This window comes from Nothobranchius furzeri, chromosome 2, assembly GCF_043380555.1.
Source record: "Nothobranchius furzeri strain GRZ-AD chromosome 2, NfurGRZ-RIMD1, whole genome shotgun sequence".
In the NCBI taxonomy this organism is placed as follows: Eukaryota; Metazoa; Chordata; class Actinopteri; order Cyprinodontiformes; family Nothobranchiidae; genus Nothobranchius; species Nothobranchius furzeri.
Genome location: NC_091742.1, coordinates 48051030 through 48105706, shown reverse-complemented (window position 1 = coordinate 48105706; position 54677 = coordinate 48051030). Strand labels below are relative to the sequence as shown.

The following is a 54677-nucleotide window of genomic DNA, read 5'->3' as shown; positions in this document are numbered from 1 at the left end:
TACAATAAGAATTGTCCAGTCAAGGTCATTAATAGAAGTCATAAGTATAAAAATCCCCCATGGCTAACTACAAGATTACAAAATGCTTGTAAAAAGAAAAATAGTCTTTCTACGAATTTTATTAAACTACGAACTAAGGAAGCTGAAACCAGATATAAAGTTTACAAAAATGAATTAACTGAAATAGGAACTAGTAAAAAGACATATTACAGAAAAATCCTAAATGAAAATAAGAGTAACTTAAAAGGTGTCTGGGATATACTAAACAAATTAAGGAATGGTGGGACAAAGAAAATACTATACCCTGAATACTTTACTGATAATCAAAGTGATATTTATGATGAAATAAAAGTGGTTAATAGAATGAATGAATATTTTGTGAATGTAGGCCCAGAGCTAGCAGCAAATATACCAAGCCAAAAAAGACAGACAATAAGTGAACCATTGATAAAAACAAACTACCCCGACTCAATCTTCCTCTCAGCAGTGGATGAGTTGGAAGTTAAATCAGTTGTTGATAAATGTAACAACAAAGTCTCCACTGATTGTGACGGTATTGATATGGTGTTGGTTAAAAGCGTTATTGATGGTATTCTAAAACCATTAACTTATATATATAACTTATCCTTCCAAACTGGTTTATTTCCTCACAAAATGAAAGTAGCTAAATACCTATTTTTAAGCAAGGGAATAAACATCTATTTAACAACTACAGGCCAGTATCACTTCTTCCACAATTTTCAAAAATCCTGGAAAAACTGTTTAATAGCAGACTAGAAAACTTTTTAAATTAACACAAAATACTAAACCATAGTCAGTACGGATTCCGAGAAAAGAGGACAACAGCTCTTTCAATGATGGAAGCAACCGATGAAATTATTAGTACATTAGATAAAAGGTAAATATGCTATTGGAGTATTTATAGATTTTAGGAAAGCTTTTGATACAATAAATCACCCAGTTCTCATAAACAAGCTTCAACAGTACGGCATTAGGGGAATGGCACTGGACTGGATCACCAATTATTTATCTGAGACAACAATTTGTGAAAATGGATGCTGTCACTTCTGAAAGTATGGGGATTGCCTGTGGTGTCCCCCAGGGGTCAGTATTAGGACCTGCTCTATTTAATATATATATAAATGACATTTTTCAAGTCTGCAAAACTCTGAAGATGATCTTAATTGCTGATGATACAAATTTGTTCTACGCTGGAAATGATCTCAATGAAATAATTAATATTATTAATAAAGAATTAAGTTAACTAAAAAAATGTATGAATAATAATAAATTATCATTGAATACAGAAAAAACTAAGGTAATGACATTTGGCAATTATAAAAACAAAACAGAAGTATAAAGATTGATGATGACAAAAATGGAGAATGTTAATGAAATCAAATTTTTGGGTGTGATACTGGATAACAAACTCAGTTGGAAGCCCTACATTAGACACATACAAACCAAAGCAGCAAAAAGCATTGCAATTATAAATAAAATGAAGCAACTGCTGGACTGTAATCACTCCATATTCTGTATTGTTCATTAGTTCTGCCATATTTCACTTACTGTATAGAGCTTTGGGGAAACAATTATAAAAATGCACTACACCCACTATCAGTATTGCAAAAGAGGGTAAAATTTGTCATTCTTAAAGTTGGGTAACTGGGTCATACAAATTCTTTGTTTTTACAGTCAAAATACATTAAACTTCAAGACCTGGTTCATTATCAAACAGCTCAAATCATATTTAAAGCTAGTAAGCACTTATTACCACCTAATATTCAAAAGCTCTTCAACCAGAGTGATGAGGGACATCATTTATGAAGGACTAAAAATTTTAAAATGCCTAGGGTAAGATCCACTAAAAGGAGTTTCTGTGTATCAGTATGTGGTGTGAAACTGTGGAATGGGCTGCAGGAAATACTCAAACAGTGTCCAAATATCAACAAATTTAAATCACTGCATAAAAAATGATAATGGATATGAAAATGAGGTTCTCTGAGGTTCTGGAAACTATGATATTGTCATTATTATTTTGCTGCTGTTTATGTTATTGTCATTATTATTACTATCACTAGTACCATAAAATGTTAATGCAAAATGCTCTCATTAGTAGCTGCATATATATATTAATATGTATGTATAGATGGTAAATTGTAAAGTAAATTAGTAATGTGAGACAAGGAGGTGGGATTGAATAAGCACTCGCTTCTTACCCCCTTTGGAGAAAGACTTATTTTTTGTTGGTATATATTTTCTTTCCTACTATGTTCATTGATTTTTACAGAACATTTTGTCTTATTTTGAAATAAACGTTTTAATCAATCAATGAACTACACACACATATATCTGCGTGTGTGTGTATATATATATATATATAAAGCGCCTTTCAGGACACCCAAGGTCACTTTACAGAAAACACGTAATAAAATACAATAAAACAAAAATAAAACCCAAACAAGAAAAAACAAAGAGAGAAACAGTTCAATAAAATCAGAGGTTGTAGACAGATTTAAACATGTGTGTTTTGAGTTTTGATTGGAAAACTCAATATATATTATATTATATAATAATATATAATATAATAATATATTTATATATATATATATATATATATATATATATATATATATATATATATATATATATATATATATATATATATATATATATATATAATCTCCCACTCCCCTGCTCTCACAGATTGGACTTTTTTCCGTCACACTTTCAAAAGAATTCATTATGTCGTGTGTGAACTCTTAATGTGACAGTTTAACTCTGTCTCGTCTCTAAATCTTTGACCACAGGTCTCACAGGCAAAAGGTTTTTCTCCTGTGTGGACTTTCATGTGACTGTTTAAAGCTCCCTTTTGGCTAAAACTTCGACCGCAGAGCTCACAAACAAAAGGCTTCTGTCCTGTGTGGATTCTCATGTGAATGTTGAAACTCTTTTGGTGACCAAATCTTTTACCACAGAGCTCACAGGCAAAAGGTTTATCTCCTGTGTGGACTCTCATGTGACTGTTTAAAGCTCCCTTTTGGCTAAAACTTTTACCACAGAGCTCACAAGCAAAAGGCTTTTGTCCTGTGTGGACTCTCATGTGACTGTTTAAAGCTCCCTTTTGGCTAAAACTTTGACCACAGAGCTCACAAGTAAAAGGCTTCTGTCCTTTGTGGACTCTAATGTGAACGTTTAAACTTTTTTGGTGACCAAATCTTTGATCACAGAGCTCACAGGCAAAAGGTTTTTCTCCTGTGTGGACTCTTATATGACAGTTTAAAGCTGTCTTACTGCTAAATCTTTTTTCACAGAGCTCACAGGCAAATGGCTTCTGCCCTGTGTGGACTCTCATATGACTGTTTAAAGCCGTCTTACTGCTGAATCTTTTTTCACAGAGCTCACAGGCAAAAGGTTTATCTCCTGTGTGGACTCTCATGTGAATGTCTAAGGTTTGTTTATGGGCAAATCTTCGACCACAGGTCTCACAGACAAAAGGTTTTTCTCCTGTGTGGACTCTTAGATGATTATTTAGAACCGCTTTATAGTCAAATCTTTGACCACAGGTCTCACAGACAAAAGGTTTTTCTCCTGTGTGGGCTATCATGTGACTGTTTAAAGCTCCCTTTTGGCTAAAACTTCGACCACAGAGCTCACAAGCAAAAGGCTTCTGTCCTGTGTGGACTCTCATGTGAACGTTTAAATTTTTTGGGTGACCAAATCTTTGATCACAGAGCTCACAGGCAAAAGGTTTTTCTCCTGTGTGGACTCTTTTGTGACTGTTTAAAGTTGCCTTTCGGCTAAATCTTTTTTTACAGAGCTCACAGGCAAAAGGTTTTTCTCCTGTATGTACTCTTATGTGAAAGATTAAAGCTGCCTTGTGGGCAAATTTTTTACCACAGAGCTCACAAGCAAAAGGTTTTTCTCCTGTGTGGATTCTCATATGACTGTTTAAATGTGCCTTACTGCTAAATCTTTTTTCACAGAGCTCACAGGCAAAAGGTTTTTCTCCTGTGTGGACTCTCATGTGAATGTTTAAAGCTGTCTTAGTGCTAAATCTTTTTTCACAGAGCTTACAGGCAAAAGGTTTTTCTCCAGTGTGGACTCTCGTGTGAACACTTAAATGAAACATTGAACTAAACCTTTTACCACAGTCACCACAACTAAATGATTTTAGTTTTTTCTGGACTTTCTTGCATGAGTCTACATTTTGCTTCACTCTAACACATTTCTTTTTGACCAAACAACTTGAAGACCTTATTGCTGAATGACCTGACACTCTCACATGTTTCTGGAGAGACCTCTTGTGGACAAATTGTTCACCACACTCAGGGCAGCTAAAGGACTTGTTGACAGTCCTAACATGTGAATCAGAAGACCTGCTTTCATTCCAGTCACTGACTTCTTCTCCAGTTTCAGACCCAGAGTCTGACAGCTCAGAGTCTAGATTCACATCATCCTCCTCTTCATCCTCTCCACTCATTTCAGTTTCTGAAGAATCAGATGTCTGTTCATGAGGGTTCAGATCTTGGTTCCTGCTAGTTTCTGCTCTTCCACCAGTTTCTGCTGTCATCTGGTCAGCTGAGCTGCTGGTTGGAACTTCTTTGTCTTCTACTTGCTGCTGATGAAGCTGTGAGAACATAGGTTTCTCTTCATCATCCTCACTTTTTATAGAAGCCAATGTGAATGAAAACCTGGCAGCATCAGTTTTTTCCTCCAAACGGAGTTGCTCTCCCTCCAGACTGGTCCAATTTTCCTCTTGTTCCTCCTTCATGTGGATGTGTTCTGGGTCTTTCTGGTCCACACCTGCACTCTGCTCCTCAGGAGCTTCTTCTTTAACCAGCACCAGCTGTTGAACATCTGTAGGAAACACAGAAGCACGATGTGAATTACCGATCGATGGAACTTCACATTCACACTTACTCTCACCTAAAGGATTACAAAGAACACTTGTTCAACTTCTTCTTAATGCAATTATCTAATCAACCAATCACATGGCAGTTGCATCAATGCATTTAGGGGCGTGGTCCTGGTCAAGACCATCTCCTGAACTCCAAACTGAAGGTCAGAATGGGAAAGAAAGGTGATTTAAGCTATTTTGAGCGTGGCATGGTTGTTGGTGCAAGACGGGCCGGTCTGAGGATTTCACAATCTGCTCAGTTACTGGGATTTTCACCCACAACCATTTCTAGGGTTTACAAAGAATGGTGTGAAAAGGGAAAAACATCCAGTATGCGGCAGTCCTGTGGGCCAAATGTCTTGTTGATGCTAGAGGTCAGAGGAGAATGGGCCGCCTGATTCAAGCTGAGAGAAGAGCAACTTTGACTGAAATAACCACTTGTTACAACCAAGCCCCCACAATGCGGCTCAGAAAATGGTCTCAACCCGGAAGTATCAAAAATTGCAGTTCCACCCTCATCCGCTGGGGGCTGGTGTCAGAAGCGAGCAAATCCTCATTGAATCCCATGTTAAAAATACCAATTTCACAGCAGAAATAAACATGTTTACAGCCTGGTACCAAAACATGTTTTTTGTTTAAATGATCTAGTTTACACTCATGACAACTCTGAGGGGGGTGAATTGTTTTCTCACTCTTCTGTTTAAGTGTATTGAAAGCCTAAAATTTTGTATAATTAATGAGCATCCGACACACGTGACCGCCGCCTCAGACACACGTGACCACAGAGCTAGCTCCGTGGAAAGGCCTCAGTAGAGCCTCGGTCTGGCCTGGAAACTGTTTCGGGATTTTGAGTCTCTGTGTTTGTGTATTCTGTTTTGGATATTATTTGTGCAATTGTTGGACAAAATGACTTGCTGTGGTATTAATTGCACTAATAGAGCGTCCAAGGAGTCTCCACGTCATTTTTTTCGGTAAGTTAAATTATATGTATGTATTTTAGGTCACTGCCGCCTTTAAACTAGCTGAGTTTATCGAAGTAGTTAGCTAACTATCATTTTAACATGTAGCATGTACTGTTTAACCATGAAATTTAGAAGTAAAATACGGTAAAATAATTAATAGGGCATATGTCGATGGGTAAAAGGGTAAAACCCAGTGCATTTAACATAAAAAATGGGTTGAAATATGACGGAGCTCTTGGAGGGACACTTCTGTGTTTCATTCTTCCACCCGGTTCTCCCCGGCGGTCAGCCCAGTGCATGTCTGGCCGATGCAGCGACTACTAGCTGCTGCGCGGGCTGACCGCTCGTGGAGCTCTCGGACGGGGCTGACCCCTCGTGGAGCTCTCGGACGGGGCTGACCGCTTGTGGAGCTCTCGGACTCGTAGAGAGACCTGACCGCAGAAATACTGCAGCTCAATTCCCTACCTAAATGCAAAGTTTGAGAGACGTGGTTCACTTAGGTCTGCACTGCCTTCGGGCTAATCACAAAATGTGGAACGGGATGTAAGTTTAGAATCAGCGGTGAATCGGAACATATCTCGAAGCCCTGGCCGACGAAACGGTCCACATGACTATTACTGTCAGGCTCGGAGAAAATTCGGGTTGTTTTTGTGTCAGTCGATTCTGCAACAGTGACTCTAACTAACACAGCACTAGTTGACAGACATCATTAGAGTGTGAAATCCAGCACAGCGTGACCCGGTTCTGTAAGGAATTCTGTTCAGGAGGTCGCATTTCAGGCTCTCCACATCATATGTGACTGACTTTTACGTTATAATAACGATCACACACTAGGAATGTTATAAATCGCCTATATCTGACAGTTTCTTTTGTATATTATCTGACTTTATAAACTCCAACAACAATGTGCTTCTATTTTTTCCCCAGGCTAAATCTACCCAAGACATTGACTGTCAGACTAATTTAGCTGCAAGAATGCATTTGTCCAGCCTGACGTGAAGCCTTACCTGTAGCAAAGGTGAATTATTTTTAATAATTGTCCATGTAAACATTTTATTATTACCTTCTAGTTTTAATTTGTTTTACAGATTATTGTTACACGTGATTTTATGCTCTTTTAAACATTTATAAATGTGCTTTTTCTTTGTTTTTATATAGCCACCCAGTTTAGAGCTCCCAGCCGCTGTGTGTCTTGTGACACAGAGACCATGATGGAAATTCATCTTCCAGAAAGTCTGGCTCATCATTTAGCCAGATTTCTAAGGTATAGGCCAAAAATGTTTAGGTTAGTTTTGAAAAGGTCTGTGCATCTCTCATTTCATGACGTAACTTTTCATATTTTAGTTCCTGGGTGCCTTCAATGTGCAGGGACTGTCCAAGCAGACATTCTTTCGACATCAGGCAAAGCTGTTAATTCCAACAGTGAGCTGGCAGTGGCAGCTAGAGCAAGCTGATATCATCCAGGAGGCTACTGAATCTGGACCTGTGACTCTTGGTGGTGACATGCGAGCTGATTCACCTGGTGAATACTTTTAAATTTATTTATTTTATTCCTTTGCTATCAAATGTAAATTAAGTAATAACTTGCATTTCTTGAAGGACACTCAGCCAAATATGGCAGTTACACCATGATGGATCTCAAAAGAAACAAAGTTATTGATGTCCAACTCGTACAGGTACAACATTACCTGATGATTCCAACACATTTCATGGTTAATTATTCACAGATCAATGGAGAATTATGTTTATTTTCAGAGCAATGAAGTTGGAAATAGTGTGCGAATGGAGAAGGAGGGATTTGTGCAAAGTCTGAGCACACTTTTGGAGAGGGGGGGTCGATGTGCAGCAAGTTGTGACTGACCGCCACACATGGGTGCAGAAGTATTTGCGGGAGGAAAAAAAGGAAATCAGTCACTACTTTGACCCCCTGGCACATGGGAAAAGGTAATCTTTGGGGATGTATATAGTGAATATTACAGGATTTTTTTTTTCTATTTTAAATGTGGGTCTATTTGGCTCTCCATGAATTGGTAAGAAAATCGAAGAGCTGGGGAAGAGAAAGACGAGCCAGGATGTGAGACTGTGGAAGCAAAGTGTGGTGAACCACCTCTACTGGTCAGCATCCCTCTTTATTCCAGATTGGTTCAGCATTTACATGCTAATGTGGCAATATTTCACAAAGTGGTAATGTTGTTCTTATGTTATGTTTTATATTGCATGTTTTCTAATTGATTAGGTGCGTTTAGGTTGATTTTTAACTGTTTGGATGTTTTTAGTGATTGCTGCAACATTGCATCCCATCTGTGTTAATCCTCCCCAATTACCTACACCTGGGAGTGGAGTGTGGACTGGACTGGAAAACAATGAACAGAGGCAGGGTGGGAGGTGAACGGGCGGAGGGTTTTGTTTATTTAAGGGAGCGGACGTGGAGACGCGGAAACGTGAGGGGAAAGGAAAATACTCGGCTGGAGCCAGACGGACACCGCGAGCTCCACAAGGACTGGAAGGAGATCCACCGGCGGCACGGACAGCAGCAGCAGCGGCAGGAGAAGCAGCAGCAACAGCGGAGAGAGAGATCCACGGCCGGAGACGCCAGGGCACAGGCGGGCAGAGTTACTCTGCCCCCGCGCGTAAGTAACTGATCAGTGCCTGGCAGTGTTAGAGTTGCTCTCTCTCGGTGAGTGGTCTGGTGCCGGGGACCTATTTACTGCCGGAGTTGTTGTGTGCCACAGGGGCCGGGCCGAGGAGGAGGTGGATTGGATCCACCGTGCGGTGATCCTGTGGTTCCCAGACGACGACGACGACGGCCTTGGAGGTTCCTTGGTCGAGAGCTCAGCAGAGCCGGACTGGACCGCCTTGTCCCTTGGGGCCCTGCACACACTTTTTCCCTTGGCATCATCATCAGGGTTTTGTAATGTCCCTTTTTAATTTGCTTTGGCTGTCGCACTGCTTGCCTTGATTTTTTTAGAACCTATTTTAATCCTTTTAATATTAGTGGCACCTTCCATTCCACCTGGATCGTGTCAGATACATAACCCAAACCAATATTACAATAACATAAACTCGTACACAAAACGCTCCTCTTGATAGAGCAAATCTGTTCAGCACATTCTGAGAGACAGACCATCTTTCTTCTGTCATGTTGCTGTACAGGACATTTTTAGAGTTTTTCTTTTTAAAGATAAATAGTATTACATTTAAAGAGCAATACTTTCACATTATCAATTTTCCCACACTTTCTGTATACCTGTATTTTGTTGTTTTTAAATAAAGAATGACAAATGATTTGTTCATGGTTTTTTTAGCAGACAAATATTCATCTGTAAAAAGTATCTACAAAGCTAATATTTACATAACAAGTATGATTTGGTTTTGCAATACAGCACTCTGTTTTAGTAAGATTTTTAAAGCAAGTAAAGTTAGTAAAGAACACATTTCTATTGGCTGCTAAGAAACTGTTGGACTTAAAACGGGCCTGTTGTAGAAACAACTTGGCATAAATGATTCTTCCTTTTTTGTCTTAACCAAAGAAATTCCAGTAATTGAGCAAAAACATTTATTTGTTTACGTCACATTTTATAAAATAACAGGACACAAAGTATCGGGACATTTAAAAAAATACTTAAAATAATAAAAGGGGCCCAGAGAGCTGCAGAGTGAGTGGAACATTGGGTTGAGAAGGAAGAACAGTTCTCAACAGTGTGATATGAGGGTGTAGAAGGTGAAGCCGGTGCAGGTCCTCCTTCATGTTCACCAGATTCACACTGCTGACCACCCCCATGTCATTGCCGCCACAGTGGATGAGAAGGACATCAGGAGCTGCTCTTCCATACAGGGAGTGGAAAAAGAAGGGGAGAAGGTCTTTCCACCTCAGTCTGCCCCAACCGAACCAGGAGACACGGACTTCAGGGAGGCCAAGGTTGTCTCCGAGGGTCTCTGCAGCTCTCTGGGCACCACACCTCACTCAGCTGTCACCGATGATCCAAATGGCTATGGAGAAAAAAATAACAGGTTTGGCCTAGCTGTTTAAAGTACAAAACCATACATGAAATGGTCAAGACAGGTATTTGGAACTTACACTTGCTACGTTGTGTAGCTGATGTTGGAGACACACAGGCTGCCATGGTGACCTTTTAACAGATCTAAGAAAAAAATGTAATAAAAGAATGAAACTTAAAAACTCCCGGACCTCATTTCATGATTGCTAATCAGCTATGGCTGATTTATTGTTTGGATCACAGTGAGTTACACTAATTCTAATATATTTTTATTTCTATTACACATACATACTTTTTAACTGTTATTTTCACATGAGTGTTATAAGGCTGTCTTGTTCTGGTTCTCATGATAATAATTCTGTTTCTTCCAGTAAGTTATCTTGTGCTTACTTCATCTGTATAATGTCTCTTTACTTTTGGTGAATTGTACTGAGTCCAGAATAATCCAGTGATACTCAGGATGGCGCCGCAGATGGCAGCCTCGGTGCATTGCTCTCTTTTGTTTGTGTTGTTTTTGTATATTTTTTTGGAAATCAGCGATGCAAAACGGATTACTTTCAGCAGAGATGAACTACTGTGTATCAGGCAACAAACCACAGAGACGGATTTTCAAAAATTTGAGGACCCGGGGAGTTTATTGGAAGTTTTGATCGGAGGTACTGCTGTTTGTTGGAGAAGGAAACGCAGGAGGGGTAAACGAGCAGGAGCGCTGGTGAGACTCCGCCAGCGGGGATTTCGTATGCCTCTCCCAGCAATACACCTAGCAAACGTTCGATCCCTACCTAATAAAATGGACGAGCTGCTCCTTCTGAACAGGACTAATCGAGATTTTGCACACTCCGCTGCCCTCTGCTTTAATGACTACGTTTACATGCAGCCAATATCCGGGTTATGATCGGGTTAAGGTCGGTATTCGGGTTTCTGAGTTGATCAGAATAACCCGTTTACAAGCATAAATAGAAAGAGTTACCCCTAACTTGCATAACCCGATTTAAATGCGGACGTTGGGGTAATGTCAAGACGTATGGACTACGTCCAGACGCAATATGTCTCATTTCCGGTTCTTCTTGTTCCGGTATCCATGAAAACAACAACATGTTTCCCAGTTCGGAAGAGATAGCGACCGCGTTTGTTTGTGCTTTAGTTTCTTCATCACTCCAAAAGTGTGGTGCTGTGCCGCGACTCGCCATTTTGCTCCCAACTTGTTTACTTCTGGTGTTCTGGCGCATACAAGACGGCTCGCTACTCAAAAGACCAAGATTCCTTGCGAACAGAGCATGCGCGGAACACACGCTTTGATAGGGATATCCCGATATGCGTTTACACGACCAAACATTCGGGTTAGAAAAGGGTTACCCCAGGTGTAGTAACCGGCTTTTTAAAAACCCGGTTATGAGCATATCCGGGTTTTTGGCTGTGTTTACAAGGACCTGCGGAACCGGGTTATTGTGAATATTCAGGTTTTAAAAGGGTTACTGGCTGCATGTAAACGCACTGACTGAAACGTGGCTCAGTGACTTGACTCCTGATAATGGATTATACCTGCTCGGGTTTTGTTTACATCGCGCAGACCGGGAAAAAGAGCTATCAGGGAAGACGAAAGGAGGTATATGGTATATGATCGCCTAACCCTACTGGATCTCCGACCTTCTGCCAAAGGCTGGGCAAAATGGAACCAAGCTGGACATAAAACTCTGCCCCCGCTAATATCGGAGATCCCGGCTCACCTGTGCCGTGTTCCAGATCTACCACTCCGGCATAAGTGCCGTCGCCGGGGTCGCCGGGCCGGCTTCCTGGTGAAGCTGAAAGCTTCTTTAGGGTATTCTCACAAGCCCTTATTTAGAAAACAAGGAGCGGTGCCAAACCTCCACTTCTCTCGGCGATCGTTGGATCCTGTCTGTGCCTGGCTGGTACTCCTCTTCGGCCTGGATGGGGATGGGTAGAAGATGGCGCCAGTGTGCGTGGCTTGCCGTCTGTCACTACCAGTGTTATGTTTGTTTGTTTTGATTTTATTGACTATTGTAGGAAATGCCAACTCTCTCTTGGTATATGAACGCCTAACGCTACTGGATCTCCGACCTTCTGCCAAAGGCTGGGCAAAATGGAACCAAGCTGGACATAAAACTCTGCCCCCGCTAATATCGGAGATCCCGGCTCACCTGTGCCGTGTTCCAGATCTACCACTCCGGCATAAGTGCCGTCGCCGGGGTCGCCGGGCCGGCTTCCTGGTGAAGCTGAAAGCTTCTTTAGGGTATTCTCACAAGCCCTTATTTAGAAAACAAGGAGCGGTGCCAAACCTCCACTTCTCTCGGCGATCGTTGGATCCTGTCTGTGCCTGGCTGGTACTCCTCTTCGGCCTGGATGGGGATGGGTAGAAGATGGCGCCAGTGTGCGTGGCTTGCCGTCTGTCACTACCAGTGTTATGTTTGTTTGTTTTGATTTTATTGACTATTGTAGGAAATGCCAACTCTCTCTTGGTATATGAACGCCTAACGCTACTGGATCTCCGACCTTCTGCCAAAGGCTGGGCAAAATGGAACCAAGCTGGACATAAAACTCTGCCCCCGCTAATATCGGAGATCCCGGCTCACCTGTGCCGTGTTCCAGATCTACCACTCCGGCATAAGTGCCGTCGCCGGGGTCGCCGGGCCGGCTTCCTGGTGAAGCTGAAAGCTTCTTTAGGGTATTCTCACAAGCCCTTATTTAGAAAACAAGGAGCGGTGCCAAACCTCCACTTCTCTCGGCGATCGTTGGATCCTGTCTGTGCCTGGCTGGTACTCCTCTTCGGCCTGGATGGGGATGGGTAGAAGATGGCGCCAGTGTGCGTGGCTTGCCGTCTGTCACTACCAGTGTTATGTTTGTTTGTTTTGATTTTATTGACTATTGTAGGAAATGCCAACTCTCTCTTGGTATATGAACGCCTAACGCTACTGGATCTCCGACCTTCTGCCAAAGGCTGGGCAAAATGGAACCAAGCTGGACATAAAACTCTGCCCCCGCTAATATCGGAGATCCCGGCTCACCTGTGCCATGTTCCAGATCCACCACTCCGGCATAAGTGCCGTCGCCGGGGTCGCCGGGCCGGCTTCCTGGTGAAGCTGAAAGCTTCTTTAGGGTATTCTTACAAGCCCTTATTTAGAAAACAAGGAGCGGTGCCAAACCTCCGCTTCTCTCGGCGATCGTTGGATCCTGTCTGTGCCTGGCTGGTACCCGTCTTTGGCCTGGATGGGGATGGGTAGAAGATGGCGCCGGTGTGCGTGGCTTGCCGTCTGTCACTACCAGTGTTATGTTTGTTTGTTTTGATTTTATTGACTATTGTAGGAAATGCCAACTCTCTCTTGGTAAATGATCGCCTAACCCTACTGGATCTCCGACCTTCTGCCAAAGGCTGGGCAAAATGGAACCAAGCTGGACATAAAACTCTGCCCCCGCTAATATCGGAGATCCCGGCTCACCTGTGCAGTGTTCCAGATCCACCACTCCGGCATAAGTGCCGTCGCTGGGGTCACCGGGCCGGCTTCCTGGTGAAGCTGAAAGCTTCTTTAGGGTATTCTTACAAGTCCTTATTTAGAAAACAAGGAGCGGTGCCAAACCTCCGCTTCTCTCTGCGATCGTTGGATCCTGTCTGTGCCTGGCTGGTACCCCTCTTCGGCCTGGATGGGACGTCCCAGTCCCAAAAACCCTGCTCTCCTCGTCCCCGCCGGTGTGGTGTGAATCCGCGAAACCTGCGGCCTCTGTGTCGGGCTTCTAGCGACGGGGACCCACCGCTTACTGCCAGGTTTGGCCTGGTAAATGCTAGGTCTCTAGCGAATAAAACATTTATTTTGAAGGATTTTTTTACATCCCAAGGACTGGATTTTCTCTGTGTCTGCGAGACGTGGCTGAGCGCCGGTGAGTGCAGCATCTTCTCTGATCTTCTACCTGGCGATTGCTGCTATTTTAATTCCCCGCGTATGTTGGGACGAGGAGGAGGAATAGCCACCATCTTTAAAAGTCCTTTTAGATGTAAACAGCTACCAGCCCCGTCGCTTACCAGCTTTGAACTGTCTGTGTTTGAGCTGGGCTGCTCTCACACTGTTGTGTGTGGTGGTTTATCTGCCACCTAAATACAATAAGGACTTTTTGGATGATTTTGCTGACTTTTTGGCTGAATTCATGCCAAAATATGATCATATTCTTATTGTTGAGGATTTTAATATTCACGTGTGTTGTCCTGATGTGCTCATGGTGAGGGGCTTTTTAAACCTCATTGATTCGTTTAATCTGGTGCAATGTGTGGCAGGTCCCACACATGAACTTGGACACACACTCGATCTTGTTTTATCTCATGGCTTCCCTAGTTTTAACATAAAGATTTGTGATGCTGTGTTTTCTGACCACAGTCCTGTGATGTTTGAAGTTCCTCTTGTATGTGCCTCAGTTAAACCTCGCGCTGTTGCTCAGCGCAGACGTGTTTTTAACTCCTCCACTGCTGAGCACTTTTCAACAGTCTTTAACCAGATTTGTCAGATCCCGGATTTTTTATGCAGCCAGACTGAGGAACTGAGCTCTTGGTTTTATTCCACCTGTCGGACTGCTTTGGACACTGTGGCTCCATTAAAAACCAGGCGGCCTAAAACCAAATCTGAGCCTTGGCTGAACGAAATGACCCGAGCTGTCAGACGCGACTGCCGTCGAGCTGAGCGCAAATGGAAAAAAGACAAACTACAGGTGTCATTTCAGATGCTGAAGGACTGTTGGCATCAATATCAAAGAACTGTGAAAGAGGCCAAAAGAACACCTATCGGACATTATTTTGTCTAACTGCCACAACCCGCGTGTTTTATTCAAAACTATTAACTCTGTTCTTATTGCACCATATGCTGACTGTATCGAGCCCTCATTAGAAGCCTGTGAAAATTTGTTACTCTTCTTTATTGAGAAGGTCTCCTCCACAAGGGCTCAAATCTGTACTTGTGCCCATGACCCCTCAGTCTTTGTTTCCTGCTCTGCTGTCTTTGACAGGTTTGAGCCTGTGACTCTGTCATGTCTACAGGAGACTGTTGGTCATCTTAAGCCTGCAGGGTCTCCAAATGATGCTGTTCCTCCTCGACTTTTAAAAGAGGTGTTACCTACAGTTGGTCCTTTGGTTCTTGGGCTGGTAAACCATAGTCTGATGTCAGGTGTTGTCCCTAAAGATTTTAAACATGCAGTAGTCAAACCCCTGATTAAAAAACCTGCTCTTGATCCGCAGGATCTTGCGAATTACAGGCCTATCTCCAAACTACCTTTTCTTTCTAAAATTCTTGAAAAGATAGTCTATAGCCAAATATTGGCCTTCCTGGAAAAGCAAAATGTATTAGAGGTTTTCCAATCGGGTTTTAAACCCTTTCACAGCACTGAATCAGCCCTTTTAAAAGTTTTTAATGACATATTCTTAGCTACTGATGCTGGGGACTGTGTTGTTCTTGTGCTTTTAGATTTGACAGCTGCTTTTGATACTGTGGATCATGCTGTTTTATTCTCTCGTTTAGAGCACTGGGTGGGCATTAGCGGCACAGCTCTGGAGTGGTTCAGGTCCTATTTGGCGGGGCGAACATTTTGTGTCAGTCTCGGTGACTATGTGTCGTCCTCCGCTCCGCTCTTGTGTGGTGTCCCGCAGGGCTCAGTTCTAGGCCCCCTCCTCTTCTCTTTGTATCTTCTTCCTCTCGGTTCTATATTGAGAAAGCATGGCATTGCCTTCCGCTTGTATGCTGACGACTGTCAGATCTATGTCCCTCTAAAAAAAAAGGCAGAAACCTCATACAGCCATTACTACAGTGTCTTGACGACATAAAGGCTTGGATGTCTGTGAACTTTTTAAAATTCAATGATAAAAAGACTGAGGTGATGATTTTTGGTAGTCCTACTGAGACCCCCAATGTGTTTGTAGATTCCTTGGCCCAGTTTGTTAAACCAACTGTCACCAACCTGGGGCTCAAAGTGGACTGTGATCTGAAGTTTGAACATCAGATTAAGGCGGTGGTAAAATCTGGCTTCTTTCACCTCAGGCAGCTGGCAAAAATAAAGCCAATTCTTTCACGGCAGCACTTTGAGACAGTGATCCACGCCTTTGTAACCACTCGGCTGGATTACTGTAACGCACTCTACATTGGGGTCAGTGCATCATGTATTAGTCACCTACAGAGGGTGCAAAATGCCGCAGCTCGTCTTTTAACTGGCACTCGAAAGTTTGAGCACATTTCCCCTGTTTTAGCTTCACTCCACTGGCTGCCCATTTCTTTTAGGATTCATTTTAAAATTCTTTTATTTGCTTTTAAAGGTCTTCATGGCCTCGCCCCCTCTTATCTCTCTGATCTGATACAGCCTTACACTCCCTCCCGCTCTCTCAGGTCTGCTGATCAGCTGCTCCTGATTGTACCCAGGACTGAGCGTAAATTTAGAGGAGATCGCGCTTTTGCTGTTGCAGCTCCAAAACTGTGGAACGAACTTCCTTTAGAGATAAGGCAGGCCAGTTCCTTATCTGTTTTTAAGGCACTCCTGAAAACACACCTCTTTACCCTGGCTTTTGATACCTTGTGAGATGTTGGTTTCTATTTTTTATTTTGTTTTAGCTGTTTTAGGTGATTCAATGCGGTTTTATCAAGTTTTTATTTTTTAATATAGGGCTAGTTTAATTTTATGTATCATGTGTTTTATTTATCTTTGCTGTTTTCTGTTTAGTCAATTGTTTTAATGTATTTTCTGTACAGCACTTTGTTCCTGTGCTGGGTCTTTTAAAGTGCTTTATAAATAAAACTGGATTGGATTGGAGGTGGAATCTGCTTCTACATTAGGGTTGTCACGGTATGAAAATTTAACCTCACGATTATTGTGACCAAAATTATCACGGTTTTCGGTATTATCGCGGTATTTTTTAAACGGTGTTGCATATGTTCAGAAAGCATTGATAGTCCTGTTCTACACAAACTGAAATAGTTCTGAAAAGGTTTAACAGTGTTTATTAAACCTAAAATAACACAAGCCTTAGCAAAAGTGCAACTTTTCACAAGTAAAGGAACAAATAGCTTATTTTTCTGGAACATGTTACAGTAGTCAGTGCAGGTTTAAATTATACAAATCCAAACATTCGAAACATAAACAATATGTAAACAAATCAAAGAAACACCACTTGTTTTCTCATATACTTGTTTTCTTCATTATCAAAATGAAAATCTAAAACTCCAGTCCACACTTGACTTGAGCACTGTACAAGTCAACCTTAAAAAAATATGTATTTAAAATAAATAGCCACTTTAAACAAATTACTAAAATAACTACTACACTATGTAATCAAATCCAAATGTTCAAGTATAAATGGCATTGAATAAGTAAACAAATCAATGACAAGGAACTAATTGTATATTTCTCTTCATCATCAACAAATAAGATGCTTCATCCAGCAACAGGGTGTCCGTGACACGGTTTAAATGCTGGCAGAGGACGCTGCGGCTGCAGTATATAGTGACTCGTTGCATTCTCTCTCAGCCAAAAGTCCTCACGTCATGCATTTAAGCTAAAATGCTAATGTTAACTTACCTTGCACTGGCTGTAGAGACGTGGGTGATGGTCACGCAGATGTGCCATGAGATTCGAAGTGTTGCTGCCTTTTGCAGACACTTGTTTCCTGCACGTTCTGCAAACGGGATAGCCGTCTTCTATTAACTGTCCCTCAGCACTTTTCAGAAATCCAAAATATGCCCATACTTCCGATTTAGTCTTCTTTGAGGGCTGATGGATGTCCTGGGCGCTGCCGTCTCCTCCTTCGGCCATTATTTCAGCTTCAAAGTTTTGGTGCCGTTGCAAATTAAAAAGTGCGTGTGCGCGCCGCGGGAACTTCAGCTGAAGCGACGGTGGCTGGTAAGGGTCACCGCGCTGAAACCGCGGCCACGGTAAACCCACCGAGATAATATAGTTTTTTAAAAACTGGACGGTTATTTTTATTGTCAACTTTTTTACCGGGGTTTACCGCTATACCGGTTACCGTGACAACCCTATTCTACATTAATGAATGTTGGTGTACAGACGCTACAGTTCTCAGTAAACATTGTAGCTCAAACTTGGAGACAATAATTTTGAACTGTAAGCCGTTTTACTCCCCGCGGGAAATATCATCATTCATTTTGATTGGAGTATACATACATCCTCAAGCAGATGTGAGTGTTGCATTGCAGACTCTCGCCGATCAAGTTACCTCCACAGAGAACAAATACCCAGACTCAGTGCTCATTATTTTGGGTGATTTCAATAAGGCTAAACTTAATATCGAACTACCGAAATACAGACAGCACATCAGGTGTCCGACTAGAGGCAAAAACATATTGGCTCATTGCTATACAGTTCTTAAAGGGGCATACCACTCTGTCCCTCGTGCAGCTCTCGGCCTCTCTGACCATAATTTGATTCATCTTATCCCCACTTATAAACAAAAACTAAAATCTGTAAAGCCAGCTATCAGGACAGTGAGGAAATGGACAAATGAAGCAAAAGAGGAGTTACAGGACTGTTTTGATTGTACAGACTGGAGAGTATTTGCAGATGCCACAGACGATCTGAACGAGCTAACGGACACTGTGACATCCTACATCACCTTGTGTGAAGAAGTGTGTGTGCCAACAAAGACTTTTCGCACCTTTAATAACAACAAGCCATGGTTTACAGCAACACTGAGTGAGTTGAGACGGGCAAAGGAGCAGGCTTATAGGGCAGGAGACAGGCCTCTATACAAATCACTCAGGAACACGTTGAACAAGGAGATCAGAGCTGCTAAAATTAAGTGCGCAGCAAAGCTGAAAAACCAGTTTTCAGCCAACAACCCCACATTATTGTGGAGAAACATTCAGTACATTACAAACTACAGGAGACCAACCTCCATTTCTGATGCTAATCATGGCCTTGCTGAGGAGCTAAATGGCTTTTACTGTCGCTTTGAGGAAAGGAATGTCACACCCCTCCTCCACTCCAGCATAGCTGCAGCCGCCACCCCTCACCTGGACAATCTTACTCCTCTTTCCTCTAAATCACAAGCTGCGTTCCTTGTGAATGAAGAGGATGTCTGCAACATCTTTAGGAGACAGAACGTACGGAAGGCACCAGGCCCAGATGGAGTAACTCCTTCCTGCCTCAGGACATGTGCTGTCCAACTAGCACCTGTCTTCACAATGATATTCAGCAGATCGCTGGACTGTGTGAGGTCCCATCATGCTTCAAAAGCTCCACTATCATCCCAGTACCGAAGAAATCCTCCCCTGCCGAATTGAATGACTACAGACCCGTGGCTTTGACATCAGTAGTCATGAAGTCCTTTGAGCGCTTGGTGCTGTCCCATCTTAAAAGCACCACAGGCCACCAGCTGGATCCCCTGCAGTTTGCCTATAGGGCAAACAGGTCAGTGGATGATGCAATTAACATGGGGGTGAACTTCATCCTGGAACATCTTGATCAACCAAGGACCTACGCAAGGATATTGTTTGTGGATTTTAGCTCTGCTTTTAACACCGTTATACCAGAAATCCTCACCTCAAAGCTTTCTCAGCTCACTGTTTCCCCTGCTATGTGTCAGTGGATTTCCAGCTTCCTGACAAATAGGAGCCAGCATGTGCGGTTGAACAATGTTACGTCTGGCACAAGGTTGATCAGCACCGGTACACCACAGGGGTGCGCCCTTTCTCCACTGCTCTTTTCATTGTACACCAATGACTGCACCTCTAATGACTCAGCTGTAAAAATCCTGAAATTTGCAGATGACACCACTGTCATTGGGCTCATCCGGGATGGTGTTGAGTCTGCTTATCAGCGAAAAGTTGAGAGGCTGGTGGTCTGGTGTAGTCAGCACAATCTTGAACTTAACACCCTTAAGACTGTGGAGATGGTTGTGGATTTTAGGAAGCTTCCCACAGTGCTGCCCCCCCTCACAATATCCAACAGCCCAGTGTCAATGGTGGACTCATTCAAGTTCTTGGGAACTATCATTTCCTGGGATCTGAAGTGGGAAACAAACATCAACTCCATCGTCAAAAAGGCTCAGCAGAGGATGTATTTCTTACGGCAACTAAGGAAGTATGGCCTACCACAAGAGCTGCTGATCTTCAATACTGCTGCAGTTGAATCCATAATTTGCTCATCAATCACTGTCTGGTTTGGGTCAGCCACAAAAATGGACAAATGCAGACTACAGCGTATTATTAAAACAGCAGGAAAAATCATTGGTGCCCAACTGCCCTCTGTCCAGGAACTGTACATCAGCAGGACCAGGAAAAAGGCAGTGAATATTGTCCAAGATGCCACACATCCTGCATCTACTCTCTTCCATCTCCTCCCATCTGGCAGACGCTATAGATCGCTGTACACAAAAACTACCAGACACAAGAACAGTTTCTTTCCTTCAGCCATTTTTCTCCTGAATCTGTAGATTCAATTTTAGCCTCCGTGAAAATCTGAGCAATTCAATCACTTTTTGGCAACTAAAATGCCATTTTTGTTGTCTACAATTAAATCATCAATAAAGAATTTAAACATATTTTGAGGAGTTTTTTATAGGTAAACAGGAGGGTATAGTCACTATTTGGCAAGTGACAATCTTAATTTTATGTGCTGAAGTGCTTTTATCTTGTCACTTTCAAATAGAGCAATGTAATGTATAGATAGTAACCTACACAGTGTCATTAAAGCCAAAGCTTGATCAGTTTAAATACTATTTTTCAAGTAAAAATGTGCCCCAAACTAGTTAACTGTGGCTCCATGTCAAGTGGACTAAAGAAAGGAAGGGGAAAAAATCAAATCGCTGGAGAATTGTTTATTTACATTTATACGACGTTTACATTCAATACAGGGCGCCATTTTACATTGTTTATTTATTTTTTAGTATCAAGGCTGTAACATAAAGAAAGCCAGTTCTTACCACAAACCATCTTTCAATCGCAAATATTGCAAAAAGGATTAATATATCCTCATTGTGAACGTTTAAGACAAATAGCAACACTTAAAACAACTTCCGAACTGGAAAAACTAATATCCGCAATAAACATCTGTTTCTGAATGTCCATATTGCTAGATATGCTGAGTTTTAGGGCGAAATCCTGGGGAATTTCGTCTAGAAATGCAATTATCTAACTGTGCGCAATCCCGAGGTGGCTAATCATTTTTTGGCAGCGAGTCGGGTGCTCGCTGCAGAACTACAAAGGCGGAGCTGCACCATAAGGTGGAGCTGCACTAGAGTCAACCCCGCCCATTCACGCAAACTCAGCCTAGCCCACTGACTTCCGTTTTTGTTTTCAACTTTATCGCAAACTGACCTGACCCACATGAATTACGGCTGTTACTAGTTTACAGTCGTTAATGCTATGTTCTGTGCTCCAATTAAACAAGATAAATATAACTTGCTACATGACAAAGTCTGAATATATCCCGAAATAAAAAGGTTTCTCGTAGCGAATATCTGCCCACAGCCGCTCTAACAAAAGTCCTGTACAACAGCATGTACCCCTCCCTGTGGGTTCTGGTAGTCCAGTGGCAAGATCGTCTGACTTTCGTTTTGCTTTCCCCTCAGCTGATGCTTGTTCGATTCTCGGTGGGGTCGGCAACAATCTATTCAGCCAGCTGAAACATTTAATTTGTTCATATTTTAGTTGTAATGTTCATTTTCAGCAAAATATTTATGTCTCTACAAGTTCTTTGAATTTGGTCGTTCCTAAACAGCATTTTAGTTGAAACTCTGCTCACAGATGGACTCACACTGGCTAAATAAACGAATGAATAAATAAAAAAAACACATTAGTCATTATATGTTAAACGGCATACCAATAAATTGTTGTAAACATAGTACTGGCAAGTGTAGCTAGAAATGAGGAAAAGAGATTATAGAATATTTCCACTGCTGGGAGGCGAACCTGCGCAAAACTGCATGTCAACCTGACACCATCACCACTACACCACCACATCTGATAAATATTAGGTGGCGTTACATTTTATTATGTTATTTGGTGTGTCTTTGTAGATGGGATGTATGATTTTTCTGGCGGTGTCTCAGTAGAAGTAATTTCAGAAATAATTTGTCAGAAAATTCACAGAATATCCAGATTTGAGAACCAAGACCAGACCCGCTTTGGGGGAGGAGACCAAATTGAAGCTGAGATGGGAAGAAAATGCATGAATGAGGCCAAAAATGGCTTTGGCGTGTTTCTTATGAGGAAATGACAATATAACATGATTAAAAGTTCCAAAAGTTAGATTTTTAATTATATGGAACCTTTACAAAAACTGTTCAATTCACTTCTCAACTCCCTCCTCAATCTTGCATTTTTTAGCTATAACACCCTCTTTGGTTCCAGAATGCTATAAAGTCTGACAACTGGAAGGAATTGGACTGACTCCGATAGAATGGGCGGGGCTGATTCTGGAATGGGCGGGGCTGACTCTGGTGCAGCTCCACCTTCTGGTGCAGCTCCGCCTTTGTGGTTCTGCAGCGAGCACCACTTGATTTATGGCACAACACCGTTAATATGACGCAGATTTTCATTTGGGCAGAAATGGGCCACATGGCCTAATATCTACACTGAACGAAAATATAAACGCAACATTTTGGTTTTTGCTACCATTTTTCATCAGCTGAACTTTTCTACATACACAAAAGACCCATGAGTCTCAAATATTGTTCTGTCTACATGTGTTAGTGAGCACTTTTCCCTTACCAAGATAATTCATCCCACCCAACAGGCGTGGCATAGCAAGGGGCTAATCAGACAGCATGAATGATGGACAGGTGTGCCTTACTGCCCACAAGAACATAAAGAGGTCCTCTACTTTCAGCACAGCACTTTGGTTACGCAGGTGTCCTCACAAACACGGCACTGATTTAAAAAGCCGCTCACAAACCTCAAACTGGACGGATAACAACATTAAACAGGCTGTAGGGTTGATGAATGTAAGTTTAAAATGGTTTTATTTTACCAACACACACATATGCGACACAGCTCCACACACTCACCTCTCCGAGCGCAGCTCAGCGCCAACTGAGGGAAACGGGGCCAATACGGAAATGACATCCAGTAGAGTAAGAAAATAAAAGCTGCCCCACCAAAATAAATAACTGTCGATATATCAAGAAAACAAATGCACACAGAAAGTAAGAACGGGTTTTGGACGGAATATAAAATTGCTTCTCTTTTACACACCTGTTACATGCACCCCTCCTAACCCCCAAATTCCACTACCTCCGCTCCGCCCCCGCCTTCCGCAGCCGCTCGCTTCCGAACTCAATTTTTACTGGTACCCGCTCTACAACGGCTCCGCTCCGGTGCGGAGACCTGAGGTGGGCAAACAAGCATGCGCGGGATTTTCGAGATCTTGCGATACAGTCCGAGCAATAAACGCGGAAGTTAGATCCAAACACCCGTTGTGTGGGAGAAGCATCGGCATGAACTGTTTAATCTGCCCATCATTTGTGTAGAGAGATCAGCAGTGTTTGGATCAACAAAGTGTGACTACTTTGATAGTAGAAACTGTATTTATGGCTTACTTTTGTGCATTTAAAGTTCAGCCGCCATTGATAGTTGTTAAAAGTTGTTAAACCTGTGCATATGAAACAAAAAACGCCTTTTGTTTATAGATTTATTGTGAAAAACGGAAGTTGTGCTTGCTCCTTTTCCTGTTGGGCAGTTGTGATTTTTGTCCATTTACTGCGGAGGTGCTCCGGCGTCCGGCGAAAATAGGATCAATTCTATTTTTGCCGGACGCCGGAACAGAGGGCGGCGCACGGCGCCGCACTGCCGGAGCACGGCCGCAGTAATGGAATAGCTCTGATTGACTACAACGGGACCGATTTTGCTCCGGCGTTCGTGTCGGAGCGGAGCAGAGGTAGTGGAATTTGGGGGTTAGTTCCACCAAAATCTAAGCCAACCCCACGAATCAAGTACTGGGAAATTGAGAAAATTACCAAAAGACAGGCACAAAGCTGCTATAACCACAAACTTTAGCTAGAAAGCCACCAGCGAAGCAGATTCAGAATGGACGAGAGGTTGATCAGACCTCTGTCCTTCTCAGATAAATATGATGCCATTTACACCATACATGTCTCTGCCACTACCCAAGGATCCAATACAGGATCCATGCATCCATAAGGGCCATCCTCTTTTCTAGTAACCTGCACATGTAGGTCACAATTACCACAGAAATACCTTTAATCCATAACAGCTGCGCTGCGTGACAGCAGAAGACGTGAGACCTGCCAAAATTAGTGAAGCGAGCAAACAAAGAAAAGTGGATGCTGAGAACAGACGTTTTAATAACAAATGGACAAATGACTGCGTTCATATTAGCATCTCATGAAAATGCCAAACCTCTTTGTGTCATTTGTCAGCAGACAGTTTTTAATTCATACTAGTGTTTTTCCCCATGGCTGATTTATTTCATAATGACACTTTAAGCAGAATATCTCAGTCCATCAGTCAAGCCAGTGGGTGTGATCTGCAGCACCATTGGTCAATCCTTCCACATCAATTGGTTTCCCTGGATTTCTCTGTAATAGAACAAGGCTATCCCAGCATGCTTTGCATGGCTGTGGACTTTCATCAGGAAGAGAAAATGGGGAGAGGGTTAGGGTAGCAGGTTTTCTTTAGCCGTGTTTAGCTAACAGCTGCAATAGAAACAAAGCAGGAGAGCTGATTAAGATGCTGCTTCAGAACAACGCAGGAGATTAAAGATCCAACGCTTTGGTTCTGATCAGCTGAGGACAGATCCAGTCTGGAAAAGAGGACCTTTGCTCACCAGAGTTCACGGAGTAGAGCAATTGCTTTTGTCTGACTGAATTAGCAGCCAATGACACACTGGCTCCACCCCGTTAGTCTAGACTGGCGGACTGAGACATTCTGCTTAAAGTGTCATTTTGAAATAAATCAGCCATGGGGAAAAACACTAGTATGAAATAAAAACTGTCTTTGTTAAAAAGATGTTATGTAATAAAAACTGAATGAATTAAATAAAAATGGCTCAATTTTAATTTGGATTATTATGAAAAAATGACTTAAAAAAACTTTATATTATTAAAGACATTTAAAAGAATGAAAAATATTTCATAATACTGAGCTTAGATTTTACATAACATTCTGTTATTTCATTGTCATATTACATGATTGTCTGGTATTTCTTCATGTAGATATTTATTTCATAAAGTCTTATTTATTTATTGAATTTTGAATACTTTGGAGTTCCACAGGGACAGAGCTGTTTGAAATGTTGTTTTTGTTGTTCAAATATTAAAAATAGAAATGTGGATCCAATCCCAACCAAATTATTTAAAGAAGCATTTCCTTTGGTTACTGCCCCCATTCTAGATATAATCAATCTATCCTTAGTGAATGGATATGTACCACAGGATTTTAAGGTTGCTGTAATCAAACCTTCACTTAAGAAGCCTTCTCTGGATCCAGATGACCCAATGAATTATAGACCAATATCTAACCTTCCATTTTTATCCAAAGTCCTGGAGAAAATAGTGGCCATCCAAGTATGTGAGCATTTAAACACCAATGCTCTGTTTGAGGAATTTCAGCCTGGTTTTAGAGCAGGGGTGTCAAACTCATTTTAGCTCAGGGGCCACATTGAGGGAAATCTAGACCCAAGTGGGCCGGACCGGTAAATAAAAAAAATAAAAAAACTTCAGATTGTTTTCTTTGTTTTAATACAATCAATATAAAACAAGGCTGGAGCCTGAGGACAGTGTAGTACAAGTACGACACCTGAAGTGTACTTGAAAATTTGAAAAAAATAAAAAAATCAACAAATAAAAAAACATTCCTTAGTGATTCAAAGAGCTTACAGATCACATGGCAAAGTATATTTGACTCATTTTACTTTACATCTTTTAGCTTTCACCAGCACATCAATATCAGAACTCACATCCTGAGTGGCGGCCAACTTCAGGATGTGATTCAAGTTCTTGTGTGAGCCTTGAGCGCAGCTTTGTTTTATTTATACTCATTACAGAGGAAACTTGCTCACAAAGATAAGTTTATTTTCACTCTACATTGTAAAGTATGAAAATAAAGTTTACACAACCATCCCGCGGGCCGGATTTAACCCGCTTGTGGGCCGGATCCGGCCCGCGGGCCGCATATTTGACACCCCTGTTTTAGAGAGTATCACAGCACTGAAACTGCATTAGTGAGAGTTACAAATGATATTCTCATGGCCTCAGATAAGAATCTTGTGTCTGTTCTAGTCTTGTTAGATCTCAGTGCTGCCTTTGACACAGTTGATCACAATGTTCTTTTAGAAAGACTTGAACATGTTGTAGGGATCAAAGGAACAGCGTTAGGCTGGTTTAATTCCTACCTGTCTGATAGATTTCATTTTGTAAACGTACATGACAAATTGTCTTCATACTACAGGGTTACTTGCGGAGTACCACAGGGTTCAGTGCTTGGACCAATTCTTTTTACTATATATATGCTCCCAATTGGTAAAATCATTAGACAGCATGGGATAAACTTCCACTGTTATGCTGACGACACTCAGCTATATTTATCCATTAACCCTGATGAACCTAATCGGTTGGGTAGATTACAGGCTTGTCTTGATGACATAAAACATTGGATGACTCTAAACTTTTTGCTTTTAAATCAAGACAAGACGGAAGTTCTCATCTTTGGACCAGAAATCCAGAAAAGGAAATTGCTTAGCCAATCGCCTGACCTTAATGGCATTACATTAATCTCCGAGAACAAAGCAAGGAGCCTTGGTGTTATCTTTGACCAGGACATGTCATTCAAATCCCAGGTTTCACAAGTTTGTAGGATTTCCTTTTTCCACCTTCGGAATATTGCTAAGATTAGAAGCATCCTTTCCAGGAGTGATGCTGAAAAACTAGTTCATGCATTTACTCCATCAAGACTGGATTACTGTAATTCATTACTCTCAGGAAGTCCACAGAATGTAGTTAAAAGTCTTCAGCTTGTCCAAAGTGCTGCAGCTAGAGTTCTGATGAGAATTAAAAAGAGAGATCATATCTCTCCTGTCTTGGCTTCCCTACATTGGCTACCTGTTAAATTCAGAATAGATTTTAAGATCCTCCTTCTCACATACAAAGCTCTTAATAATCAAGCTCCATCATACATCAGTGATCTGATTGTTCCATAGGATAAATACAATAAAGTTGATCTCACCAAACAGAATATTTACTAAGATATCACAATAGAACTATAGACACATTATTGTGTGTGTGTGTGTGTGTGTGTGTGTGTGTGTGTGTGTGTGTGTGTGTGTGTGTGTGTGTGTGCTCTGTCTTCTCGATCCCCAGTGAGTCGTGGAGGATGACTGCTTATACTGAGCCAGGATTCTCTGGAGGTTTCTTCCTGTTAAAAGGGAGTTTTCCTCTCCACTGTCGCTGCATGCTTGCTTAGTATGAGGATTGCTGTAAAGTCACTGACACTCGACAGTGACTTGATGCAATTTGCTGGGTTCCTTTTATAGGAAACATTATTTCTGATTGGCTTAATGAACTGTGAATTGGAATGTTTATTATGTGAAGTGCCTTGAGACGACTCTTGTCGTGATTTGGCGCTATATAAATAAACTTGAATTGAAAACTTGAATCATTTAGATGCTGCTGTCGATAAATTCTGCGTTTGTGTCTGGGGCTCACAGAAAAAAGGTGTGTGTGTGTGTGTGGGTGGGGGGGCACGCCAAGAAGAGACTGGTAAGTAATTCATCCATCCATTCGTACCTGCCCAGAACACGCACGCACGCACGCACGCACGCACACACACACACACACACACACACACACACACACACACACACACACACACACACCAGTACCTGTGTCCATGCTGATGGATGATCCAGAAGTGGTAGCAGGTTTTCTTTAGCCGTGTTTAGCTAACAGCTGCAATAGAAACAAAGCAGGAGAGCTGATTAAGATGCTGCTTCAGAACAACGCAGGAGATTAAAGATACAACGCTTTGGTTCTGATCAGCTGAGGACAGATCCAGTCTGGAAAAGAGGACCTTTGCTCACCAGAGTTCACGGAGTAGAGCTAACCGTTTTTTTCCTCCAGAGTCACATTCAGATTCGGGGCTTTTCCGTCGGAGAGTGTGAGCAGGATGGATGAGAGAGCGAGCAGCGATCCTGCATCATGACCAACTCAGATGAGCGAGTCTGATAGAGGGAACCTCTTCAATCTGATGAAAGCAGCAAAACGAGCGCGTTTCTCAGAGAGGCCAAAGGAACAACAACAAGCTAACTCTGCTAGCAGCTTCTGGTTTCTGCTTCTTCCGGTGGTTGGTGACCAGCATCACTAGCGCTACTTGCTGGACTGGAGGCTGACTGATAAACCACACAACTTCCTCAGACTTCCTCAGACAATAGTTTTACGTGTCATAATATTTTTTTATTTTAGGCAGTGTCTTCACGTTCCATGCTGACAAGTAAAATAGTTTTTTCTTTATAACGTTTCATTATCTAAATTTGACCAAATGTAATTTCCCCTTCATTTTGTGACCTATAGACAAACTGAAAAAGATTTCCTGCAGCAGAAACCTATCTGCTAAATACATAAACATAAACATACTGTAAGTGGTCACCAGCAGGTGTCAGATTCATGTAATATAGACCACATATCTAGGGTTGGTAACCCAGAAGTGATGTTGACATTGGCCTTCTGCTCCATTTGGCGTGTGGCAGCAACTTCCACCTCCACATGAGTATGTAAAAACGTATTGTGATAATGTGTACCGAAAACGGGCGTAAAAAAAATCAAGAGATATGGACTTCTCTTTACATGCTTGACTTCACGAGCGGTCCATTCTGAAATGTTGACAGAACTTACTACAGATGCCTTTCTTAACGGTCTGCGATGCTTTGCTTAAGAGGAACCCTTATAGTCAGTTACATTGTGACCATGGTACTAATTTTGTTTGAGCCAGAAGCAAACTTTTGAAGATGCTAAAACAGTGCGAGGACGTTAAACTATGAGCTTTTTTGTTGGAAAAACAATGTGAGTTTGTTTTCAATGCCCCTTCTGCAAGTCATGTGGGTGGCATTTGGGAACGCAAGATCTGAACCATTCGTTACGTAATGAATGCTACGATTGCACGAGCGTCCCATGGATTGGATGATGCATCTCTTGGGATTTTGTTCTATGAGGTTTTGCCTATTGTTAATAGTCGTTCACAACATTAACACCCCCTAAAGCACCTGTCTTGTGTTGAACTAAGATATGAAACTGACAAATGAACACATTGTTTTGCTGTCTTGTGATAATAAGATGTATGTAACTGGCAAAAGTTTACATTGTTTAGACTGTCTCATGACTGTTTGAGATATTGCTTGGTAGTTTTCTAAAATGATATAAAAAGAGCAGCTAGAAGAGTGAGAGACAGAGCAGAGGTAGAGAGAGCAGGAGCGGAGACTTAGTGTGACAGTTAGTGTTGACACAAGTCGACCAGTTATTCTCAGGAAGATTTTAGTAACAGCATCCTCCTAAGGGGATTGGTTAATCTTATATTTACCCTTTTTTGTATTTTTTAATTTTGAAATAAATTTTTTGGAAAAAGAATCCTCATTCTCGATTCTTAAAGGTCTCTTTTAAAACCTTGAGTGGGAGCCCCGACCAGACCTCCAGGAGAGGTAAGCCACCTTGAATTGCTTGTTCCTGTGCTTCAGGACTTGTTTTCAGGTTGTACAGATTAAGAAAAGATATCTTAGGTAATGGGAGCAAGTCTCCCCTCCCCCTTGGTAGCGGGACATCCTAAGGATTATATATCATAACGGTTCGTTGGTTCAAACAGGCTCTGCTTTGCACGAAAAAAGTCTTTCTTTGTTTAGCGCGGGAAGGAACCATTTCAAAGGGAGGATTAATTATTGCTTAAATAAAGTCCGTTAATAAATTGTTAAAATATTTATTTCTGTAATGAGCAAACTAATTAATTACCGTCTTCTTTTAATAAAACGATCATTTCTGTTACTGATAAGGAAATGCGTGCGTTAAGCAGAGCGGTGTGTTGAAGCTGTCATCAGCTGATCAGGAGCTAAAGAGGTAGATGTTTTCATCCAAGCGCATCACGGCCCGTGAAGAACGAGGAAGACGTGATGAATATCTACGGCTGCAGACCCGCAGGTTCGTTGCTGCAGCAGCGAATCTGCAGCCGCGCCCTTCTTAGCGTGACAGCGGGACGTCCCGAAGGTCCGCTCACCTGTTCACCGCTCAGACGTCCTGATCTTCTACCTTCCTAGATCATCCAGCTGTAACCTGTTTCTGATCATGTCTTTAGTCCCGCTGTAACACTGATGCATCAGTCTCAGATGTCATGGAGCTCAGGTGTTATTAGAACTACCTGTGTGTGTTTACCACCCAGCTTCAGCTCTTCTGTGGTTTGGTCTGGCCCAAGTTAGTAAATGTAAGTACTCCATCAGGCTTGTGCCTCTTCTAGTGTCATTTTAAAGGATTTTATTTATTTATTTAACCATTACTAGATTACCAGCAACAGAGATGCTACTAAAAACTCACAATTATGTGAAGCTGGAAAAATTAGAATACTGTGTAAAATTACATTCATTTCTGTAATTTAACTAGACTGAGAGACCATTTAAAGGCTCGGGAACCTTTACAGGTGTTTCTATTTGCAATTTAAAATTTTAGCTGATTGGGGTCTTGTTAAATATCACACAGTGACCTTTTAATAGCCTAGATAAGTGCTCCTGTTAGTAGTTCCTCCTGTTAAGTGCTTATTTATTTAAATTATTCAGGTTTATAAAAAACATTTTGACATACATTTTATTATGTTCCGGTCATTAGTCATTTATATTTCACTATTGTAGTAATTCTTGCCTGCTTTAATGAAAAAAGTAACTAAGTAGTTATTTTTCTTGGTACTTAGTTACTTTTATAATCTCTTAACTCAGTTAGAAACTGAGTTACTTTTTTGACAAAGTAATCAGTAACTATAACTAATTACTTTTATAAAGTAACGTTCCCAACACTGGTGATTCATGCCTTCATCACGTTCCGGTAAGACTACGCTCATTCACTACTTGTCAGTGTGCGTGCCTCGGCCTTAAACAGACTGCAGTTGATCCAAAATGCAGCAGCAAGGTTTAACCAACACAAACCGGCGGAATCATGTGACACCAATTCTAATGTGTTTGCACTGGCTCCCTGTCCTGTTTATGGTTCGGTTGAAGATCCTGGTTTTTGTTCTGAAGCACTAAATGGCATGGCACCAACATACCAGAAGACAATTCCCCATACCTAAAGTTTGGTTCTCTGAATTATAAAAGGAGGGGGGGTTGTTGTACATTTGGTGCCTGTTCTGTTCTCTTATGATCCGCCAGTCAACATGTTTTTCAGTCACAACTGAAAAAGCACTTTTATGACCTGGCTTTTACATCTTGACTTGTTTCCTATTAAATTCATACTTTTAGTTGTTTCAATTTATATTTTTATTAGATTTTATTTTTTAGAATCGCCATTTCAGCGGCTGTTTTATCCTTAGCTGTGCTTATAATATGAAGTATGTGTTAAATTCCACTCTTGTTCACACTCCAAAGGGACACTTTGGGACAACTCCTTACTTTCACTTTCCATCTATCTTTATTATTCCAGTTTAGTGATTAATGTAGTTAAGTCATCAGGTTGATAACCTTCAAAGACAAGTGTTAAACATCACATATTTTATATAAAATACAATAAAGAACTTTCTAAACTAAAACTTCCTACACTAAAAGTGTAAATGAATAAATTAAAACATGACTGAATCACAAAAATTCAATCAACGAATTAAGGTATCAATTCATTTAAAACAAGAGAAATTAAAGCATCAAGTGTAACAATGACTATGACAAATCAAATGCCTACATGCTTGAAAACGCCTGTATTTAATCAAACTCATAAGCAACGTGACTTTAATGGTAAACCTTAAACAACTTATCATTAATAAAGTAATATTCATCAACCATTGGTGTCTTTAGAGTCAACTCATGAGTAGAGCTTGCTTGCTTGTTGTTCCTTGTTTGACTGAGAACAGAACCCCCACCATCTTTGCCCAGGTGTTTTTCAACATCAATTGGTGGCCATTTTGCTGGTGCTTTCTGGGGGATGTAGTTCTCAGTGGCGATTGAGCCCTATCACCTCCAATAGTTCAGTTTTAACACAACACCTCCCACTTGAGCTCATGGTTTCTCAAACCCAATGAGGTCACATCAGTACTTTGCTCTTTCTGTTCTTCAATGGGAACTAAAATGACAGTGTCTGACATCTCTGAAGGATTGTGGCTGGAATTTTGTTGTTATGTTTATCGGATTCTGAAGCCGGCTCCTTTCCAGCTATCTTTCTGATAGAAACAGGATAACTGGGGAAGGTCCTCACAAGCACATCTCTGACAATGCCTTTGTTGTCAGTGTTGAGGCTGTCAACTCGGGCTAGCCTGTACTGTCCTTTCAGGGCGTTTTGGCCAGCTACCCAGACCACATTTCCCACAGCAACATTCCGCTCTTTAGTGTGCCATTTGTTCCGTACAAATAGGCTTGGTCCAGCCAACTGGCTCCACTTTTTCCAGGATTTGCTGACCTCTGTTAGAATACTTTTAAACCTTTTATATGGATAGCCATCGAACTGGAAGTCTCCAGGGTCTCCCTTTGGGCTTGCACGCCCTAGAAGCATTGAATTTGGGGTGATGTACTCCACACAGTCTTCCCTGCTTTGAGTTCTGTCATCAATAGGTCGTTCGTTAACAAGGTTGGCATTGGCTGCCACAAAGAGAAAGGCTTGAAATTCACCCCAGGTGAAGACACCATCTCCTCCAAGATTGCTTAGGGCCCGCTTCACGATTCTGACAGCTGCCTCTGCTGCACCATTTCTATGGGGAGAATCTGCAGAGTGGATCTTCCAAACCCATTCTGTTCCATGCTTGGCAGCTAGGTCTTCAACTTCAGACTTGTTTAGTTGGTCATGGAATTTATACAGCGTTTCCAGACCAGGTTTGGCTCCTACAAAGTTGGTGCCGGGGTCTGACCAGAGTTTCCTGGGGTGCCCTCTCAGTGAAGTGAACCTTTGGTAGACCAACAGGAAACCCTCTGATGACTGGTCACTTACCACCTCTGTGTGTATGGCACGGGAAGCCATGCAGCAGAAGACAATTCCCCATACCTAAAGTTTGGTTCTTTTCTTGACTTCATCCTTTACTTCATATGGGCCGAACAAGTCTACGGTGGTGAATTCGAAAGGAGCAGCTGAGTTTGTTCACTCTGGAGGCAAATTTGCCATTATTTGCCAGTTGTTCAGTTTTAACTCAACAGTATGTTTTAGTACTTTCTGTACATTATGTAAGGTGCTTTGGTCGGCTCTCATGCTGTATGGTATGGTAACATGTTCAGGAACAGCTACAGCATTTAGAAACTCCAATGGTGTTGCTCTCAAATATGCTAATTTGAGTCCAGTTATTTGAATGATTGTAGTGGGAGTATTTTATTAAACTAATAACAGCAGCAAAGTGAACTTATAAATAATAAACTAAAACAACAAAACATGTATTTATAAACAGTAGTGTAAATAATAATAAATACATCAGCACTGGTATTGTCTGTCATTGCAGAATACGTGGATGACATCATGTAGCTGGTCTTGTAACAGGTTTTCCCTGATCTACTTGTAGATGAGGTGGCAAAGATGAAGCTCCCACCAACCCTCTCCTCTGAGTACACCAGGCCAGACAGGACAACGGTTGTCTCTCTCTATGTCTCCCGCTTCAGTCCAGCACCAGTTTGAAGCCCACATTCTGCCCCTCATCACGAGGAAACTCCTGCCATATCCCGATGCTCCCAGAAGACGCGACACAAACTTTGTGGCCCAGGCATCGCCAGCACCAGGACACAAATCATCTTTATGAACAGTATCTGTGACTGAAACAAAAACCAGAGATATTAATACATGTCATTTAACATTGAGATAGTTTAGTTTTTCAATTTATTACTATTTCGTGTACTAGTTTGCTGTAAGTTTATTACTTTTTTGTATTAGTATGTCAATAAATAATAATAAAAATCTTACAGTACATTTCTTCTTAGATGTAAGGGTCCAGACTGGCCTTGTAAATATTTATTGCGTTCTGGAGTGAATATACACTGAAGCAGGCAGGCTCCAACCTGGGATGATCCACCGTGCATTTCAGTTGGCTCGATACTTCATCCATACAGCTTTAACCTAATAAATGATATTTTATTTGGAGTGCAGCGAAGTTTAATCAGTTTTATTGCAACACACTGACCTCAGGAATTTCTCTACAGCATTGATTTTCAGTGGGCATTGTAGAGCAATTACCTCATGTACACCTAAAAACACATTTAATGACTCTATGTGTTAGACATAGCACTGAATAATTAAAAACAGACGTTGAGTTCCTCCACTGTATATGAACCACAACTGAATGATTTAGATGCAAAAAGGAAGAATTTGTAAGCAAGATATGTCCACTTTACCGGATCTATGAAATAAAGCAAAAACTTATAACAATTACACAATTGTAGCCATTTTTACAAGCAGACTTTTTTGTCCTCTAATGTCTCAAATGTGTGGTTTGCCTTGCAGCAAAAAGGTTGCAGGTTCGAAACCTGGCTGCAGCCTTTCTGAGTGGAGTTGCATGTTCTCCTCCGGGTACTCCGGTTTCCCCCACAGATCACAACATGCCCTATAGTTTAAAACTTGTACATCGCTTTGGATAAAAGCGTCTGCCAGATAAAAAAACACAAACATATCTGGTCCAAGATGAGTGCATTTACTAATGTGTTTACGCTGTTTTGTATTTGTAATGCATTTCAGAGACTTTTTAACACAAATTTGTCCGTCATTCTCCACCTCTTCTTGCAATCAGCACCTCAAAACTCACGTTTCTCGTCTTTTCCGTCCACAAATAAAACACTAGCTTTGTACTCCTGCAGTCACAGGTGAATCAGTAATTATATTTTCTGACTTTTTCCTAAATGCATTCTTCAATCTGTTCCTTTTACTTTTTGACGGGGCAACGGTGATGCTGTTAACAAATTTACATGAAGTGGCGTCCTGACCAAACACAAGCTTACAGTCTCCATCAATTTTGATGGATATTTAAAATTTTTGGCATGTCTCTGTCACCCTCTGGAAGTCTGTCGGTAGCCTGGCCTGCCAGACTCCTCTTGTTTAATTCTGCACAGAGAAAGAGTCTGGGAACTCTCCTGTTCAAATAATCCCACCCCCTGAGAATTCTAAAACTTGGTTTATGCTTGACGCGTCCGCGAGGTTCGCACGGCTCCGCGCGGCAAATTTCCGTCATTTTAACAACCACGCGCCTCCGCACAGCCCAAACTTTCCGCACCTAGGAAATGTTCTAACCACGCGGACGGTCAGACGCGGAAAAACATGGCGGACGGCAAGAACTAGTATGGCAGAGGTTTGTAAATACAGACATTTGTATGATTCAGCTCTCAGAGATCACCGTGATCAACATGTTGTTAATAATTCTTGGAGAGAAATAGCTCGCACTGTCGGAAAAGACGAGGACGCTGTTAAAAAATGCTGGAATGCCATGTTGTAAACAACAGTAATTTTTACTTCTACTATGGTGTAGTGTTGGATGCATGCCGTAGAGCTCCATGCTGCCCCCTACAGTTTGGGAGAATATTGGCTCACCGCAGAGACAAGCCCCATGAACCATAAACGCTGCAAGATGTGAAGCACGTTCCATCTGCGAGCCGCATCACCAAGCGGAAAGTAATGCGTCAAGCATAAACCAAGCTTAACCAAGCCAATCAGCCTGTCGGGGAGCTGTTGAGCTGGCTCATAATGGTGTTGCATGTCTCCGTACCAACGCAGAATTAGAAGTATGAACTATAGGCTTTAACCTATTTACTTTTAACTTTGGGAGTTTAACTCACAATAAAAATCCATTCTACTCAAAAGTTATTTTCAGTTTCAGTTTTGATCTCAACAACTTAAAGCAATAATAGAACTGTAAAGTTTGAAAAGGATTAGTCAGCTGGTAATTCACATCATGTGTTTCTGTTTCCTACAGATGTTCAACAAGTGGTGCTGGTTAAAGAAGAAGCTCCTGAAGAACAGAGTGCAGGTGAGGACCAGCAGGACCCAGAACACCTCCACATAAAGGAGGAACAGGAGGAACTCTGGACCAGTCTGGAAGGAGAACATCTCTATCTGAAGGAGGAGACTGATGCGGCCAGGTTTCCATTCACTGTTGTGACTATAAAGAGTGAGGATGATGAAGAGAAACCCCTTTTCTCACAGCTTCATCATCAGCAAATACAAGACGGAGAAGTTTCAACCAGTAGCTCAGCTGACCAGATGAGAGCAGAAACTAGCAGGCACCCAAATCTGAACCCTCATGAAGAGGCATCTGGTTCTTCAGTGACTGAAGTTAGTGAAGATGATGATGTGCATCTAGACTCAGAGCTTTCACACTCTGGGCCTGAAACTGAACATGGAGACAATGACTGGAATGAGAGCGGGTCTTCTGAGTAAGATTCTAAGACTGCCAACGGACCCTTTAGCTGCCCTGAGTGTGGTGAACAATTTCTCCACAAGTGGTCTCTCCAGAAACATGGGAGAGTGACAAATCATTCAGCAATAAGGTCATCAGGCTGTTTGGTCAATAAGAAACATGTTAAGGTGAAGCAACATGTAGACTCATGCAGAAAAGTCCAGAAAGAACTTAAATCATTTAGTTGTGATGACTGTGGAAAATGTTTTAATGTAAAATCAAATTTAAACAGACATATGAGAGTCCACACAGGACAAAAACCTTTTTCCTGTGAGCTCTGTGGACAAAGATATAGTCAAAAGACGTATTTGAACATTCACATGAGAGTCCACACAGGGCAGAAGCCTTATGTCTGTGAGCGCTGTGGCCAAAGATTTAGTCGTAAGGAAACTTTAAACAATCACATTAGAGTCCACACAGGACAGAAACCTTTTGCATGTGAGCTCTGTGAACAAAGATTTTGCCAAAAGGGTACTTTAAACAGACACATGAGAGTCCACACAGGACAGAAACCTTTTGCATGTGAGCTCAGTGGACAAAGATTTAGCCGTAAGGAAACTTTAAACAATCACACGAGAGTCCACACAGGACAAAAACCCCTTTTCCTGTGAGCTCTGTGGTCAAAGATTTACTCATAAGACAACTTTAAACGGTTTAATCAGTGTCCACACAGGTCAAAAACCCTTTGCCTGTGAGGTCTGTGGACAAAAAGTTCGCCAACAACAATCTAAAAACAGACACGAGAATCCATATAAAACAGAAGTAACTACTCAAAAACAAAAAATGATTCTTGTTTGTACATCCTAGTTACAAGTCTTGCACCACTTGATGTTCTTTATCCTAGATCAGGGGTAGACAACCCTGGTCCTCGAGAGCCGCAGTCCTGCTTGTTTTCCAACTATCTTTGTTATTCCTGCTGCTGATTGCCTGGATCAGGTGTGTTCAGCCAATTAGAAGCTGCAACTTCATGCATAGCTGGAAAACATGCAGGACGGAGAAACCTCAAGGCTTGGTCGTTTTTGAATGCTGACGCATGCAGATGCGCTGACACTATAATCGTTACACACACCGCGGAGGTAGTTAAATCAATTAAGCTCAGCACAGCTGGCTGTCAGCGCATGCAGGAAGATTCCTCTCACTGAAGCGAGTGTTTTCCAAACCCTGTCTCTCAGAAACTTGTGACTTGGAAAATGTTCCCTGGTTATGAAACTTTGGCCGAGTAGCGCTTGTTCCTGTTTAGGGATGGGTACCGAATTCGGTACTTTTTAAGGTACCGACCGAATTCCACAGTACCGACCGAGCACCAATTCACTTCATTTGAAACGGTGCCTCGTTTTGGTACCCGTCCTTCACAACGAGAACTTGCCTAGACAGCTGCGCATGCGCAAGATCGTTATGTCATCGGTCGCTGCAAGCGAGTTGTAAACAGAGCAGCATGGTAGAAAGAACGCACGCTAACGCTTGGGTCCACTTCACTAAATGTGATGGGTAGCTGGGTGATGATGAAACCAGCGACAACGATCTAAGTGAGACATCCTCATCATAATCTTCTCCGGTAGGTAAATAAAATGTAAGATAATGTTAGGTTGATTTGTTAGCTTCCGTTTTACTAATGGTGCGTTCGCTTTCTCCTCAGAACTCCGAAATTCCGACTAGAAGAACATGAACGCGTTCTAAAGTTTGGCTTCACTTTACTAAATGCGACGGGTGACTGGGTGAAGATGAAACCAGTGGCAACGATTTAAGTGTGAGGCATCATCGTTTAAATCTGCTCCGGCAGTTAAATAAACTGTTTAAGATAACGTAGCTTGATATGTTAGCTTCCTATGCCACCATTGTTATCATCTAATGGTGTGTTCGCTTTTGTCATGTTTTTTCTCTATTTAGATATTTGACCCACATAAAAGATGACTCTCAAAAGACCAGGAGATGTAGTAAAAAATTGTTTATTAGAGGTGAGCGGAGGCTGGCAGGGATGGGCTGGTTCCGGAGCTAGAGATTGAATCATGAGATTTGGTTGTAGCGGAGCGTGGGAGAGGTGAGCCGGTACCGGGGCTGTGGGTAGATGTGGAGGTTCGGAGCAGTGAGGCGGGTTGTTGGAGGGTGAACAAGAGACGCACGGGAGGAGAACAGAGCCAGGGAGGATTCATCCGTGGTTCAGGAGATCCGGGAGCTGCAGAGGCTGGTATGAGACTTCCACACAAAGGTATAATCCAGAACGGGTTCTAGGAATCCTGTGATGACAGACAGAGGTTTCAGGGAACAGACTAGAATAAGATCAGATAACAGGAACAGATTCAGGTGGCTGGACGTTACCACTAAGGCAAACAATCTGGCGCTGAGTGGCTGGTTCACTGGCTCCTTTATTCCTCCCGTCTAATTACATGATGGGCTGCAGGTGAGCAGGGTGACTCTGCAGCCGAGGTAATTAGCTGGATGGAGTCTCCTTATGAGTCTCCCTAGCCCTCCAACAACCTGTGAAGAGGAAATGTGAACCCACAAACCCAGTACCTGACATCACCCCCCTCTCAACGGACGCCACCAGACGGCCCAGAGCCACGAGCAGGCAAAGAGGCCTCAAAATCTGAGATGAGGCCCGGGTGCAATATGAAGGACCGAGGCACCCAAGAGCGGGCCTCAGGGCCGTAGCCCTCCCAATCGACGAGGTATTGCAGGCCCTAACCACGACGGCGGGAGTCCACAATCCGGCGAACCAACCAGGCAGGATGGCCATCCACAAGCAGGGTGGGAGGAGGGGGAGCGGCCGGAGGGCAAAGCGGGCTGGAGAGAACAGGCTTGATCTGAGAGACATGGAAGGTGGGATGGACCCGGAGACCAGGGGGAAGGCGGAGACGGACCGAGACAGGACTGAGGACCTCCAGAACCTCGTAGGGACCCAGGAACCTGGGGGAGAGCTTGCGAGACACAGACTTCAGGGGAACATGCAGAGAAGAAAGCCAAACCTTCTGCCCGGGGAAGTAGACTGGAGCAGGCGCCCGCCGACGGTCAGCATATTTGCGATTCTGTTCCAGGGTGCGGTTGAGGGCAGAAGTGGCAATGGACCATACACAACGGCAGCGGCGGACATGATGGTGGACAGAGGTGACAGAGATGTCCTTCTCATCAGCTGGAAAGAGAGGGGGTTGATAACCTAGGGACACCTCAAAAGGAGAGAGACCAGTGGCAGAGGAGACATGGGAATTGTGGGCATACTCCACCCAGGGCAGGAACAGGCTCCAGTCAGAAGGGTTGGATGAGGTCACACAACGGAGCGAGGCTTCAAGTTCCTGATTCATACGTTCAGTCTGACCATTGGTTTGAGGGTGATATCCTGAAGAGAGACTGATCTGGTAACCAAGGGCTGAACAAAACTGCTTCCATACCTGGGAGATAAATTGAGGGCCACGATCTGAAAGAACGTCTTGAGGGATTCCATTTAGACGAAAGACGTGCTTGATTAGAAGTTGTGCAGTCTGGAAGGCAGTAGGAAGTTTTCTGAGGGGAATGAGATGACAGGCTTTAGAAAATCTATCAATGACAGTCAGAATGGTAGTCATACCCTTCGAAGGTGGGAGACCGGTGACGAAATCCAAGGCAATATGTGACCATGGTCTTTTGGGAATGGGTAGGGGTTGTAAGAGGCCAGAAGGAGGTTTGTTATCAGTCTTATTACAGGCACAGGCAGGGCAGGTGAGGACATAGTCCCTTACATCTTTGTGAAGGGACGGCCACCAGAACCTTCGAGAGATCAGAGCTATGGTGTGGCTTGTGCCTGGGTGACAAGAGAACTTCGCTGTGTGAAACCAGTGAATGAGCTTGGAACGAACAGTAGAAAGAACATATGTCCGGTTGGTTGGTCCGGTGCCTGGGTCTGGCTCATTCTTCTGAGCCTGGGAGACAATATTCTCAATGTCCCAGGTTACGGCACCCACAGAACAACTGAGAGGGAGGATGGGGGCAGGAGGTTCTGAGCCTTCTTCTGCAGAGAACTGGCGGGAGAGTGCATCAGGTTTGGTATTTTTGGAGCCTGGACGGAATGAAATGATTATGTTCAACCGGGAGAAAAACAGGGACCATCGTGACTGGCGGGAATTGAGACGTTTGGCTGATTGCAGATATGACAGGTTTTTATGATCTGTCCATACCAATACCGGGTGTGTGGAGCCCTCCAACCAATGACGCCATTCCTCCAAAGCAATTTTAATGGCAAGTAGTTCTCGGTCTCCAACGTCATAGTTCCTTTCAGCTGGGCTCAACCTGCGAGAATAGAAGGCACAGGGATGCAACTTTCCATCATGCACTGACCTTTGAGATAACACGGCACTTGCTCCTGTATCAGATGCGTCGACTTCCAGGATGAATTGCTTTTGAGAATCAGGTTGAATCAAGATGGGGGCAAAGGCAAACAGATTTTTGAGAGCTGTGAAGGCGTGGTTGGCCTCAAGGGTCCATTCAAACTTGCTCTTGGTGGAGGTAAGGGCAGTTAATGGAGATGCAGTTTGGCTGTAATTCTTTATGAAGCGGCGGTAAAATTTAGCAAACCCTAGGAAGCGTTGGAGCTGTTTTCGGTTTTCCGGGGTGGGCCAGTTTAGGACAGCTTTAATCTTGTCTGGGTCTGTGCGCACCTGTCCACCCTCAAAGATGTATCCTAGGAATGTTATGGATGACCGATGAAACTCACTTTTTTCAGCCTTAACATAGAGGCGGTTTTCGAGGAGACGCTGGAGAACCATGCGGACGTGTTTATGGTGTTCAGCTAGGGTATCAAAGAAGATTAGGATATCGTCTAGATAGACAAAAACAAACCAGTTAATGAAATCACAGAGAACATCGTTTATCATGGCTTGGAATACGGCGGGGGCGTTAGTGAGTCCGAAGGGCATAACTAGGTATTCATAGTGACCAAGAGGTGTCTGAAACGCAGTTTTCCATTCGTCACCCTGACGGATGCGGACAAGATGATAAGCATTCCGAAGATCCAGTTTGGTAAATATAGTAGCATTCTGCATAAGATCAAAGGTGGAGGAAATGAGAGGAAGGGGATATTTGTTTCTCACCGAGATCTGGTTCAGTCCACGATAATCAATGCAGGGCCTCAGGGAACAATCCTTTTTGGATACAAAGAAAAATCCAGCACCAAGGGGAGAAGAGGATGGACGAATCAGACCTGCAGACAGGGATTCGTTGATATAGGTCTCCATGGCTTCTCTTTCCGGTCGGGAGATGTTATATAGTCGGTTGGAGGGCAGGGGAGCTCCAGGCAGAAGGTCTATGGCACAGTCATATGGTCTGTGAGGGGGTAAACAGGAAGCTTTGTGCTTATTAAATACCTGGTTCAGATCGTGATAGATATCTGGAACATGAGATAGGTCAGAGGTCTCAACTTCTGTCCGGCTGATGGGAGCAGAGTTTGGGAGCAAGGCTGATTGGAGACAGGAGGAGTGGCAGAATGAGGACCAAGAATCGACACGGAGATTGTGCATATTTAGCGAGGGGTTGTGTCTCTGCAGCCAGTTGAATCCTAGAACAATAGGAGACTGTTTAATAGGGAAAAGCAAGAAGGACAGGGTTTCCACATGATTACCAGATATAATAAGTTTTACAGGTTCTGTTTTGTGTGTGATTAGGGGGAGCGGGTTGCCGTCCAAGGCAGAAACACGGATAGGAGAAGATAATGGAACAGTTTTGAACTTACATTGAGAGGCAAAGTTGGTATCTATGAGGTTCTGTTCACAACCGGAGTCTATGAGTGCAGTCAGAGTGAAGGAGTCGTCAGAGCTGAGTAGGGTGGCAGGAAGGAGGAGTCGGGGTTGATTCTGTAGGTAGAGATGGTCTGACAGTGTCCCCGTGTCTACTGTCGGACCCTCTCTTTTGGGCGAATGGAACATGAAGAGATGAAATGGCCGGAGGAGCCACAGTAGAGACACTGGTTGGCTTGGATTTGTCGCTGTTGTTCCTCCTGTGTCAAGTGGGTACGACCCAGCTGCATGGGTTAAGTTTCAACAGAATGAGAGCGAGGAAGAGGAGATGTGTTGAGGCTGGATCCAGAGGTTGTAGAGTAGGTGCTTGGTCGAAGTGTAGTTTTCTGGATTTTGTCTCTTACTTTATCCCTCAGGTGGTTGTCAAGCCTGACAGCGAGTGTGATTAAGTCATTCAGGTTATCAGGTTCGTCTAGCAATTTTAGCTCGTCTCTCACCGGCTCATTCAGTGCATGAAAAAACTCACTCATTAGTGACTCTTCGTTCCAAGTAGAAGAAGCGGCAAGGGTGCGGAATTCTATTGAGAATTCGGCCACTGATTTATTGCCCTGTTTTGCCCTCCGTAATGCACTGGAGTATGTGGAGCGGTCAGCTTCTAGGTCAAAGGTTTGATTTAACTCCTCCACAAATGTATTAAAAGTGCAATTACATCCACGGGCATTACGGAATCGGGCCTCGGCCCATCTTAAGGCTTTTCCTTTCAATAATCCAATGATAAAAGAGATTTTGGAGTCATCATCCGGAAAGGAATATGGTGAAGACTTAAACACAAGTGTGCATTGAAATAAGAAGCTTGCACAGCCACCCACCTCTCCTGCATAACGTTCGGGAACTGGGGCTGGAAAATGATGAGAAGCTACTGTAGAGGTGGGTGTAGGATGGTCTGGAAAGGCTGCAGCGCCACCTTGTGGCTGAGGAGGACTGAACTTGCTGGCTACATCGGACAAGAGAATTGTGAGCTGATCCAGACGTTGGTTCGTGACAGCTTGTTGGTCCCTAAGGTTCTGAAGAAATTAATCATGCATTTGTAAAAGATTGTTTTGATCAGCTACTGATCTCCTAAGAGTCTCTGCGGGGTCGGTTTGGCCAGATTGTTCTGTCATGGTTTTTTCTCTATTTAGATATTTGACCCACATACAAGATGACTCTCAAAAGACCAGGAGATGTAGTAAAAAATAGTTTATTAGAGGTGAGCGGAGGCTGGCAGGGATGGGCTGGTTCCGGAGCTAGAGATTGGATCATGAGATTTGGTTGTAGCGGAGCGTGGGAGAGGTGAGCCGGTACTGGGGCTGTGGGTAGATGTGGAGGTTCGGAGCAGTGAGGCGGGTTGTTGGAGGGTGAACAAGAGACGCACGGGAGGAGAACAGAGCCAGGGAGGATTCATCCGTGGTTCAGGAGATCCGGGAGCTGCAGAGGCTGGTATGAGACTTCCACACAAAGGTATAATCCAGAACGGGTTCTAGGAACCCTGTGATGACAGACAGAGGTTTCAGGGAACAGACTAGAATAAGATCAGATAACAGGAACAGATTCAGGTGGCTGGACGTTACCACTAAGGCAAACAATCTGGCGCTGAGTGGCTGGTTCACTGGCTCCTTTATTCCTCCCGTCTAATTACATGATGGGCTGCAGGTGAGTAGGGTGACTCTGCAGCCGAGGTAATTAGCTGGATGGAGTCTCCTTATGAGTCTCCCTAGCCCTCCAACAACCTGTGAAGAGGAAATGTAAACCCACAAACCCAGTACCTGACAGCTTTCTCCCCGGAAATTCTAACTTTCCAGTAGGAAAAATCAATTGAAAAAGGACGGTAAAAGGAATGAAGATACACAGTAAATTTAGTTCACAGTAAAGATGTTTGCTTCAGTTTAATTATCAGCTTATAAAACTACAAGGACGATGTTAAAATACAAACAGTTGTATGTTATTTATCGTGATATTTATCAAATATGGTTATAAATTGAGAAAAATATATATCTAATTATAAAAGAGAATTAAAATATTAAACACTCAAAAGTATCTAAAATTGGTACCGTTAAGTACCGGTATCCATTCGTAGGTACCGGGAATTAGTACCGGATCGATTCAAATGTCAAAGGTACCCATCCCTATATCCTGTTTCTAATGTGTGCTGCAACGCATCCATGAGCCTGTATGAGGAAAAGTCCAGTGTTAGGGTTTATTATAATTCACTTATCTTAAATGTTCTTTTTAAGTGTTTATGCCCTAAATGTAAGTCTAAGTGTTCTGTTCCGCTGTGATACACTGCGTCTTAATCCGCCCAATAACAGGAACTTTCCTAGTCCCTGAGTGACTCAGCAGTTCTAAAAGGAGACTTCCTTTTTGGAATGTCCCGCCTTAGCCTAGAAGCTACGCTGTTATTGGCTAGTGTAGGCAGTGATGAATAGTTCTTTGTTCATTTTTTCCTGTCTCTAAATAAAAGCGCTGTGGTGGGGAGAGAGGCCAGAGAAGGTTGGGCGAGTTTCTTTTCAGACTCTCGGTCACTTGCTCTCCGCTGCAGCATATCGAATCTACCAATCTCCTCTGGTGTGGTTTATTTTGGTTAAAATATCCAACATCCAGAATCTCATATCCTCTTCAGCTCAGAAAGCTCCTATAGAGACATTTGATTATGTATAAGAAGGTGACCTGTACATCTGGTCTCACGTGAGTCCAGGTTGGACCTTTTCAGGTTTACTTTAAGCAGATGACAGAGTGCGTTCAGGCCACGAGTGAAATGTTCCCACTAAGGTGGTTCAGAATGCCTGTGCTTGGCTTCTGACCAAGTCCTCCAAACACACCCGCATCACCCTGCTTCTCGTCCAGCGTCACTGGCTGCCAGTCAACTTCAGGGCTCATTTCAAGATCCTGGTTCTGGTCTATAGGGCCTTACATGGACAAGCACCATCATACATTGGTGATCTTCTCAGTCCCTACACCCCCAGCAGGTCCCTGAGGTCCAATGACGAAAACCTACTGGTTGTGCAGCACCAGACTAAAGGTAACAGATCATTTGCTGCCAGGGGCGGAAATCCCATTTCAGTTTTGGGGGGGACAATAAACAGTAAAATTTCAGAGTAATTTTTGGGGGGACATGAAAAACAATGCTCTCTCCTGCATCTTTGCAACTTGTTTTGCACAGTTTGCCTTCAGCATATTAAATAATGTTATGAATTGATGCCTTTATGACCACATTCAACAAAACATCTTAATTTCCACTACAGTCAAAGTAGATTTACAAAATTGTAAGCACGAAGAAGTTCCAATATTATTACGGAAACACTTTCAAGGCTAACATAAAACTACTTCAAAATGTGAAAATTTTTATTATATTGTTGTGTCAGCAAGTAAAAATGCAACATAGATTAGGCCTACTTACAAGTATATTAACAGTTATTTAAAAATGAACAGCCCTTGTTAACAACAAAGATTTAATAAAACAACCCCTTTAACCAGGGTTACCCTAACGTTTTCATTTATACAGCCAAAATGTAATTCTATCAGTTGTGAGCCAAATCATCAGCTTTCACAAAACACAAACACTCATAGTATGGTAGTTTTTTTCGTTTGTTGGATACTAAATATGCTCAGATTTAGCTAGCATCATCATGCTATCATTTTAGTTCATTACTGATTTGCTTACCTTTTCATACTGCTTACTTCCTAGCTATTAATAACATGCTAGCCACCATTACCATGCTAGTAAGCATTTGCATGCTAACTAGTGGTGGCATTTTAACTTATTCTTGAACTTTGACTAACTTAACATACTGATTGCTTGGATGCTAATGATAATATGCTAGTTAGATTTAGTTGACATCAGTTATGACCACAGCACTTCCTCTTTTAGTTATTTAAGTTTGAAGCTGACTCCAATCCTGCTGGAGCAACAGAACCTCTTATAGGGGGTCTGGCTGATCGCTGACCATGTGGCAGGCGAGTGTAAAATGTTCTGAAGCTTTCTATTTCTTTAAACAGTTATCTAACCTTTCTTTCTGTGTAAATATGAACACAATGAGAAATAAGTCACTGGAACACAAACTGAAACTTCAGTATTTGATAGGTTTAGTCAGTGAAGAGAATATTCTTCCACCCAACAGTGGAGTCTTTGATCACGAAAATTCCTGGTGCACATTTAGCTGTTTGTCTTAATAATGGAGAGAGAGAACATAAATGTCAAATTAAAATTTTATTAAATCACATAACATGAAAGCTACTAAAATCCAAATAGTTCCATATTGATTTTAATATATTTGAAATTTTCCTTCTAAATATGTCTAGAAAAAATAACAAACTTCAAATCAGCTTTCACAAGTCAAGTATCAAAATGACTGAAATCTCTTTAATAAATCATAGAAATGTTTGTAGGCTATTAGAGAATAACTCTGTTATATTTAATAACTTTATCTAAGTCCTACTGAACAAAAAGATACACAAAATCTAAAAATATATTCTTGAAATATTTGTTTCATTTTAATAATAAAAATTAAAAACTTTTACTTTACAAATACACTAAACATACTCTATACTTTATCTTTCAGTTTAATCGATCTCTCACTTTTCTCAGTTTTCATAGTGTTTTTGGGTCTGTGTGGCCAACGGGATCTTTGGTGAGAGCTTTGAGCAACGTGCCTCCACCACACATTTGCAGCAACCAGTTCATCCCTAAGCTGCACGGTGCACCTGCACTTTGACATATTGTAAACAACTGCAGAGCCTAGGGAAGACGTGATAAGAGTGGTTAAACGCTGTGGTTTTCCATACACCGGACTAGTTAGTTTTGATTCTACCATATTCATCTGCTAAATAGGATGAAACACGGACATTTTCATCGATCTATAAATGCTCCGCAGATTCCAGGGAAGACCGTGAAAGCGTACGTGTCCGGAAAAAGGAACTTTTGACCACCTTAGTGAATGGAATAATAATAGCGGAATAATCCTGGAAATTCTGGAATGACCAGAGAACATGAAGTGACAACTTTTTTTTTACTGTGGTGGTGGTGGTCTGTCATAAAGGGATCTCTGACCGGTGATCAAAATCTAAAAATAATCGGTGTCTATGTTTGACATTTATGACCACATTTGACATTCATATTTAAGTTTGTAGAACAAGTGTGTGATTATTGACTTACTGCTGGAAACCGCTGGCTTTTTCATTCCCGCTTCCTGTGAGCCTGCCGCGGGCTGCTGTGAAGCTGTGAGCGAGGCAAAGCCGGCAGCCCCGCCCGTTGGAAACAGCGCGTGTTGACCGACCGTACCAAGTTGAGAAATTGGGGGGGGGGGGGGTGGACTATAATTTCTCAACAATTAAAAACACATTGTTTTGTATTTGCAGACTAACTTTTACGTTGTGGTTTTAGAAGACAATACAGGTTTACTGATAGCATTTATGTGTTTACAATAACTTTTGTGGGGGGGACAACTTCATGTGAGGGGGGGACGCGTCCCCCCCGTCCCCCCTGAGATCTCCGCCTATGTTTGCTGCTGTGACCCCCAGACTCTGAAACTCTCTCCTCCTGAGCCAGTGGTCTCCTTCAAAAAGCAGCTGAAGACTCATTTGTTCAAACAGGCTTTTGAGTGACCTTCCCCAACACCCATTTCTTATTCTGCTCTTATTCTGCCTGTCCCGGGATCCAACAATTTCCCTCATTCCCATTCATTTTCTCTCTCCCCTGACTTACATTTTTATTCATAAGTATTTTTCTCATTTTAAACATATTTTCAAATCATTTTTTGAAATCTTTTTTATATTTAAAATGTTTTGCTCATGTGAAACACCTAGTGATTTTTATCTTGAGTGGCGCTATACAAAATATTATATACACTCACCTAAAGGGTTATTAGGAACACCTGTTCAACTTGACCCTTTTGATTCATTACACTCCTTAATGCAATTATCTAATCAACTAATCACATGGCAGTTGCTTCAATGCATTTAGAGGTGTGGTCTTGGTCAAGGCGATCTCCTGAAATCCAGACTGGGGGGGGGGGGTAATGGTTGGGGGAGGTTTCTTGGCACACTTTAGGCCCCTTAGTGCCAATTGGGCATTATTTAAATGCCACAGATTACCTGAGCATTATTTCTGACCATGTCCTACCCTTCATGACTACCATGTACCCATCCTCTGATGGCTACTTCAAGCAAGATAATGCACCATGTCATAAAGCTCCAATAATTTCAAATAGGTTTCTTGAACGTGACATTGAGTTCACTGTACTACAGTGGCCCCCACAGTCACTAGATCTCAACCCAGGGGCGGCGTTAGGACCGGCTACTTGGGCTGAAGCCCCGGATCTTTCATGATAAGCCCCGGATCTAAATCGCGGAAGTAACATGCAGTACCAAAGTCCAACAGAGAGAGCGCAGCTGGCAGTAGTTTGTAAAGTCCCATTTAGTCGTCACACACACACAGGTGTGTGGTGAAATTTATTCTCCGCATTTGACCCATACCCTGGGTCAAAATAGCTCGGGAACTTTTTGGTGGTTTAACCCCCCAATGCTGAGTGTCAAGCAGGGAGGCATTGGGTCCCATTTTTCTCAAAGTCGTTGGTATGACTCGACCAGGAGTTGAACCCCTGATCTCCCGATCTCAGGGCGGACACTCTACCACTAGGCCACTCAGTCGGTATACAGGCTGCTGGAGCCTCCACCACTGAAGAAGAAACCCTTCAGCAGCCGGCTTCTTCTACAGTCTCTGCCTGAAACGCATGAGTGAAGATGGACATAAGGACGTTTTTTAGACCAAAAGTACGGCGACAGAACCCCAGCTCTGATGAGACTGGTGTTGACTCAGGTTTGTGAGTCTTATTAGAAAATATTTGTTGTGCTGCTGGTTTGCCTAAAGTTAGCTTACTATCAGGTAAAGTTGTTGGAGAAAGAAAGGGAATATTTACTATCATCTCACACTAAACACTAACAGGAACAATACTCTGTCCTGAATATGCTTAATATGTAGCTTCAGATTAAACATTATGTGGTACAAGACAAATATATAGAGTATATATGTGATGATGTTGACTAGTGCGTGTCACGTGTGTGCGCGCATGCGTGTGTGCGCGTGCGCGCGTGCGTGTGTGCGCGCGTGTGTGTGCGCATGTGTGTTAAGCCCCGGATCTTCTTCAGTCCTAAATCCGCCCCTGTCTCAACCCAATAGAGCATATTTGGGATGTGGTGGAACGGGAGCTTCGTGCCCTGAATGTGCATACCACAAATCTCCATCAACTGTAAGGTGCTATCCTATCAATATGGGCCAAAATTTCTAAAGAATGCTGTCAGCACCTTGTTGAATCAATGCCACATTGAATTAAAGCAGTTCTGAAGGCGAAAGGGGGTCAAACACCATATTAGTATGGTGTTCCTAAGAATCCTTTATAGCAGGGACTCCCAAAGTGTGGTGTGCGCGAGCTGCCGCTAGGGGGTGCGCGAGGTGAAAAGTGTAATGGCTGCAGAGCTCAGAGAAGTCTGTCATATGTCACCATTAGCATAGCCAGAAACTCATTTGTGGATGGGCCAAAGAAAAAGTAAGTGGGCCCAATAAATGTAATTGAAAACAAGCACATTTTTGTGCACGCGCGCGTGTCCTCCACATGTGCCCTAGCTTCATAATAACAATGCGCCGAGCTTCAGCACTCTGGCCTGCGCACGCCGATATGTTCCGTCGCGCGCGTGTCCTCCGCATGCACCCTAGCTTCATAATAACAATGCGCCGAGCTTCAGCGCTCTGGCCTGCGCACGCCGATATGTTCCGTCGCGTGCGCGCGAGTCCTCCGCATGCGCCCTAGCTTCATAATAACAATGCGCCGAGCTTCAGCACTCTGGCCTGCGCACGCCGATATGTTCCGTATTTGATCATTTTTAACGGTGTTGGAGAAATCTGAAGGTGGCGAGTCATTCTGGCAGATTGTAATTAACACCCTGTCTCATGCAGGTGTTCTGACATTGTAAACCTCACACACAGGACATTGTGGATGTAAAAAAATAACAAGAAATGATTCCAATTCATTAACAGCACGCTGAAGATCTGAAGTTCAGAGTGCGTCTGTCAGAGGTCAGACGCGTTCCAGCGGAACCACGGCTCACGGGTGCACATGTGAGCACATCTGGGCTGGGCAGAAGTAATTTTACAACATTGGTTTAAATAGCGCCAATAACGAGACGCGGTGACCCGAGCGGCTGTGCCGCGCGCGCGCGTGCACGTGCGCACACACACACACACACAGATTCAATAAGCGCGCACGCTGCTTTAACTCCGGCGCACCGTCAGAGAGAGAATTATAAGATACCTTTCGTCAAACATTTTGACAGGTCTATTGTTCTTTGACCTTTCAGTCCTATTGTTCATTTGACCCTTGACCTTGCCCCCCCTTCCTATCATTAATCAAATGGACAGGTGTATTGTTCAATCTTTGCCCCCCCTTCCGTATCATTAATCAAATGGACATGTGTATTGTTGATCGTCCAGATGGCCTAGACCCCCCACGCCGCATCATCAATGGCGTATTGTTGAACGTCCAGATGTCCATGATTCCCCACGTCATAGGCTAATGTGTGTAATGGCGTGTGAAGTTTCTTATTGTGTTACCCAGCGGTTCCCACAGCCCCCTCCCTTCTGAGTGTAATCCTATTGTGTATAACTCTTTAAAAGCTCAGATCTGTCCGAATGGTGAAAAGCCGAGCTCTAAGAAAAAATGATGAACCACGAGGAGATGCATGAAGCACCAAGCCACGAGGAAGAGGTGCCTACTACATCCGACACTTCAACTTCAACTCAAAAAGTGAAAGAAGAGAGCGTGGATACGCCGCTGTCAAAAACCATGCTTTGTGAAAAATCCATCGCTATACATCAGATGCCGGCTGGAATTGGTGCTCCCCGCAAATCTACATTTTACATCTGCAGAGTGCAGGTTCCTCCTATCGGCGGTAAAGAGATCTTGGAGCAAATATGGCAGTTGGAACCTTACGGCTATTCCGGTAGTTTTGGGTACCGGTTCAGCTACGACACTAAGGAACTGTGTTTAATCCAAGATGTGGTTGAGGGGGAACCTCTTAAATCCTATTTATCAAACTCACCAGCGGTTCTCTCCTACAACGATTGGGCTGTGCTCAGGCTGGCTGTTCCACGCAAGGTGCACAGAGATGATGAAGAGAGACCTCGTCCGCCTGTCAATCGCAGCGGGCCGCAAGCTCTTCCAACGTTGGATGAAATCCAGAACGCTGTGACAGCATTCAGCGCTTCATGGGAGGGGGAAGAGGATGCTGATGGAGAGTGGATGTTCAAGGCCTCGGTCCGTGTGAGAGGATTTGAGCTCTTTTTTGTGCTGGAGAATGTGCATTCTGTATGCGGAATTTACCGCCTTCTACAGGTTGTACCTTTCGAAGCCTGGTGTGAAAAAATAAATGAAGTGGAGGATCGTATTACTTCACTTTTTCGTACCAGCCGCTGTTGGAACGACATTCTGACAGTGCGAAAAAAGCTGGAGTTCTAAGACCTGCCTTAGGAGGAGGAGGAGGAGGTTGCATCATCATACCACGCCCCCCACCCAGCACTAGTTATAAAGAGCTTACAGTTAGAAACCATTTCATCCAGACGATCTAAGGCATCAGCATGACGGGGTTCTACAATCAGACGACCCTTAAAGACCTTTGGAGCCCACCACCGAGCTGGGTACTAACGGATTCATCACCACCGAGATACAACACCAGTCCGAGGTCCAGATCGCTACCATCACCACCACCGCCGAGATACAACGGCAGTCCGAGGCCCGCATCGGCACCATCGTGTTTTCCAGAGGATAACCTACCACGACTCCCCACCATCATGGAGGTTCCGGAGAACGTACCATTCAGGCCCTGGGTCGACGGGGCTGATCCACCTTTGGTGACATCAAACCCTGAGCCGCCGCCAGGTCATGAGGAGGAGGAGGAGGATGTGCAACCCCTCGACATCCAGAGCACCGATGAGGAGCCTCACCGTCTGCCTGACTGGGTGTTTTCAGAAGACAAAGTAGACCGTGTGAAAATGGGTCTTCTTCACTTGGTCAACATGGCGATCAAAGCTCACTTACCAACCATCTGCCACGGATGCAAGATCGATCATCCCAGTCAACGGCAACACGAATGTCTTTACGTAGCTGAAAATGAATTATTTTACGATTTTCACTTTACGGACATTATTCGCAGGGTTTTAACACCTAAACTGATTCCGGCTCTTCAAAGTTTTCTCAGTCTGCACGGCTTCCAGCCTCTGGACACTGAGATTCTGTTCACCATGGCTGTGACGCAGCTGCACGGATTCAGGGCTGTGATGCCCATTCACAAAGACATTTTTCCGGTGTACGATCGCCTGTCCAAAGCTGACCTGGACGCGCTGTCCGGGGTGGTGATGGAGTGAGCGAGCTGCGGAGGGTCTCTTCTACAACTTTATTATTATATTTGACGACAGTATGATTAGATTTTAGTTCTGACTAGTGTTTAGATTAGACTGTGTGATTTTATTCATTATATTTGATGACTGTTTTTAGTTCTGACTAGTGTTTAGATTATATTTGACGACAGTATGATTAGACTGTGTGATTTTATTCATTATATTTGACGACTGTTTTTAGTTCTGACTAGTGTTTAGATTATATTTGACGACAGTATGATTAGACTGTGTGATTTTATTCATTATATTTGACGACTGCTGTTTTTACAGTATGATTAGACTGTGTGATTATATTTGATGACTGCTGTTTTTTACAGTATGATTAGATTTTATTTCTGACGGTAGCGTCATTAGATTTTAGTTCTGATTAGATTGTGTGTACAATTTATGAAATAAAAAGAACTAATGAAAACAATTATGCATCATTTTTGCCAACCATTCATCAGAGATGGAGGAGGTAATGAAAAAGGTTTATTTTACACCAGAACATCGGGGTAGTTACGGTGGTGTGGAAAGGTTTAGAACCGGTTTACAACAAGATATTGGGGAGAAAGTTTCATCGGATAAGGCTCGCGATTTTCTCTCAGAACAAGACGCCTATACACTTCACAAACCTGCAAGAGTTCATTTTCCGAGAAATAAGGTTTTTGTCTCAGGGCCGCTAAAACAGTTTCAAGCTGACTTATGCGACATGCAGGCCTTGTCAAAATCAAACGACGGCTTTAATTACCTATTAACCGTCATAGATGTATTTTCAAAGAAAGCCTATGTACGAGCCCTGAAAAACAAATCGGGGAAAGATGTTACAGAAGGTTTTGCTTCAGTTTTGAAAGACAGCGGTGTCCCTAAAAAATTGCAAACGGATTCCGGTAAAGAATTTTTTAATAAGAAATTTGAAGCCCTCATGAAGAAACACGAAATTGTGCATTTTGCCACAGCCAGCAGCGTAAAGGCCAGCGTTGTGGAGAGATTTAACAGGACTCTAAAAGGTAGAATGTGGAGATATTTCACAGCCAAAAACACCCATCGCTACATAGATGTGATTCAAGATTTGGTGAAAGGTTATAATCTTAGCTACCACACTTCTATCAAAATGGCCCCCTTTGAAGTTAACACGGAAAATCAATGGCAAGTGTTTCGCAACCTTTACGGGACCACCGCACCGAAGCCTGCAAAGAAAATGAAGTTTAACAGGGGTGACGTTGTGAGAATTTCCAAACTCAGAGGTGTTTTTGATAAAAAATATGAGCAGAGTTTCACGCACGAGCTGTTCACAGTGGACCAGTGTCTTCATCGAGCACCGCCGGTTTATAAACTCAAAGATTTTGATGGGGAAAAAATTGAAGGGTCATTTTATGAACCCGAATTGCAGAAAGTAAACTTATCGACCGAACGATCCTTCCACATTGAAAAAATTTTAAAGCGCAGAACTTACAGAGGCCAGAAGCAAGTTTTTGTTAAATGGCTTGGCTGGCCTCAAAAATTTTCCAGTTGGATTAAAGCCTCAGACCTGCACGACGTTTAAAAAAACAGATACAATAAAAAAATGGATCTGAGACAAGAGGAGGGTTTTTATATCACATTGCCCTCTAACGCCAGTAACGAAGTGTTTAAAAATAACACGATTGCCAGTTACAGAACCGATCTAGCCCGTCACATCAATCTCAATGGCAGGTGGCAAGTGGGACTGTCTGAAATCACTTACGTGCACTCGTGGTTTAATTTACCGAACGATCGTGCGTTTGTTGAATGGCGACGAGTGAAAGAACCTAAGAAAATCTACAGAGCTCCGATTACTCCCGGATATTATAAAGCTATCCAAACACTTAGAATGGAATGTGAGACTGCTATGAGAAAGATTGATCCTGATTTCTATCTCATTCACAGATTCCCCGATCCCATTCTCAAATATCAGATCGGTGATGAAATAGAATTTAGATTTTTAGCGCCTCTGGCCTATCTGTTAGGTTTCAACGCGGGTGAGTGGTTGACGCCTGAAGGTACTTCAGAGAGAGAATTATAAGATACCTTTCGTCAAACATTTTGACAGGTCTATTGTTCTTTGACCTTTCAGTCCTATTGTTCATTTGACCCTTGA

At 42.8% G+C, this 54677-nt stretch overlaps 1 protein-coding gene and 1 long non-coding RNA gene across 3 annotated transcripts; both read right to left on the bottom strand.

The window, feature by feature from the left end:
* Positions 1–2654: 2654 nt before the first annotated feature.
* LOC107373522 (zinc finger protein 271-like) lies at positions 2655–28652 on the bottom strand. Of its 2 annotated transcripts, XR_008563070.2 has the most exons (4): positions 27891–28652; positions 27693–27759; positions 9941–10004; positions 9407–9852 (listed from the first exon to the last, which is right to left on the bottom strand). XR_008563070.2 is itself a non-coding variant. In XM_054739966.2 (3 exons), exons 2-3 carry the CDS (start codon positions 27700–27702, stop codon positions 2744–2746), a joined length of 2127 nt encoding a protein of 708 aa, XP_054595941.2. In that variant the 5' UTR covers positions 27703–27759; positions 27891–28644; the 3' UTR covers positions 2655–2743. The 2 variants fall into 2 exon arrangements, 1 of the variants encoding a protein (XP_054595941.2); XM_054739966.2 differs by lacking the exons at positions 9407–9852; positions 9941–10004 and adding an exon at positions 2655–4860 and having other exon boundaries at positions 27891–28644.
* A 4626-nt stretch (positions 28653–33278) lies between these two features.
* Positions 33279–47361, bottom strand: LOC139063682 (uncharacterized). Its single transcript, XR_011517046.1, has 3 exons — positions 47288–47361; positions 33919–34071; positions 33279–33770 (listed from the first exon to the last, which is right to left on the bottom strand). It is a non-coding gene; the product is annotated as an uncharacterized lncRNA (long non-coding RNA).
* Between the last annotated feature and the right edge of the window lie 7316 nt (positions 47362–54677).